General features: G+C 39.8%; 4 protein-coding genes and 1 long non-coding RNA gene across 10 annotated transcripts; 4 read left to right on the top strand and 1 right to left on the bottom strand.

Annotated features, from left to right (window-relative positions):
* Nucleotides 1–12,827: 12,827 nt before the first annotated feature.
* On the bottom strand, nt 12,828–13,970 carry LOC125603942. Of its 4 annotated transcripts, XM_048774637.1 has the most exons (4): nt 13,783–13,968; nt 13,396–13,599; nt 13,215–13,312; nt 12,828–13,125 (listed from the first exon to the last, which is right to left on the bottom strand). In XM_048774637.1, the coding sequence occupies exons 1-4, from the start codon at nt 13,919–13,921 to the stop codon at nt 13,123–13,125; spliced, it is 444 nt and encodes a 147-aa protein (XP_048630594.1). In that variant the 5' UTR covers nt 13,922–13,968; the 3' UTR covers nt 12,828–13,122. The 4 variants fall into 4 exon arrangements, 3 of the variants coding, with proteins under 3 accessions (XP_048630594.1, XP_048630593.1, XP_048630592.1); XR_007335832.1 differs by having other exon boundaries at nt 12,828–13,312; nt 13,396–13,591; nt 13,783–13,967; XM_048774636.1 differs by having other exon boundaries at nt 12,828–13,312; nt 13,396–13,512; nt 13,783–13,970.
* A 2,780-nt stretch (nt 13,971–16,750) lies between these two features.
* Nucleotides 16,751–21,679, top strand: LOC125603940. Its single transcript, XR_007335831.1, has 3 exons — nt 16,751–20,375; nt 20,586–20,847; nt 20,959–21,679. It is a non-coding gene; the product is annotated as an uncharacterized LOC125603940 (long non-coding RNA).
* Nucleotides 21,680–27,251: 5,572 nt separating this feature from the next.
* On the top strand, nt 27,252–28,344 carry LOC106429984. Of its 3 annotated transcripts, XM_013870757.3 has the most exons (4): nt 27,252–27,442; nt 27,626–27,829; nt 27,913–28,010; nt 28,100–28,344. In XM_013870757.3, exons 1-4 carry the CDS (start codon nt 27,304–27,306, stop codon nt 28,100–28,102), a joined length of 444 nt encoding a protein of 147 aa, XP_013726211.2. In that variant the 5' UTR covers nt 27,252–27,303; the 3' UTR covers nt 28,103–28,344. The 3 variants fall into 3 exon arrangements, with proteins under 3 accessions (XP_013726211.2, XP_013726209.2, XP_013726210.2); XM_013870755.3 differs by having other exon boundaries at nt 27,913–28,344; XM_013870756.3 differs by having other exon boundaries at nt 27,253–27,442; nt 27,713–27,829; nt 27,913–28,344.
* Nucleotides 28,345–36,976: 8,632 nt separating this feature from the next.
* On the top strand, nt 36,977–39,233 carry LOC125603941. The gene is made up of 2 exons (XM_048774634.1): nt 36,977–38,829; nt 38,924–39,233. Exons 1-2 carry the CDS (start codon nt 38,638–38,640, stop codon nt 39,170–39,172), a joined length of 441 nt encoding a protein of 146 aa, XP_048630591.1. The 5' UTR covers nt 36,977–38,637; the 3' UTR covers nt 39,173–39,233.
* A 23,174-nt stretch (nt 39,234–62,407) lies between these two features.
* On the top strand, nt 62,408–63,139 carry LOC125603939. The gene has a single exon (XM_048774633.1). The coding sequence runs from the start codon at nt 62,408–62,410 to the stop codon at nt 63,137–63,139; it is 732 nt and encodes a 243-aa protein (XP_048630590.1).
* The last annotated feature ends 8,950 nt before the right edge of the window (nt 63,140–72,089 follow it).

Here is a 72,089-nt window from a genome sequence, read left to right as displayed (position 1 = left end):
CACTACCACTTCACCATCGATCGATACTACACCTTCACCATCGATCGACACTACCACTTCATCGTCAATCGACACTAGGCGCATATCATAACAGAAAGAATTCGATGTATGTGAAAATCTTAGGGATTGAGATACCACTACGCGATCAGACAAGTATGGGGGAAGAAGAGGAGGAATTGGGAGAAGAAAAAAGGATCAAAGACGGTCCTCAAGTATCATTAATTCCTCGCTTCTCAGATGGTATCAGGAAATCCAGAGTGCGCAGCAGATGCTTCTCAAAGCCATTTGCAAAGGTTCGAGCACTCCTTATTGCTGAGATGATAGACAAAAGAGAAGAGTCTATGGAGGAGGCTTTCACACAAGAATGATAAAGCTTCAGAGAGTAGACATTGAGACTTGTTTGGAGCATGTTCTCATTCTCATCCGGACTAAATCAGATCTCCAAAGACAAGCTAAATGACTATAACAAAGAACTGAGTGGGAGGCAACCCACTATTAGGTAATTTCTGTCAGTTTAGTTTAGATTGTTACTGATTCAAGTTTTTATTTATTGCAGATCAAAAAAAAAGACAGATGAAGAGTAACTACAGTTGTGTAGCAACCACACTGTAGCAGATGCACTGTAGCATCGATCGACACTGTAGCAAGGAAATCGATCGACACTGTAGCAAAAACTCGATCGACACTGTAGCAAAAAACCAGGAGTTACTGTAGCAGTGTTACTGTAGCAGGACAGTGTTCATCGGAAAAAAAGTTATGTTTTATTAGTTATCTTTTACTGACTTTTAGTGTTTTTGTTTATGATAGGTAAAAGGAAAAAGATCTTTTACTGACTTTTAGTGTTTTTGTTTATGATAGGTAAAAGGAAAAAGATCCAAGGAAAAAGAGTTGATATACCAGAAGCGATCGACGATAACCGGCCATTTTCGGTCGACAGGGCATCACGAGTATCGATCGATCGCCGCTCACCATCAGTGATCAGGTATAACGTTTCACCTTGTTAAATATTGTCCTCATGGTTTATTTCCCTACCATCTTAGAATGTATAACACTGGTCAAAGCGTTGTTAAAGTGTGGGGGAGGTTCTACTATTATTTTGTGTAATAGTTAGCTATTTAAAAAAAAAGATCCGAGTAGACGATTCCTTAGCATATCGACCGATGAGACCAGTTCGATATCAATCGACAGCAGTTCAGATCCAACAATCGATTGTCTCTTCATTGTGTCGAATGATTGCTCTAGCCATCGACTGATGAGACCATGTCGCTATCAGTCGACAACACTTCATCAACAACGATCGATTGTCACTTCATTGTGTCGATTGACACTGAGCAGGTCATCGTTCTTACTTGATAAATTATGTACTTATGATTATTTTTCACCATAACTCCGACTAGATATACACTAGGGACAGTGTACTTTAAGTCTGGGGGGATGTTTACTAATATTAGTGTGTTCATGAGTCTTATAAAAATGTCTTCAAAAGAGTTTTGTTGAGTCAAGAAGGGGATAGTGAACTTATTTGATTTTTGCATGTTATCTAACCACTCTTTAGCAGCATTCTAGATTTACTAATTGCAGATAGTACTAAAGATACTAAAGTGGATCAATCTGTCAACTATTCACACTTCCTGAGATTGTTTGAAGGAATCAGAGCTGACCTCCAACACTAAACCTGACACAACTGCTAGTCTTGAGGCTTGGTATACATTGGATCAAATTCTTCAAACAAGTCTGGAAGGTAAAGCCTTGTGTAGATTTATGACATTTTATCTATCTATTTCGACCCTAGATTTATAGGTAGAGCTATTTATTTAAAAAAAAAAACGAAAAAGAAGGAAAAAGAAAAAAATAATATATATATATATATATATATATATATATATATATATATATAGGTGTTGGTTAGGTGGAATCTGAACAAGACTTGGTGGCTACAACCATTAAGGCTTGCTTCATAAGGATTCCAACAAAAATAATTCGAACGGGACTTGGTGGCGGAAATCATCAAGGTTCGATTCACATAAATTCTTGGATATAGGTCAAAAAGAAGTGAACAGGACTTGGTGGCAACCACCATTAAGGCTTGATTCATGGAAGTCTGTCCAATCTTGGTCAATGATCTTGCAATATAAGCAGACTTTGACTGAAGAGAGAAATTAGTAGAGAGAAAAGATATGAACTAACTTTTACTTGCAGATCCAGACACTTGTTTGAAAATCCTTGCATCCTGTGATCGATACTCCTAAGGTAAAGCTTGCACTTTTATTTATGCTAGAAATGAGGTTGGTAGAGGGGAATTTCAGGCAGGAATTACTAAGTTGTTGGCTAGGTGAATTTGGTTGCTAAGCTAGGATATGGTATAATGTGCTTTTGTGATTAAGATGTCTTAGATGTGGATTGCAATATTGTAGAGTGATGATTCTAAGTTTTAAATCATGTGAATCCCTGCTGTTTTCAAACCTTTTTCAGAGAGACTGCCAGTCTGTTTTGCTTGAGGAAAAGCAAAAGGATAAGTCTTGGGAGTTTATTTAGAGTGTTTACAGGCTCAGGGACGATTTGGAGGAAAGTGGTGATTTTGGTGTCTTTTGGAGCCTTTTGAGGTGCAGAACTGCACAGACGCGTCGGATGTCTAGCTATGGATTGTGACCTTCCCAGAGTTAGATTGATCCCATATTTTCATACAAGATAGAGCTTTGAGTTAGCTTTCCAATGCCACCGGTTTGAGGTCAAGCAGCATCTTGTAGAAGAGGTTATGCCCGTTTTTCTGAGGAGTGGTCAGTCTACCTCGCGAGAGGAAACTGTCGAGAAGATGAACGTATGTCGATCGATGCAGCACTCTTGACATCGATCGATATGGATGCCAGAATGCGGGCCGAGCATATTTTATGACCGACTGAAAGCCCAGAAGCAACCACAAATTACCAGAATACCCTTGGACGACCAGAAACCCTATTTATGTTATTTATAAGCCATTGTTGACGGCTACACTATCTAAGCTTTCTTAAATTCATTGTTCTTAGTTAGGAGAGAAATGAGGAACTCTTTCAGAGTCCTCCTGGAACTCAATTGTCTTTGGTTTTATATTTATTGCAATTTCATCTATTCTTTCTATGATTTATGTGACAAACTTCATGTCTGAATAGATCCACCTGTTAGGTTTAGGGTTCAGATAGGTTATGAGGGATTAGCCCAAAATATAGAACTGCTAAGTTGTGATATTCATCATAGGATTGTTCTTACTACTTGTGTTCTAGAGTCATGAACTAGAACCCTGATCTTAGAATCATTAGGCACAATGCCATCGCTTGGTCTTTACTCTGAACTGAATTCTATTGAGCTAGGATTGCTAGAACATACGAGAGTTGATTTAGGAACCCTGGTGAACACATATTCAACCCGATCGTAAAGCTTGCTAGAAGCGATATCGATCGATGATCCAATAGATTAATCGATCGATATTGTGAAAGGTGTATCGATCGATATTCCTATAGAATAATCGATTGACACTTTCTACAGATCAACATGCGAGAGCTGAGATCTTAGATCTAGTGATAGATAATCTAGACAAGCGAGAGCTGGTACATTATTGTTATTGTTTGAGTTCTATAATATCTTGCAAGCAACAATTAGCCTCTATATCATTATAATCATGATTACCTGAATAGAAACCGTAGATTTAGCAACCATCCTTCCATCAAACAACTCCTTGCCAAGCTGAACAATTGTCTTGTTCAACTTGTTGACTGCTTTATTTACTGCTTTGCTATATTTATTTACTGCTTTATAAACTATTAGCCTAGCTTAATTATACAACTATTAGATCTAATTGGTCCCCTAGGTCCATGTGAATTCGATCCCTAAGTACTACAACTCGGCCTGTTATTTGAGAGAGTATAAATCACTCTTTAGGATAATTTAAGTGATATTAACCCCTACGAGGCTACATAGCCCGCTTCAATGAAGAGAAGGTGGCTATTCCCGAATGCAGCATCCCCATTGCTATCTCTGCCTTCAAGAGAGGCTTGCTCCCCGATCGGGACCTCAATAAGGAGTTAACCAAATACCAGTGCAAAACCATGGAAGACGTCCTATCTCGAGCCTGCGCAAAGGTAAAATGCAAGGAAAATGTTGCCAGCCAAGCAAGGCACAACAAAAGCAAGATCCCAGGACAATCAGATCAGACCAAACCGAGCGAGACGAGGAACCCTCTCGAAGACTAGCCAGGGATTCCGGAAATTGAAACCGGGGCAGATACCAGAACTGGCCGATCGAGAAGGCGGATGGGATGGCAGTGTCCACGTGGCCAGACATCTCTCACCTCTCCTTCTCAAGGCCGGAGCTGATCAGTGTTCTGAGGCAGATGGGCCAATAGGTAAAGTGGCCTCAGAAGATGAAAGCACCTGACTCTTTCAAGAACCCTAGTTTCTGGTGCGACTTCCACCTAGACCACGGTCACAAAATGGAGGACTGCATCGCACTGAAGATCAAGGTCAACGAGTTGCTTAAGAAAGGACACCTCAGGGAGTTCCTTTCCGAGAAGGCCAAGAGCCATCTAAGCAAGGAGACAATAGGAAAGCCCACTGAAGCTGCTCCCGTCTCGCCACCTCGACAAGACCGAGTGATCCATGTCATATCGGGTGGTTCGGAGATCAGCGGCATAAGCCACGCAGCCGCGAAGAAAAGCACCTGGAACGCCAAGCACGGCCTAGAGGCAGCCAAGCAAAAACGCCTGCTCATAGGTACGGACGAAATAAGTTTCACGGCCAAGGAGCAGAAGAATGTTCTCACCCCACATCACGACGCCTAATAGACCATGGGATTTTACCCACTGTTACCCATGGTTAATTAGTGTTTTAATAGCTAATTACTATTATATAAAGTCTATTTAGAGTATATACATGTTCAGGTACGTTCTGGAGAAATATGGTGATTTTGGAGCCTTTTAAGGTGCAGAAATGCACATATGCGTCAGATGTCTAGTTATGGATAGAAACCTTCCCACTGTTATATTTAGCCCATAGTTTTACACAAGATACAGCTTTGAGTTAGCTTTCCAATACCACCGGTTTGAGGTTAATCAGCATCCAATAGCAGAAGTTATGCCCGTTTTAATAAAGAGTGATCAGTCTGCCTCGCGAGAGGAACCTGTCAATGAGATGAAGGACTGTCGATTATGAAACAGCATTGGTGTCGGTCAACAGTGATGCCAGAATATAGGCTGAGCATATTTTATGACCGACTGAAGCCCAGAAGCAACCACAAATTACCAGAATATCCTTGGCGACCAGAAACCATGTTTATGTTATTTATAAGCCAGTGTTGATGGCTGCACTATCTAAGATTTCTATTCTATTGTTTCTCTTTGGTTAGGATAGAAGGGAGGAACTCCTTCAGACTCCTCCTGGAACTCCTTTGGTTTTTTTTATCTATTCTATTACAGTTTTATATCTATTCATCTATGATTTTCTATGACAACTTCATGTCTAAATAGATCCACCAGTTAGGTTTAGGGTTCAGATAGGATAAGGGATTTGTCCAAAATATATAATTGCTAAGTTGTTAGGATATCCATCAATTTAATTGAACTTACTGCTTGTGTTTTATAGTAGCTAACTAGAATCATGTTGTTAGGATAATTAGGCGCAAGCGAGAGCATGGTCTATTGCCTGAACCATTCATATTGTGTTAGGATTGCTAGAGAAAGACAAGAGTTGATCTAGAAACCTAGTGAACATAGTTCAAACCTAGTCGTTAAAGCTTGCTAGAAGGATCGTCGATCGACAACTCGGTAGTTGTATCGATCGATGGTCTGAAAGGTGTATCGATCGACAGCTCATTGATAGCGTCGATCGACACTTTCTCAAGATCAATATGCGAGAGTTGAGATCTTAGATCTAGTAATAGGTAATTTAAACATGCAAAATTTGATAGATTATTGCTTAGTTTGAGTGTATGTTTCAGCACCTTGAGCCCATAGTTATTGCAACTCATGTATTAGTGGCTTAAGAAACACATCAAGTGATCTCTTAGGATGCTCTGGTCCGGGAACGAGAATTGAGAGAAACAAAAACTCTCGTCGCAAGCACAAGTTTGGCGGTAAGTTGTATGGTGTAAGAATGACTGGCCATAGAGAATATTGTCTTTCACTCTTGCCAAACGGGCTGAAACCATCAGTACATAATCCAAGGTAGACATTTCTTCTCTCATACGCAAAGTCGGGATATGTTGATTGGAAATGCTTCCACGCTTTTGCATCTGAAGGATGTCTAATCTCATCATTTGTTGAATGCTCCGCATGCCATCTCATTGGTTGCGCTGTGCGTTCAGACTGATACAACCTCTGCAACCTTTCTGTCAAAGGCAAATACCACATCCTTTTAAATGGCACAGGAACTCTTCCACTCGTATCTTTATAACGAGCATTTCCACAAAATTTGCATGTAACCCGCTGTTCATCCGCCCTCCAATAAATCATGCAGTATCGCTGCATACATCTATTACCTGATACGATAAACCAAGACCAGCTACCAGTTTTTGAACCTCGTAGTATGAACCAGGGGCTACATTATCCTCAGATAGAATACCTTTTACAAAATCAGCAATCGCATCCACACAGTCTTCAGCCAAATTATAATATGTTTTAATGTCCATCAGTCTTGTTGCAGATGATAAAGCTGAATGACCATCTCTGCAACCTTTGTACAAGGGTTGCTTTCCAGCATCCAACATATCATAAAATCTCATAGCTTCTGCATTGGGTAAATCTTCCCCTCTAAAACGATTATTTACCATCTGCTCAGTACCTACACCATAATCTACATCCATTCTATATGATTCTTCTAACCTAACCGCAGGCTGAGGTTCGCTAGTACTACCATATTCATAATCAGTTTCTCCATGATGATACCAAATTTTGTAACTTCGTGTAAACCTATTCAAATATAGATGAGTCCAAACATTCCACTCTTTAATAATATTTCTATTTTTACAATTAGAGTAAGGACATCTTAACATACCTGTTTCTGCTTCCGGATGTCGTTGAACTAACCCCATGAATTCGGTTATACCTCGTTTGTATTCATCCGTAAGCAATCTCGTGTTCGGATCCAAATGAGGTCGATCGATCCAAGAACGATAATAATTTGAAGAAGACATGCTTTTTTCAATCAAATTCGTGTGTAAATATAGTATGTGAGAGGATGAAGAAATGGAGTGAATGAAAAGGTTGGGGGTGCGGGTATTTATAGATGAAATGCTGCCGACAGTACCGAGGAAATTCCGACGGAATACCGACGGCAATGGCTCTTTCCTCGGAATTTCCTCGGAATTTATAAAATCCCCCAACGGCTCTCTAACGGCTATAATATATCCTTGGATATTCGTCGATGTTTTCTGAGGAATATGATTTCCTCGGTATTTCATCGGTATATTCCGAGGAAATTCCGAGGAAACCCAAATTTTGGGTTTTCTCGGAATTTCCTCGGAAATTCGTCGGAATATTCCGAGGATCTCATTTTCCGTCAGAATGTCCGTCAGAATTACGCTGTTTTCTTGTAGTGCTATGATCTTCTCTCCTAAAACTCTCTTCTGAAAATAAGAAAACACAAAAAGTGGCTGAAAGCTCTCTTGCCTCTAAACACTTAGGAAAGTATATAATCTATTAGGTTAAAAACTCGTCAGGGGTATTCTTGTAATTTGGTGAAGTCTTGGGTTTAAAGTCGGCTGCAACTAGGTCGCGCATCCGCGTCTCGGCATCGATCGATGGTACATGATGTACATCGATCGATCATAATCTTCAATCGTCGAGGCGTCTCTTCTGTATCGATCGACGACACTGGATGTGCATCGATCTATTGTCTCTCCTTCATATCGACCTCTAATGGTCAGCTCGGATGAAATCTCATTTAAGCTCCTAAATGCTCCATAATCATCACTTTACTCCAAGATACTTCTTAACCTGAAAACATACCTAATAGGATAGAATATATAGTATATAGATAGTAAAATATGTATATACCATGTATGAAAATGGGTCAAATCTATGGTATATCACCGATCGATACACCTTTTGCTCCGTCGATCGATTATTCTAAAGGAATATCTATCGACGCTTAGTCAAGCTTTACGCGCTGGTTGAATAATGCTCACTATGCTTACTAGATCAGCTTTCACCTTACTCTTACAATCCTTGCTCAATTTGGACGGATTCAGGGTGAGATTCAAATGTTAACTTGTGCCTATAACTACTAGGTCAAGGTTTTAGCTAGCTGAACTAGAAACATGCATTAATGACAATCCTAATAATGAATATCACAAATTAGTAATCTATAGTTGGGGCTAACCTCTCATAACCTATTTAAACCCTAAACCTAACAATAGAACTACTCAGACATAGCTAAGCAATTCATAACAACAAGGTATAAAAACTACATAGATAGGTAATAGATAATAATGGAGTTCCAATCACAAATCTGTTTGGATCTTCTCTCCAACTCTACTAAAATTCTAGAAAACCTTTGATGTGATAATAAGAAAACAAGAAAGCACACTTTGGCAAGCTATAAATATTAGTTTAAAACTCGTCTGGGGCAATCTTGTAATTTGGTGAAGTCTTGGGCTCTAAGTTGGCAGGAACCAAATTACCCTAAGGAGTGAACTACTCTCTCAAATAAGAGGTTTAATTGTAGTACTTAGAGATCGAATCCACAAGGATCTAGGGAACCTAATAAATCTAATAAGAGTGATTAAGCTAGTTTGATTATGTTTAAATGTAAATAACTGAGGAAGGCAGTTGCTCGATTGGCTTGATTGGGTTTTTGGTACTTGAATGAAATAGCTAGACTTCGGGTTTCTATTCAGGTAATTAGGATTATAATCCTACAGATACCTAACAGTTGTATGCATGATATTATAGAGCTCAAACGCTTATTGACAAACCGATCGGTGTTCGCTTTCTAGGTTTGTCTATTGACCAGATCTAAGTGTCGATCGATGATTCTAGAGGAATATCGATCGATACACCTTTTGCTCCGTCGATCGATTATTCTATAGGAATATCGATCGATGCTCTCTTAGTCAAGCTTTACCCGGGGGTTGAATAATGCTCACTAGGCTTACTAGATCAGCTTTCGCCTTACTCTAATAATCCTAGCCTAATTAGTACGGATTCAGAGTGTTAACATGTGCCTACAACTCCTAGGTCAAGGTTATAGCCAGCTAAACTAGAAACATGCATTAATGACAATCCTAATGATGAATATCATAACTTAGCAATCTATAGTTGGGGCTAATCCCTCATAACTTATTTAAACCCTCATAGCTAAGCAATTCATAACAACAAGGTATAAAAACTGCATAGATAGATAATAGATAATAATGGAGTTCCAATCGCAAATCTCTTTGGATCTTCTCTCCAACTCTACTAAAATCCTAGAAAACCTTTGCTGTGAAAATAAGAAAACAAAAAGCAGACTTTGCCTAAAACACTTTGGAAGCTATAAATATTAGGTTAAAAACTCGTCTGGGGCAATCTTGTAATTTTGTGAAGTCTTGGTCTCTAAGTTGGCAGGAACCAAACGGGCTTCTGTGCGCTTAGCCCTCGATCGATGTCACAAGGTGTGCATCGATCGATTATTATCTCTAAATGTCGACCATTGATCTTGCTCGACGGTCAGCTCGGATGCTCTCTCCAATTATGTCCAAAATGCTCAAAATCATCACTTTCTCCCAAATCACTCATTATCCTATAAATATACTAAATAGATTATAAAACATCGTAATTAGTTATTTAAACACTTATAAACCATGACTAAAAGTGGGTAAAATCCTAATCAACGAGTAATTCTCTCAAAGTTAGTGTTCTAGGTTGATTATGTTTAAATTTGATCTCACTCAAATTACCCTAAAGAGTGAATTACTCTCTCAAATATGAGGTTTAATTATAGTAATTAGGGATCGAATCCACAAAGATCTAGGGAACCTAATAAATCTAATAAGAGTGATTAAGCTAGGTTGATTATGTTTAAACGTAAATAGCAGGTTGTGAGGAATGCAGTTGCTCGATTGGTTTGATTGGGTTTTTGGTACTTAAATGAAATAGCTAGACTTAGGGTTTCTATTCAAGTAATCATGATTATAATCCTACAGATGCCTAACAGTTGTATGCATGATATTATAGAGCTCAAACGCTTATGAACAAAACGATCGGCGTTCGCTTTCTAGGTTTGTCTATTGACCAGATCTAAGTGCCGTTCTAGAGGAATATCGATCGATACACTTTTTGCTCTGTCGATCGATTATTCTATAGGAATATCGATCAATGCTCTCTTAGTCAAGGTTTACGCGCGGGTTGAATAATGCTCACTAGGCTTACTAGATTAGCATTTGCCTTACTCTAACAATCCTAGCTCAATTAGGACGGATTCAGTGTGAGATTCAAGTGTTAACTTGCGCCTACAACTCCTAGGTCAAGGTTCTAGCTAGCTAAACTAGAAACATGCATTAATGACAATCCTAATGATGAGTATCACAACTTAGCAATCTATAGTTGGGGCTAATCCATGATAACCTATTTAAACCCTAAACCTAACAACAGGAGTACTCAGACATAGCTAAGCAATTCCTAACAACAAGGTATAAAAACTACATAGATAGATAATAGATAATAATGGAGTTCCAATCACAAAACTCTTTGGATCTTCTCTCCAACTCTACTAAAATCCTAGAAAACCTTTGCTGTGAAAATAAAAACAAGAAGTACACTTTGCCTAAAACACTTTGGCATGCTATAAATATTAGGTTAAAACTCGCCAGGGGCAATTTTGTAATTTGGTAAAATTTTGGGCTCTAAGTCGGCTGGAACCAAACGGGTTTATGTGCGCTTCACTGTCGATCGATGTCACAAGGTGTGCATCGATCGATTATTTATCTCTAAATGTCGACCACTGGTTTTGCTCGATGGCCAGCTCGGATTCTCTCTCTAATTATCTCCAAAATACTCCAAAATCATCTTTTTTTTTCCAAATCACTTCTAATCCTATAAATATACTAAATAAACTCTAAAACATAGTAATTGGTTATTAAAACACTTATAAACCATGGTAAAAGTGGATAAAATCTATGGCTTATCACCTGGTCGCCAGATTATGGATGGGATTCCGTATCGCAACCAGATGTCGAGAAGATTAACGTTTTGTTATGTTAAGTCGAACTGGGAGAAGGGTGCTACGGGGAGTTCATCCTTGATTCCGATTCTCGATTCGAAATAAAAGCAAAAGACGGCCTCAGTCGTTAAGGATTCTCCCGTTTCTCTGAGTTCACACTCGGTTTTTCAGGCAGGCTCGATTGATCCAAAGCGAAAACGACGTCGATCTACGAAGGCTGTTACGTCAAAGCCAGATCGATCCATCCTTGGAGCTTATGGCAACTGGATGAAATTTGTTCATGAAAGTGATGGTCCTTTGTCTGCAAACCGGGAGAGCCTTGTTCATCTTGCTCATTGTACGAGGCCTTGAGGTTGCCACATTTTGGCACTGACTACTCTGGACGAAGAAAAGGCTTATGCCAAGATAGATGTTGCGAACTCGAAAGTTCATATATATCTTTATAGATCTTCGTGTGATTCGTTCTTTAGCGTAATTGAAATATTTTATATTTTTCTATAAAAATCCATGCATAATTCTCTAAAAATATGAAAATGAGTTTTTATACAAAAAAAAACATACAAACAGGAAAATGATCAAAAAAAATCATTGAGGAAATAAAAGATCCTTATACTCTAACTGTATAAATATAGAAATATAAATAATTATTCAAATAAATAATAAAAAAAAATATTATTTTCAAATAATATATTTTTAATTCGAATTTTTTTCTCAAACCTTTTTCAAAATTTTATTTTGAAGTCTGAAACAAATTTTAAAAGTTTATTGTAAATATTATTATTTTTTTTTAAATCCTTAAGTGCACCCTCAAATTAAATTCTTACATTTAGATTAATTAGCCAAAAAAAAATATAAATATATATTTACATATTTAATGAAATATTTAGGTTATTTTGACTTGTTATAGTTATGTCAAAAATAATAATATCACACTAGTGAATTTGTCAAAATCAAACATGTATTCGTTTTGCCAACTTTCTCTATAATTACTTCACATTTTTTTAAGTACAACAACAATTATAGACATAAACCACCCAAGACTAAGAGGGTAGGTAAACTAGTATTTAATAGTATCTAATCATTATTTAGTTAAAAACAATTATGAAAAGTAAAAAGAGAGAGAAAGAAAGATTTTTGACGAGAACTTCAACAAAACAATTAAGATGTTTTTGTTACATGTGTTAGTTTTATTTGTTGAATCTCTTTTAAAAGCTAAACATAATTACTTATTAAATTATATTAAAATTGTAATTATTTGCATTTTGAGATATTTTAAGTGACATAATCATGAATGAAAATAGAACTGGACAAAATATTCGGAAATATTGAACCAATTGTTATTTGTTTTGATTCGAACAAAAAAAATTGGATATCCGAAAAAAAAAATTAATACACAATATCAAGTAAAAAACAAAACAAATCATAATATTTTTAGGAATAGATACCCGAAAGCATATATACATATATTTATGTACATGTTACACAAATATTATCTTGAATATAAGTTTTATAGTGTTTTTATTTAATAAATTCACATGAGTGATATAATGTAGTAATTTATAAGGTTGGTTAACAATCTCTCAATCTCTATTGAATAAGACTCCCTGTCGGATGACAATAAAACTTGCAAATCGAGAGGAATGGTATAGGGCCACAGAGGGATGGCGACTAGAATGTTCCAATAGCTTTTAACCATTGTAATTTGTCATTTGCAATTTAACGAAAGCGGAAGCATATTAAAGAAACGGGAAGCAGTTCAACAAAGCAAGACAAAGCAGTTTAACAAAGCAGTTTAACAAAACAAGACAAAGCAGTTTTGGGAATTCTATACACGGGTTCCAGGTCAAAGAGGAGCACCTGGCCTCGGCTTCAACTAATTGGCAGAACACGTTTGAGAGCTTGTCAGCTGGCCTCCGGTTGGTCTTTAAAAAGGCTTGCCAGAAACAAGGCTGAACTTTCACTAGGAACCAGCCAATGCGGTTCAGTTTTGGATAAGAGAAGACCATGTGTATTATACAAGCTTTCGAAAGACAAAATCGTGTCTCTTACGATTTTTTTGGAGAGGACAATAATATTTGAGTAAGGATATGACAGTGCCCAAAAAGAAATGTCCACTAACATCGAAGAAATTCTGGCATAGTCATCACCTGGAAAAAGTTTATCAACGGATGAGATATTAGATTATCTATAAATAAGAGAAATAAAAGAGTGTCTAAAACAATTCATTAACCTTTGGGCAAGAAATCGAATTCGACAAAGGTCTCCAGACATTTAGGTAGCAATTCACCAGTATCAACGTAAACATAGATTGACAACTCCCCTTTATAACCCTTGTTGACAAGAGCGTCTTTCATACGGTTACAAAACAATACAGGATCGGCACCAATAGGAATAGGGTAATCAGCAATGTCCCAAAAGACAGATGTCTTAGCGTCAGCAAACGGAAAACGATTAAACAATTACTAGGAGAAGGAAGAAAAAAAAGAAATCAAATTTACTATGACAGATCGACGATAAGAAACACTAGTTTTACGATGACAGACCTATCAGATGAAATCTAATTCAGATCCCCGCCGGAAAATTATAAGCAAGAGGTAGAGATACAGAGAGATCTTACTTTCGAATATTACTACCGGCGTAGGCACGGGTTTGCAGGTAAACTGCGGATTAGAAATCATTTCGGTATATCGCGGATCGGATGTGCCTTCGTCCACAACCATGTTGAAAGACTGCGGAAAAGGCTTGCTTTCGTCCATCTAGGGTTCGCTCAGGGTTTGTGCCTCCCGTCGTTGTCTATTTATCTAATCTCTCTCTCTCTTTATATATATATATAATATATGTCACTGGGCTTGTTCAGTTCGGGCAGATGGCCCAGATCTAAACCCAATAAAGCAGCCTATATAGTTTTAAGTCCGACCAGTCCTTTTTTTTTGTCAACACAGCCATAAAAAAACTTAATAATTTGCCTTCTTTAGAAAAAAATCATAACTCGCACTGAACTATATTTGCGAAGTGATTTACCACATGTCCTTTCTACAATAAATTTTACAAAACAAATTTGACATAGCTACTGAAATTGATGACATGTCTTTTCGCTTAATATGACATGGACAATTGCATTTAATGTTAATTTATATTTTTGGTAAACATTTTAAAATATGGTAATAACTCATATATTACATTTAATTTCAATTTATGTTTTTGGAATTTTTTTTAGAATATGGAAATAACTCATAAATCATCATTAAAGTAAATATATTCAAATATGACATTATAAATTTCGAAAATAATTTAATTATATATTTTAAAATTATACAATTTTATTACTAAAATTTTCAAAAATGTATACAATTTTTTTAGAAAATTATAAAAATCTAATCGTAAAATCATTATTTTCTTATATATCTACAAATTTTATAAATATTGATTAATTTTAATTTTTGGTAATTATGCAACTTTTACAATTTATTTAATATATATAATTAAAATAAATAGATAGAAAAATCTATCTAAGATTATAATTTCAAATATATACATGCACATTCTTAAATATTGTTTTTATGTTTAATTAAATCAAATTTATATTAAAATATTGATACGAAAAAAGAAAATTTATAATATTAATAAAATTTTATTTTAAAATATAATTTATATTTATCTGTTAAAAAATATTTTAAATTTTTCTACTGCACATGGTGCAGGAAGACACCTAGTTTTATTTAAATAACTAGTGTTTGATCTAGTACTACTTACAGGTAAATAATTTCTTAATTTACATATGTATTAAGACTCCAATTCATGGATGTAAGATTCGCTGAATAGTATATCTAGAAAATTACAACGACAGTAAGTTAAAATACTTCCATTAACAGTATTACCTTATTTTGTCCATATAGCACGACTGATATGCCATCTTTATGTTTCTTAATATGCTTGAGCTAGTTTTTTTTCTCTTTGATGTATGTCCATAATAAACCAAAAAAGTAACACTGAAACTTCTCATCTTAACTGAAAGAAAAATGTAAAAATATTTACACTAGTGTTTCCATGGTCAATCTATTTGTGGAGACTTACTGTCTTTTTCTAAAAAAGGCTACGAACCTATCAAACACCCCGATAGTAATCTGAAAAAGGAAAATTAAATAAACAAAAATCAAATCAAATCAAATAAATTGACAAATATAAAAGAGGCTACTGGTTCAATTGAAGAAGCCCAGTTTTGTATATCTCCTCTCTTCCTCGAAAGTCTGAAACTTTCATCACCGTCTTTGTTGTTTTATTTCATACAAAAGTATAAGAGAGTATTACTTTGAGAAGGAGAAAATGAATTTAAAACCAATAGTCAGAAATCTATACCAATCGTTGTCACTACACTAATAACCCAAAAATAGGTTGAGGAGATGACGATGGGAAGAACAAATAGAAAAGATGATTAATTAACTGAAAATGGATATTGTAGACAACGGGAGCTCTAGTAACATCATCTTCCAGTCCGCCAATCACGACATGGGACTGGAAGAAAGCACACTAACGGGTAAGGTCACCCCACTCGTAGGATTCAGTAGAGAGATCAAGCAAACCACAAGAGATGTCACTTTCCCGGTATACGCTGAAGGGATCAACATGTCAACCAAATTCATGGTCGTCGATTGCAAGTCATCCAACAACATGATACTGGGGCGGGCATGGATCCATGACATGGTAGCCATTGTAGTAACCTTCCTGAAGGGGTAAAACGGTCAAGATTGACAAAGTCAGAATTTGGAGCCAAGCTTTTAGGAATCAAAGAATGATGAGGAATGTTGAGTTTTGATCATTGAAAACATGACATGATTCGAAGAACATAGAAGATTGGTCGAGCATCAACTTGGTGGTCGAATTGTGGGCGATAAGGATCAATCAAGAAGTTTTGGAGTACGAGGTGGTCGTGGGTAAACCATGAGTCGAATATTCCACTCGACCATGGTTAGACAATGTGATAGATTGATCAGAAGGACGTTTTGGGAGAATAACATTTTTGGAGCACGATGTTTTCAGAAAACTTAATAAAATATTATGTTGGGAACATAATATGTCACAAGCAGGATGGGAGTTAAGCAGGATGGGAAGTAAGTACGACGGGATCGAAACACGACGAGAAAACCCGAAATTGGACGAAAACCCTAATTTTGGTATTATATAGTATTTTTTGGTGAAGCTGGAGGATCGGAAAATATTTACCATCAAGGTCAGAATTCTGTTTGGAATTTATTAAATACTGTCAGCTCATCAGAACGGACGCGGAAATATATTCGGGATTGATCGCGGGTCGGAAATATGCCGAAAGGGCCGAAATCAGATGAATGGACCGAGAAGCACGAGGTGGCTTCAGGCATGGGATCAGAACGTGGCGGAAACATTCTGGCAGGGTATGTGGTAGTCCTCGGCGTTCGGTTCTTGGTTCGATTCATGTTCGGTTTTTTCCGTTCTTCGGTTCTAGAGGTTTAGGATTCATATAGGAACCGTCCTATTTTCGGTTCGGATCGGTTCACTTATTTTTGGTTCCGGTTCGGTTCGAATTTTGAAATTGAAAACCGGCCAAAAACGAAAATATTTTTGGTTCCTATTCGGTTCGGTTTGTAGTATAATAATCGAACCAATAACCCGAAAAAAACCGACAAAACCGAAGAACCAAATATTCTTTTACGAAAGAAAAAAAAAACAAAAAGTAACCAAAAACCTGAAAAATCCCCAATATAACCGAACATTCTACAAAGACAAAAAATAAACCAGAATAATCCAAAACAAAGTACAAGTAGAAATGCAGAATCATTCAAATTTCAAAGAATAGTAGTTCAAGAAACATAAGTTTCAAACATACGATCCAAACATAAGTTTTTGAATCAGCGACTCAGCTTCTGGATCGGAGAATTTCTGGGGTGGCTGTAGAGGATGGATTTAACCATCCCTCAAGGCCCGAAGAACAGACGGCCTGGCCCGCGGAACATTACGACAGGTCGGCTTGACGGATCGGGACGCCGACTCCTCAGCTGGACCTGAGAGTGCTTTTGGTCGACCGAGCGTCGATTAGGCGCATACAGCTTAACGGCTTACCGAAGCGACGTTGGCTTCTCAGCCCAACGAGTTAAAAGCCACAAAAACGACGCGAACTAGGTCACAAAAGGACACCAAGTCAACTATAAAAGGAGAGAGGGATGCGACGTAAAGAGGATCTGAAATCCCTCACACATACTCAGCGGCTAGATTAGGGTTTTACCTTTACTCTCTCGCCGTACTGTATTTTTCCGGCAAAGCTCTTCGAGCTCCGGTTTCCTTTCTTTTACGCATCTCCTTTCCTTGTAACCGATTCAAAATTTTTCCGACCATCTATAAGACGTCTTTTCTTAACCCACATCTAAAACCAAACGTCTCACCGTTTAGTACCGTTTCCCGATCAAGCAGTTGGCGCCCACCGTGGGGCAACTAGCAAAGTAACGTCAACAAGATGGCGACGAGCAACGACGGCTCTTCCTCTAGAGAAGAGCGTGAAGCTCCCGAAACGATGCCTACACCCTTTCCTTCGACTCTGGCGCCGTTACCACCCGCGTCCATAGAAACTATCATGGTGCGCCTCGCACAGCAGGACGCAGCCCAGAAGGCGGCGACCGACCAAATCGCGGCGCTCGCGAAAATCCTAGCCCCTCTCGCAGCGAACGTGGAAGCCTCAACGGCACAGTACCGACGACATCTGTTTAATACAAATCGAGTGACCGGTGCGATGCCGGCGCATGCTGAAGACCAAGATATCAACGACGGCGATACGGCTCAAACCCCTGGAGGTCTTGACGCCCAGACCATAAATGAACTCGCCGCGTTAAAGCAATCGGTGCTCGATATCAACTCTAAGATCCACAATGTAACGACGTCCGCTCCACAAATCGAGCGTGTCCTTGCAAAATCTCTCCGGAAGCCGTTTACTAGAAAAAATAATGGGGACTCGACTCCGAAAGATGGAGAAGCTCCGTCTTCTGACCTTCGATGGCATTTCTGACCCTTCTGCCCACGTCACATCCTTCAAAATTGCGATGCGACGCGCAAATCTCTCCAACGGAGAGAAAGACGCCGGCTTTTGTCAGCTTGTCGTCAAAGCCCTAGAAGGGCCTGCCCTCAACTGGTTCACCAGCCTCCAGGAGAACTCCGTCAACAGCTTTTGCGACCTCTCGACGGCTTTCCTCAAGAACTATATCATGTTTACTCGTCAGGAAGCCACCGCCACCGATCTCTGGAATCTCAGTCACGCTACCAGGCCTAGCCTCAGGGATTTCATGGAGAAGTTTAAATCTGTCGTCTTGAAGGTCGACGTACCAGACCACATAGCTGTGGAATCGTTGATGAACGCCCTCCATATCAAATCACTGTCACTAGCCGACCTTTATCGGCATCCGACGAGATCCGTGCCAGACGCTATCATCCGATCCAACAACTTCATACATATGGAAGAAGACACCATGGCGAAGGCGGTAAAAGAAGCGGCGGGGAAACAAACGCCCGCCCAAACAAAACAACACCCGTTAAGAACCTCGCCAGCATTCAGCGGGCGGATGACCCAACCAGAAAAGGGGTTACATGAACGTCGTGGATGAAGAAGAGCCCTCGGGTTCCGCGGTTAACGTGCGGGAGAAGGGATGGAATCACTGGGACCAAGACTCCGCGCAGAAGTCATCCGGCTCCTCCTAACCAACGAGCTCAAACGCTGGCTTAACAAGTGGTGCTCGTATTCGCCGGCATCGCACCGGTTGCTCGATCTGTATTAAACAGATGTCGTCGGTACTGCGCCGTTGAGGCTTCCACGTTCGCAGCGAGAGGGGCTAGGATTTTCGCGAGCGCCCCGATTTGGTCGGTCGCCGCCTTCTGGGCTGCGTCCTGCTGCGCGAGGTGCACCATGATAGTTTCTATGGACGCGGGTGGTAACGGCGCCAGAGTCGAAGGAAAGGGTGTAGGCATCGTTTCGGGAGCTTCACGCTCTTCTCTAGAGGAAGAGCCGTCGTTGCTCGTCGCTATCTTGTTGACGTTACTTTGCTAGTTGCCCCACGGTGGGCGCCAACTGTTTGATCGGGAAACGGTACTAAACGGTGAGACGTTTGGTTTTAGATGTGGGTTAAGCAAAGACGTCTTATAGATGGTCGGAAAATTTTTGAATCGGTTACAAGGAAAGGAGATGCGTAAAAGAAAGGAAACCGGAGCTCGAAGAGCTTTGCTGGAAAAATACAGTACGGCGAGAGAGTAAAGGTAAAACCCTAATCTAGCCGCCAAGTATGTGTGAGGGATTTCGGATCCTCTTTACGTCGCATCCCTCTCTCCTTTTATAGTTGACTTGGTGTCCTTTTGTGACCTAGCTCGCGTCGTTTTTGTGGCTTTTAACTCGTTGGGCTGAGAAGCCAATGTCGCTTCGGTAAGCCGTTAAGCTGTATGCGCCTAATCGACGCTCGGTCGACCAAAAGCACTCTCAGGTCCAGCTGAGGAGTCGGCGTCCCGAGCCGTCAAGCCGACCTGTCGTAATGTTCCGCGGGCCAGGCCGTCTGTTCTTCGGGCCTTGAGGGATGGTTAAATCCATCCTCTACAGCCACCCCAGAAATTCTCCGATCCAGAACCTGAGTCGCTGATTCTAAAATGAAATATTCGTTCGGGTTAGAAGTCTCTAGTGGCGCTCTTGCGGTGTTTCTTTAAGTATCTCTTATTCCTTCTGGTAGTCCTTTATCTCCCTCTCTCTGCTCTGTATCTTCAAAATTGCTTTGATATATCAAAATTTTACATGTTTGTTCGTATAGATTTGAAGATGAAACTGGTTAATCTACAGAAGGAGACCAGGAAACTCAAAAAGGTAATGAAACCAAATTTAATTTTTTAGGTATTCAAAATTTGGGGGTTTATCTTACCGTTTTTAAGAAGATATTGATCTTCTTGTGTTGTCTTTGTTGTGTTGCTATTGAATCTGTTGGGAAGCATATTCCAATGGCCTTCGTGGAGAGAGTTAAAGAGGATTTCCATGGTATGGTGGAAAGGCTACCAATGTACACCCAACAGCATGAACAAAGAGTTTGGATACTTCTGGCTCTCTACCATCAAATTCAGAAGGTTAGAGTCATATATCCATGTCAATCTCAGAATTCGAAACTTAAAATGTGTACTTTTGATGGTTTTAATTCTTGATATCCTACTGTTTACTCGCAGGTGGGTACATGAAAATAAGCTTCTTCATCTTCTTTAGAACTTTGTTGCAGAAAACTAAATCTTGTTTAGTCATGCATTGAGATATTTGGTACTTCGTGTGTCTTGTTGTGGTGATGTTTGAGGGAGAAAGAACTAACCATTTCTCTTACTACATTTGTGTGATGTTCTGTTTCCGCTACCTGACTGAAGTTTCTTATTGTTTTCTTGAAGCAAACCAGGGGAAGAAAGGCCTGGAGGAAGCTGTTCCTGGATCTTAGTGACTCTAAATGCTGAGAAGGTAGTAAATCGTTTGACTGCACATGCCTATATTTCCATAATTTCTTGATGTTCATGATTGTTGACACATTATAGTTAACATGTATGCTTTTCCTTAGATAATTCTTTTCTTTTTTTTTTGGGTTTGCTGTAACAATCAAGACGTGGCTGCTTTGAGATTTGTGAGGAAGGCGGTGAAATCATTTTCAGTCTTTTGGTACGGTTCCTACTCATACTTCAAAATTACATGTCAATTGAGAACACTTGTGTTAATGGCTCGTTTCATTTGAGTTAAATTTTCTTGACTTGTTCCTACTAATTGTCATAGCACAATTTGTTTGATGATACACTACACAACTGGAACCACAGCTCCACCAACAGCCACATCAAGAAGCAGATGATGGAGTGGTGTGGAGGAGATCACACGACTTGTCATGACTATGGTTCTTCTTGTTCAGATTCTTCTGCTTCTTTCTTTCCTTCCTTGTTTGAGCTCTAATTGTTTATGCTTTGTGTTGATTGTAGAAGGAGGACAGATGAGACAGAGAGAATACATATGCGGTTGATGAATTTTGTGATGTTGCAGGAATTGATGAAGCAGTTGACAAACTTTAAGAGGTATCTTTTGGCCAAATTACTAAGTTCAAATTCTAGTTTTTGCTCTCATATTGTGTGTCTGTGTATTTTGTTAGGTGGTGTTTTCTACTTGAATTGGGATGTACTACTTGGTGAAGCTCGGAGGCGATGTGGAGGAGTTCGGTAAAGCTCGGAGGCGCGGAGGTTCAATCACTGAAGACACGTAATGGAATCACCACTAGTGGTAAATCTTAACATCACAGCATATAGTTACAGAGATCATGATGCTTTGAAAAGTCTTAATTGCTTTCTTCTTTATCTAAACCAGAAAATGGTGATTGTGGGAACCGAAATTCGCACTGTCGATTTCCGTTTAAATTAGGAAAATTAGGAAAACCCTAATTTCCCAGAGGTCCCGGATATCTGTTAAACCACACGCTAAGCAATCAGAAAATGCAACTAAAGACGAAAAGAAATAAGAAATCGTAAAAGAGAGCAAAAGGAGTTTTATTCTGAATCTGCGTATGAGCGTTACAACAAGGTAGAAGCCTTGGCCACGAGAGCTGTTGGCGAGATTCCTAGTTCTAACAACCTAAGACTGCAAAACCTAGTTGAGTCACAGCTCGAAATAGCAAAAACGGAAAGTTGCCTAATTGCTCTAAGTGCTAAGTTTTCTCCGAAAAAGTCCTCTATCCATGCCTCTCGCCTAGGACTCCTTATATACTGGCTCCAAGGTCGGTTTACGCTTTTCTCCTTCTGCCCTTAAGTCGCCATAGCATAAAAATGGAGTTATTCCATTTTTTCCGATCTTCGTAATTATCTTCAAAATTTCGTATTTATCCGCAAAAACTTGACATTTATCTTTCCTTGCGAACCAAGCGTAAACCGTCATGCGGCTTACGGGCTGTTGGTTAAGAAATCGTAAGTTGGGCCTCAATTCATGTCTTAGGTCCCTTTGGGCCGTCTTCCGACTCGAAGCGTTTATTACGGCTTCTTTCGATAAAGAACGAACTTTCCGCGGTTTTTACGGTAAAATTTGATCGATAACTTAGAATGGCGGGGAATCGTGAAATTGGTTCGCTACGGTCTTCGGGAGATAGCATCTAAGGGTAGACAAGAACGCATGGACTAATGTCGTATCGACGTTTCGGAAGAGCTTGGTCGCTACGTAGCGATCGAGCTTTGGCTCGAGCTAGGTCGCTACGTAGCGATCGAGCTTTGGCTCGAGCTCGGTCGCTACGTAGCGACCGAGCTTTGGCTCGAGCTCGGTCGCTACGTAGCGACCGAGCGGAACATGCGTTCGGTTGCTGCGTAGCGACCCGAGCTCTTGTCCAATGACTCGCGTTTCTTCCGCAAAGATTTTCGTAAAGAAGAATCTATTTCGAAAAAGTATTTGTCGAACAAGGTTTCTACGTTTTCTTCTTCGGGGATTTTGACGTTAACTTCGTTGCAACCGTTTTCGACCTCAACACGGACTTTCAGACATTGATTCCGTCGTGACCGATTTTGACCCCAACAGTGATCATGATTACGTGGACTATAACAACTCTTCCACAACGAGTCCCTGTCAGGATCACTCTCCATGGCTCTCTGCTTAACATCATTTTCCCTTTATAAGTCTGGTGCGAGAAGCTTGACGACAGAGGAGGCAAGACGTCGTGCTGTGGAGATGCGAGTCGTAGTGTGGTGCGGCACTAGGAGATAGAACTTTAGGTTCAGAAGTTTTAGTTGTAGCTTTAACTTTTTCAAAAATTTGGTTTAGTTTGATTTTAGTTTAATATACTAGTCATATAACCAATTTTAATATACAAAATTTTTAAATATATTTAATTGTATTTTTTTTTAATTTTTATTGAAACTATAACAGCATTTATTCTATGATATCATAAGTATTACAATTGCATAACTAATAAACGCTATCAAAATAAAACATTAAAATAGCACACAAAAAAACGCTATCTAAAGTGCCCGAGAAAAGATTGCGGGGGAAGATACAGTGTTCGCCATAACGTTGCGCTATCTTTCAATAGCGTTTTCCTCATGCTATATATGAGACGTTTTCTTGTAGTGCTTGGATGTGTTGAACCGATTGTTTGATGAGTACAACCTGATCAGATCAAGTGTTGCAAATGGGACAGCTTCTCAGTCGACTGAGGCAGCAAGTATTAATGGACAAGGGTCTCAAGATTTTGGTGGTGATGATGACAAAATGGACTTAGATGTTGATTTAGGATATGGAAGAATGGATTGTATCTAAAAAGATTTGGTCAATGAAACCGGATTTCAAGATTCCAGTAATGAAGTGGAGCTATATCTGAAAGAGAAGGTTGAAAATCCAAATTTTTTGAAAGGAACAGAATATGATATTTTGGGATGGTGGAAAATAAATAGTTCTAAGTTTCCAGTTTTGTCGGATATAGCAAGGGATGTACTTGCAATGCAAGTGTCTTCTGTAGCTTCTGAATCTGCATTTAGCATAAGTGGGCGCATCTACAACCTAGTAGAAACTGTTTGACACACTACATGATCGAGGTATTGATGTGCACCGAATAGTGCCGGAAGTGTGAGTTAAATGAGAAAGGAGTTGTTACTATACAACAAATGCTTTCATTTGTTGAATTACAAGATGAACTTGAGCAAGGTAACTTTGTATTCTTAAAAAAATTTCAGTTTGAGTGTTACTTTATCTAATAACTATTTCAGATTTTTAATATTGTGTTTTGTATAGGAGGAAAGGGTCGTGAGACAAATCAGTCATGAGAAATTGAGAAGATTGCTCCTTATGACTGATTTGGTATGCTTTCATTTCTAAGCCCTTAAGTTGAAAATCATGATATGTTTAGGTGTTTAGAATTATGTTTCTTATGAGTCTTCTCTTACATATGAAGCTTTGGAGATGAAGTTGGACTAGAGAAGCTGAGAACTTACGTTCGGAGATGGTGTTTAGATCGTATGTTTGAAACTTATGTTTCTTGAACTACTATTCTTTGAAATTTGAATGATTCTGCATTTCTACTTGTACTTTGTTTTGGATTATTCTGGTTTATTTTTTGTCTTTGTAGAATGTTCGGTTATATTTGGGATTTTTCAGGTTTTTGGTTACTTTTTGTTTTTTTTTTCATTCGTAAAAGAATATTTGGTTCTTCGGTTTTGTCGGTTCTTTTCGGGTTCTTGGTTCGATTATTATACTACAAACCGAACCGAATAGGAACCAAAAAATATTTTCGTTTTTGGCCGGTTTTCAATTTCAATATTCGAACCGAACCGGAACCGAAAATAAGTGAACCGATCCGAACCGAAAATAGGACGGTTCCTATATGGATCCTAAACCTCTAGAACCGAAGAACGGAAAAAACCGAACATGAATCGAACCGAGAACCGAACGCCGAGGACTACCACATACCCTGCCAGAATGTTTCCGCCACGTTCTGATCCCATGCCTGAAGCCACCTCGTGCTTCTCGGTCCATTCATCTGATTTCGGCCCTTTCGGCATATTTCCGACCCGCGATCAATCCCGAATATATTTCCGCGTCCGTTCTGATGAGCTGAAAGTATTTAATAAATTCCAAACAGAATTCTGACCTTGATGGTAAATATTTTCCGATCCTCCAGCTTCACCAAAAAATACTATATAATACCAAAATTAGGGTTTTCGTCCAATTTCGGGTTTTCTCGTCGTGTTTCGATCCCGTCGTACTTACTTCCCATCCTGCTTAACTCCCATCCTGCTTGTGACATATTATGTTCCCAACATAATATTTTATTAAGTTTTCTGAAAACATCGTGCTCCAAAAATGTTATTCTCCCAAAACGTCCTTCTGATCAATCTATCACATTGTCTAACCATGGTCGAGTGGAATATTCGACTCATGGTTCACCCACGACCACCTCGTACTCCAAAACTTCTTGATTGATCCTTATCGCCCACGATTCGACCACCAAGTTGATGCTCGACCAATCTTCTATGTTCTTCGAATCATGTCATGTTTTCAATGATCAAAACTCAACATTCCTCATCATTCTTTGATTCCTAAAAGCTTGGCTCCAAATTCTGACTTTGTCAATCTTGACCGTTTTACCCCTTCAGGAAGGTTACTACAATGGCTACCATGTCATGGATCCATGCCCGCCCCAGTATCATGTTGTTGGATGACTTGCAATCGACGACCATGAATTTGGTTGACATGTTGATCCCTTCAGCGTATACCGGGAAAGTGACATCTCTTGTGGTTTGCTTGATCTCTCTACTGAATCCTACGAGTGGGGTGACCTTACCCCGTTAGTGTGCTTTCTTCCAGTCCCATGTCGTGATAGGCGGACTGGAAGATGATGTTACTAGAGCTCCCGTTGTCTACAATATCCATTTTCAGTTAATTAATCATCTTTTCTATTTGTTCTTCCCATCGTCATCTCCTCAACCTATTTTTGGGTTATTAGTGTAGTGACAACGATTGGTATAGATTTCTGACTATTGGTTTTAAATTCATTTTCTCCTTCTCAAAGTAATACTCTCTTATACTTTTGTATGAAATAAAACAACAAAGACGGTGATGAAAGTTTCAGACTTTCGAGGAAGAGAGGAGATATACAAAACTGGGCTTCTTCAATTGAACCAGTAGCCTCTTTTATATTTGTCAATTTATTTGATTTGATTTGATTTTTGTTTATTTAATTTTCCTTTTTCAGATTACTATCGGGGTGTTTGATAGGTTCGTAGCCTTTTTTTAGAAAAAGACAGTAAGTCTCCACAAATAGATTGACCATGGAAACACTAGTGTAAATATTTTTACATTTTTCTTTCAGTTAAGATGAGAAGTTTCAGTGTTACTTTTTTGGTTTATTATGGACATACATCAAAGAGAAAAAAAACTAGCTCAAGCATATTAAGAAACATAAAGATGGCATATCAGTCGTGCTATATGGACAAAATAAGGTAATACTGTTAATGGAAGTATTTTAACTTACTGTCGTTGTAATTTTCTAGATATACTATTCAGCGAATCTTACATCCATGAATTGTACTCTTAATACATATGTAAATTAAGAAATTATTTACCTGTAAGTAGTACTAGATCAAACACTAGTTATTTAAATAAAACTAGGTGTCTTCCTGCACCATGTGCACTGCACCATGTGCACTGCACCATGTGCACTGCACCATGTGCAGTAGAAAAATTTAAAATATTTTTTAACAGATAAATATAAATTATATTTTAAAATAAAATTTTATTAATATTATAAATTTTCTTTTTTCGTATCAATATTTTAATATAAATTTGATTTAATTAAACATAAAAACAATATTTAAGAATGTGCATGTATATATTTGAAATTATAATCTTAGATAGATTTTTCTATCTATTTATTTTAATTATATATATTAAATAAATTGTAAAAGTTGCATAATTACCAAAAATTAAAATTAATCAATATTTATAAAATTTGTAGATATATAAGAAAATAATGATTTTACGATTAGATTTTTATAATTTTCTAAAAAAATTGTATACATTTTTGAAAATTTTAGTAATAAAATTGTATAATTTTAAAATATATAATTAAATTATTTTCGAAATTTATAATGTCATATTTGAATATATTTACTTTAATGATGATTTATGAGTTATTTCCATATTCTAAAAAAAATTCCAAAAACATAAATTGAAATTAAATGTAATATATGAGTTATTACCATATTTTAAAAAGTTTACCAAAAATATAAATTAACATTAAATGCAATTGTCCATGTCATATTAAGCGATAAGACATGTCATCAATTTCAGTAGCTATGTCAAATTTGTTTTGTAAAATTTATTGTAGAAATGACATGTGGTAAATCACTTCGCAAATATAGTTTAGTGCGAGTTATGATTTTTTTCTAAAAAAGGCAAATTATTAAGTTTTTTTATGGCTGTGTTGACAAAAAAAAAGAACTGGTCGGACTTAAAACTATATAGGCTGCTTTATTGGGTTTAGATCTGGGCCATCTGCCCGAACTGAACAAGCCCAGTGACATATATTATATATATATATAAAGAGAGAGAGATTAGATAAATAGACAACGACGGGAGGCACAAACCCTGAGCGAACCCTAGATGGACGAAAGCAAGCCTTTTCCGCAGTCTTTCAACATGGTTATGGACGAAGGCACATCCGATCCGCGATATACCGAAATGATTTCTAATCCGCAGTTTACCTGCAAACCCGTGCCTACGCCGGTAGTAATATTCGAAAGTAAGATCTCTCTGTATCTCTACCTCTTGCTTATAATTTTCCGGCGGGGATCTGAATTAGATTTCATCTGATAGGTCTGTCATCGTAAAACTAGTGTTTCTTATCGTCGATCTGTCATAGTAAATTTGATTTCTTTTTTTTCTTCCTTCTCCTAGTAATTGTTTAATCGTTTTCCGTTTGCAGACGCTAAGACATCTGTCTTTTGGGACATTGCTGATTACCCTATTCCTATTGGTGCCGATCCTGTATTGTTTTGTAACCGTATGAAAGACGCTCTTGTCAACAAGGGTTATAAAGGGGAGTTGTCAATCTATGTTTACGTTGATACTGGTGAATTGCTACCTAAATGTCTGGAGACCTTTGTCGAATTCGATTTCTTGCCCAAAGGTTAATGAATTGTTTTAGACACTCTTTTATTTCTCTTATTTATAGATAATCTAATATCTCATCCGTTGATAAACTTTTTCCAGGTGATGACTATGCCAGAATTTCTTCGATGTTAGTGGACATTTCTTTTTGGGCACTGTCATATCCTCACTCAAATATTATTGTCCTCTCCAAAAAAATCGTAAGAGACACGATTTTGTCTTTCGAAAGCTTGTATAATACACATGGTCTTCTCTTATCCAAAACTGAACCGCATTGGCTGGTTCCTAGTGAAAGTTCAGCCTTGTTTCTGGCAAGCCTTTTTAAAGACCAACCGGAGGCCAGCTGACAAGCTCTCAAACGTGTTCTGCCAATTAGTTGAAGCCGAGGCCAGTTGCTCCTCTTTGACCTGGAACCCGTGTATAGAATTCCCAAAACTGCTTTGTCTTGCTTTGTTAAACTGCTTTGTTAAACTGCTTTGTCTTGCTTTGTTGAACTGCTTCCCGTTTCTTTAATATGCTTCCGCTTTCGTTAAATTGCAAATGACAAATTACAATGGTTAAAAGCTATTGGAACATTCTAGTCGCCATCCCTCTGTGGCCCTATACCATTCCTCTCGATTTGCAAGTTTTATTGTCATCCGACAGGGAGTCTTATTCAATAGAGATTGAGAGATTGTTAACCAACCTTATAAATTACTACATTATATCACTCATGTGAATTTATTAAATAAAAACACTATAAAACTTATATTCAAGATAATATTTGTGTAACATGTACATAAATATATGTATATATGCTTTCGGGTATCTATTCCTAAAAATATTATGATTTGTTTTGTTTTTTACTTGATATTGTGTATTAATTTTTTTTTTCGGATATCCAATTTTTTTTGTTCGAATCAAAACAAATAACAATTGGTTCAATATTTCCGAATATTTTGTCCAGTTCTACTTTCATTCATGATTATGTCACTTAAAATATCTCAAAATGCAAATAATTACAATTTTAATATAATTTAATAAGTAATTATGTTTAGCTATTAAAAGAGATTCAACAAATAAAACTAACACATGTAACAAAAACATCTTAATTGTTTTGTTGAAGTTCTCGTCAAAAATCTTTCTTTCTTTCTCTTTTTACTTTTCATAATTGTTTTTAACTAAATAATGATTAGATACTATTAAATACTAGTTTACCTACCCTCTTAGTCTTGGGTGGTTTATGTCTATAATTGTTGTTGTACTTAAAAAAATGTGAAGTAATTATAGAGAAAGTTGGCAAAACGAATACATGTTTGATTTTGACAAATTCACTAGTGTGATATTATTATTTTTGACATAACTATAACAAGTCAAAATAACCTAAATATTTCATTAAATATGTAAATATATATTTATATTTTTTTTTGGCTAATTAATCTAAATGTAAGAATTTAATTTGAGGGTGCACTTAAGGATTTAAAAAAAAATAATAATATTTACAATAAACTTTTAAAATTTGTTTCAGACTTCAAAATAAAATTTTGAAAAAGGTTTGAGAAAAAAATTCGAATTAAAAATATATTATTTGAAAATAATATTTTTTTTATTATTTATTTGAATAATTATTTATATTTCTATATTTATACAGTTAGAGTATAAGGATCTTTTATTTCCTCAATGATTTTTTTGATCATTTTCCTGTTTGTATGTTTTTTTTTGTATAAAAACTCATTTTCATATTTTTAGAGAATTATGCATGGATTTTTATAGGAAAATATAAAATATTTCAATTACGCTAAAGAACGAATCACACGAAGATCTATAAAGATATATATGAACTTTCGAGTTCGCAACATCTATCTTGGCATAAGCCTTTTCTTCGTCCAGAGTAGTCAGTGCCAAAATGTGGCAACCTCAAGGCCTCGTACAATGAGCAAGATGAACAAGGCTCTCCCGGTTTGCAGACAAAGGACCATCACTTTCATGAACAAATTTCATCCAGTTGCCATAAGCTCCAAGGATGGATCGATCTGGCTTTGACGTAACAGCCTTCGTAGATCGACGTCGTTTTCGCTTTGGATCAATCGAGCCTGCCTGAAAAACCGAGTGTGAACTCAGAGAAACGGGAGAATCCTTAACGACTGAGGCCGTCTTTTGCTTTTATTTCGAATCGAGAATCGGAATCAAGGATGAACTCCCCGTAGCACCCTTCTCCCAGTTCGACTTAACAGAACAAAACGTTAATCTTCTCGACATCTCGTTGCGATACGGAATCCCATCCATAATCTGGCGACCAGGTGATAAGCCATAGATTTTATCCACTTTTACCATGGTTTATAAGTGTTTTAATAACCAATTACTATGTTTTAGAGTTTATTTAGTATATTTATAGGATTAGAAGTGATTTGGAAAAAAAAGATGATTTTGGAGTATTTTGGAGATAATTAGAGAGAGAATCCGAGCTGACCATCGAGCAAGACCAGTGGTCGACATTTAGAGATAAATAATCAATCGATGCACACCTTGTGACATCGATCGACAGTGAAGCGCACATAAACCCGTTTGGTTCCAGCCGACTTAGAGCCCAAAATTTTACCAAATTACAAAATTGCCCCTGGCGAGTTTTAACCTAATATTTATAGCATGCCAAAGTGTTTTAGGCAAAGTGTGCTTCTTGTTTTTATTTTCACAGCAAAGGTTTTCTAGGATTTTAGTAGAGTTGGAGAGAAGATCCAAAGAGTTTTGTGATTGGAACTCCATTATTATCTATTATCTATCTATGTAGTTTTTATACCTTGTTGTTAGGAATTGCTTAGCTATGTCTGAGTACTCCTGTTGTTAGGTTTAGGGTTTAAATAGGTTATCATGGATTAGCCCCAACTATAGATTGCTAAGTTGTGATACTCATCATTAGGATTGTCATTAATGCATGTTTCTAGTTTAGCTAGCTAGAACCTTGACCTAGGAGTTGTAGGCGCAAGTTAACACTTGAATCTCACCCTGAATCCGTCCTAATTGAGCTAGGATTGTTAGAGTAAGGTAAATTCTAATCTAGTAAGCCTAGTGAGCATTATTCAACCCGCGCGTAAACCTTGACTAAGAGAGCATTGATCGATATTCCTATAGAATAATCGATCGACAGAGCAAAAAGTGTATCGATCGATATTCCTCTAGAACGGCACTTAGATCTGGTCAATAGACAAACCTAGAAAGCGAACGCCGATCGTTTTGTTCATAAGCGTTTGAGCTCTATAATATCATGCATACAACTGTTAGGCATCTGTAGGATTATAATCATGATTACTTGAATAGAAACCCTAAGTCTAGCTATTTCATTTAAGTACCAAAAACCCAATCAAACCAATCGAGCAACTGCATTCCTCACAACCTGCTATTTACGTTTAAACATAATCAACCTAGCTTAATCACTCTTATTAGATTTATTAGGTTCCCTAGATCTTTGTGGATTCGATCCCTAATTACTATAATTAAACCTCATATTTGAGAGAGTAATTCACTCTTTAGGGAAATTTGAGTGAGATCAAATTTAAACATAATCAACCTAGAACACTGACTTTGAGAGAATTACTCGTTGATTAGGATTTTACCCACTTTTAGCCATGGTTTATAAGTGTTTAAATAACTAATTACGATGTTTTATAATCTATTTAGTATATTTATAGGATAATGAGTGATTTGGGAGAAAGTGATGATTTTGAGCATTTTGGACATAATTGGAGAGAGCATCCGAGCTGACCGTCGAGCAAGATCAATGGTCGACATTTAGAGATAATAATCGATCGATGCACACCTTGTGACATCGATCGAGGGCTAAGCGCGCAGAAGCCCGTTTGGTTCCTGCCAACTTAGAGACCAAGACTTCACCAAATTACAAGATTGCCCCAGACGAGTTTTTAACCTAATATTTATAGCTTGCCAAAGTGTTTTAGGCAAAGTCTGCTTTTTGTTTTCTTATTTTCACAGCAAAGGTTTTCTAGGATTTTAGTAGAGTTGGAGAGAAGATCCAAAGAGATTTGCGATTGGAACTCCATTATTATCTATTATCTATCTATGCAGTTTTTATACCTTGTTGTTATGAATTGCTTAGCTATGAGGGTTTAAATAAGTTATAAGGGATTAGCCCCAACTATAGATTGCTAAGTTATGATATTCATCATTAGGATTGTCATTAATGCATGTTTCTAGTTTAGCTGGATATAACCTTGACCTAGGAGTTGTAGGCACATGTTAACACTCTGAATCCGTACTAATTAGGCTAGGATTATTAGAGTAAGGCGAAAGCTGATCTAGTAAGCCTAGTGAGCATTATTCAACCCCCGGGTAAAGCTTGACTAAGAGAGTATCGATCGATATTCCTATAGAATAATCGATCGACGGAGCAAAAGGTGTATCGATCGATATTCCTCTAGAATCATCGATCGACACTTAGATCTGGTCAATAGACAAACCTAGAAAGCGAACGCCGATCGGTTTGTCAATAAGCGTTTGAGCTCTATAATATCATGCATACAACTGTTAGGTATCTGTAGGATTATAATCCTAATTACCTGAATAGAAACCCGAAGTCTAGCTATTTCATTCAAGTACCAAAAACCCAATCAAGCCAATCGAGCAACTGCCTTCCTCACAACCTGCTATTTACATTTAAACATAATCAAACTAGCTTAATCACTCTTATTAGATTTATTAGGTTCCCTAGATCCTTGTGGATTCGATCTCTAAGTACTACAATTAAACCTCTTATTTGAGAGAGTAATTCACTCCTTAGGGTAATTTTGTTCCTGCCAACTTAGAGCCCAAGACTTCACCAAATTACAAGATTGCCCCAGACGAGTTTTAAACTAATATTTATAGCTTGCCAAAGTGTGCTTTCTTGTTTTCTTATTATCACATCAAAGGTTTTCTAGAATTTTAGTAGAGTTGGAGAGAAGATCCAAACAGATTTGTGATTGGAACTCCATTATTATCTATTATCTATCTATGTAGTTTTTATACCTTGTTGTTATGAATTGCTTAGCTATGTCTGAGTAGTTCTATTGTTAGGTTTAGGGTTTAAATAGGTTATGAGAGGTTAGCCCCAACTATAGATTACTAATTTGTGATATTCATTATTAGGATTGTCATTAATGCATGTTTCTAGTTCAGCTAGCTAAAACCTTGACCTAGTAGTTGTAGGCACAAGTTAACATTTGAATCTCACCCTGAATCCGTCCAAATTGAGCAAGGATTGTAAGAGTAAGGTGAAAGCTGATCTAGTAAGCATAGTGAGCATTATTCAACCAGCGCGTAAAGCTTGACTAAGCGTCGATAGATATTCCTTTAGAATAATCGATCGACGGAGCAAAAGGTGTATCGATCGGTGATATACCATAGATTTGACCCATTTTCATCCATGGTATATACATATTTTACTATCTATATACTATATATTCTATCCTATTAGGTATGTTTTCAGGTTAAGAAGTATCTTGGAGTAAAGTGATGATTATGGAGCATTTAGGAGCTTAAATGAGATTTCATCCGAGCTGACCATTAGAGGTCGATATGAAGGAGAGACAATAGATCGATGCACATCCAGTGTCGTCGATCGATACAGAAGAGACGCCTCGACGATTGAAGATTATGATCGATCGATGTACATCATGTACCATCGATCGATGCCGAGACGCGGATGCGCGACCTAGTTGCAGCCGACTTTAAACCCAAGACTTCACCAAATTACAAGAATACCCCTGACGAGTTTTTAACCTAATAGATTATATACTTTCCTAAGTGTTTAGAGGCAAGAGAGCTTTCAGCCACCTTTTGTGTTTTCTTATTTTCAGAAGAGAGTTTTAGGAGAGAAGATCATAGCACTACAAGAAAACAGCGTAATTCTGACGGACATTCTGACGGAAAATGAGATCCTCGGAATATTCCGACGAATTTCCGAGGAAATTCCGAGAAAACCTAAAATTTGGGTTTCCTCGGAATTTCCTCGGAATATACCGATGAAATACCGAGGAAATCATATTCCTCAGAAAACATCGACGAATATCCAAGGATATATTATAGCCGTTAGAGAGCCGTTGGGGGATTTTATAAATTCCGAGGAAATTCCGAGGAAAGAGCCGTTGCCGTCGGTATTCCGTCGGAATTTCCTCGGTACTGTCGGCAGCATTTCATCTATAAATACCCGCACCCCCAACCTTTTCATTCACTCCATTTCTTCATCCTCTCACATACTATATTTACACATGAATTTGATTGAAAAAAACATGTCTTCTTCAAATTATTATCGTTCTTGGATCGATCGACCTCATTTGGATCCGAACACGAGATTGCTTACGGAAGAATACAAACGAGGTATAACCGAATTCATGGGGTTAGTTCAACGACAACCGGAAGCAGAAACAGGTATGTTAAGATGTCCTTGCTCTAATTGTAAAAATAGAAAGATTATTAAAGAGTGGAATGTTTGGACTCATCTATATTTGAATGGGTTTACACGAAGTTACAAAATTTGGTATCATCATGGAGAAACTGATTATGAATATGGTAGTACTAGCGAACCTCAGCCTGCGGTTAGGTTAGAAGAATCATATAGAATGGATGTAGATTATGGTGTAGGTACTGAGCAGATAGTAAATAATCGTTTTAGAGGGGAAGATTTACCCAATGCAGAAGCTATGAGATTTTATGATATGTTGGATGCTGGAAAGCAACCCTTGTACAAAGGTTGCAGAGATGGTCATTCAGCTTTATCATCTGCAACAAGACTGATGGACATTAAAACATATTATAATTTGGCTGAAGACTGTGTGGATGCGATTGCTGATTTTGTAAAAGGTATTCTATCTGAGGATAATGTAGCCACTGGTTCATACTACGAGGTTCAAAAACTGGTAGCTGGTCTTGGTTTATCGTATCAGGTAATAGATGTATGCAGCGATACTGCATGATTTATTGGAGGGCGGATGAACAGCGGGTTACATGCAAATTTTGTGGAAATGCTCGTTATAAAGATACGAGTGGAAGAGTTCCTGTGCCATTTAAAAGGATGTGGTATTTGCCTTTGACAGAAAGGTTGCAGAGGTTGTATCAGTCTGAACGCACAGCGCAACCAATGAGATGGCATGCAGAGCATTCAACAAATGATGAGATTAGACATCCTTCAGATGCAAAAGCGTGGAAGCATTTCCAATCAACATATCCCGACTTTGCGTATGAGAGAAGAAATGTCTACCTTGGATTATGTACTGATGGTTTCAGCCCGTTTGGCAAGAGTGAAAGACAGTATTCTCTATGGCCAGTCATTCTTACACCATACAACTTACCGCCAAACTTGTGCTTGCGACGAGAGTTTTTGTTTCTCTCAATTCTCGTTCCCGGACCAGAGCATCCTAAGAGATCACTTGATGTGTTTCTTAAGCCACTAATATATGAGTTGCAATAACTATGGGCTCAAGGTGCTGAAACATACGATGTTTCATGTAAAGAAAACTTTCAAATGCGGGCAGTACTTATGTGGACAATAAGTGATTTTCCAGCATATGGTATGTTATCTGGATGGACAACGCATGGATGGCTATCATGTCCATATTGTCAAGATAACATTGATGCTTTCCAACTAAAACACGGAAGGAAAACGTGTTGGTTTGACTGTCACAGGAGATTCCTACCACATGATCATCCATATCGTAGGAGTAGGAATTTGTTTACGAAGAACAAGAGGGTGTTTGACAGTCCACCTCCGGAAATTTGTGGGGCAGATTTGTCGACACAACTAAGAGATTTAGGTGCAGAAAGGACGCCAGACTAAGGTGGACATGTGCATTATCCGGTAGATGCTGTTGGAGAACTACATAACTGACACAAAAAGAGTATTTTCTGGGATCTGCCATACTGGAAGGATCATCTGCTGAGGCATAATTTAGATGTCATGCATATTGAGAAGAACTTTTTTGACAATCTCATGAACACGATCCTTAACGTTCAAGGTAAAACAAAGGATAATTTGAAGTCAAGACTGGATTTAGTCGATATATGTGCTCGTTCAGAACTTCATGTTGATGAGAATGGTAGGGCTCCTTTTCCCATATACCGACTTGATGCAGAGGGAAAAGATGCGTTCTTTGATTGGATTTCAAACGATGTGGAATTTCCAGACGGTTACGCATCTAATTTGCGTAACTGTGTCGACAGAAAGGAAGGAAAGTTTATCGGCTTGAAGAGTCACGATTGCCATGTAATGATGCAGCGCCTCATTCCGTTTGCCTTCAAGGAACTATTACCACGGAATGTTCATGAAGCAATTGCAGGGATTAGTGCTTTCTTCCGCGATTTATGGACGAGATCAGTGACTCTTGAAGGTATTGAAAATTTGAAGACTAACATAGCCGTGATTCAGTGCAACCTTGAGAAGATATTTCCTCCATCATTTTTTGATGTTATGGAGCATCTTGTTATTCACCTGGCAAGAGAATTGGAACTTGGTGGTCCTGTGCAGTATAGATGGATGTATTTGTATGAGCGGTATATGTACCATTTGAAGAAGATGGTGAAAAATTATAGTAGGGTGGAAGGTTCTATAATCGCACAGATGATAAATTTAGAAACTTCAAACTTTGCCGAGTTCTACTTTCCAGCAGAAGTGCAGACCAAAAACAGAAGACCTGCTCGGCATGATGATAGAGGCGAACGGGCAACATATCATGTTACGGTTCCAGACATCTTCACAGATGTTGGACGACTTAGCGGAAAACCAAAGGACCGTCGACTTACTGAGCAGGAGCGCAGTCATTTGCAAACATATTTGCTCACCAACTGCGAAGATGTTCTTTAATATGAAAGGTAAATAAATTAGCTTACAAATTTTTATTTTAACAAGTTGAAATTTAAATCTTAATTAATTATATTATTGTCAACATATGTACAAGATTTTCATGGCAGAAAAGCGGTTCGAATATAGATACGCCACAGAGGAGGAACTTGAAGAACTGAAGCAGAGAGAATTTTCTGGATGGATGCTTACTTATGTGAGTGCTTTAAACAAATTAAAATATTATTTATCACATATTTATATTAATTCACATATATTGATATAACATATATATGTGCTATTAATAGGTGTCTGCTGGTATGACCAGAGGTGAAACATTTGACGATTGGATACGCGAGATGGTGCGTGGACCAGAGTATGTTGTGAAGTCATATCCGAGATTTTGTACTCGAGGATATGCATTCACAACTCAAAAGAGGAGACGTTCGAGTACGACTTATGATGCTGGCATTTGTTCTGCATCTGGAGATGATGTATACTACGGAAACATACGGGAGATTATGGAAATCAAGTATCCGGGCATGGTTGGATTGCGTTGTACTGTTTTTTATTGTGATTGGTACGACAAAACTCCAGATCGAGGTGTGAGAACAGATGCATTTGGTGTTACATCAGTACATTCGAGGCGAAAGTTGCAATATTATGATCCTTTCATTCTTGCTTCTCAGGCCGATCAGGTAATTAAATATAAATATATCAATTATTCATAATGATTCATCATCATGTGTATTAATAACACTTATTTACAAATTAAATAATTTTTTAAATGTTACAGGTCTGTTATATCAAGTACCCCCGGGTTAGGAACAGAGATGATCCATGGGTCACTGTTACTTCACTCAACCTGAGAGGCCGAGTTCAGGGAAGTTCTGAGCTGGAAGACCCACTACAACCAAGCACATCCGGTAACTTAAATGCAGCAGAAGATTTAGTTGCAGTTGGCCTTGTAGTCGATTTAACCGACTTTGGAGATGAAGCCGTCGTTCAGCCACTGTCGGGATTCTTCATTTCCCGCTCCGGTTTTTGCTCCCGCTGCTGCACCCTCTCCCGTTGCTGCACCCCCTCCCATTGCTGCACCCCCTCCCGCTCCTCCAGTCGTTCCGGGAGTGATGACTGTTGCCCAGTTGGTTCAACAGCCCGGTCGTGAGCATCTTCCCTATCTCACTCCGTGTCCAAAGGGACGACTTCAAACATGGTAATTTAAAGTCTTTTTTTTTCCTTTCATTAAAATTTGATTCATTATTAATAATTTGTTTCTTATATTAGGTTCAACCGATCCGGGAACGGGATCAGCGCATGGATCAACAATATGATGTACTCGAACCTCAGCAAGGATATCCGACTTTCACTCACTTCCCTGCCGAGGACCAGGAGATGTGGTTTCGTCAGTTTGCGGTAAGTATTCTAATTTTTTTACTTATATTTTTTTATCTTTAATATAAAATTTCTACAAATTATGTTTTTTTTTCAGCAAGAGTTCACCTGGAATCCCGATCACACGAACTTTATCCTTGACGCCTTCGTCCATAAAGTTATGGACAACTATGGGAAGCAGATCTACGAGTGGAAGCAGAAGTGGCTCATCAACCAGGTTTTTTTTAATTTATTAAACAATTTTTTGAATTTATTAAACTAGTTTTGGATTTATTAAACTATTTTATATTTTTTTATTAAAAGGTCCCGAAGTCGATTAACAGCACGGTCTGGGAGGAGTTGTGTGTGCATTGGGATAAGGACGAGACGAAAGCTACCTCTGTGACCAACTCCGCCAACCGAAAGAGCGATCGTGGCGGGAAGGGCATGTACAAGCACAATTTGGGTGCCCAGATTATTGCCACTCTGGGGGATCGCTTGGTAAGTTCAATCTCTCTCTTTTTTTTTTAATTATTTAAGTATTTTATTTTAATTTTTATGCATTTCTTCTAATTTCTAATGTTTGTTTAACTTTTGTTTTTTTCAAGGCGGATGAAAATGATGGCGAGCCGGTTGATGATTTCGTCCTAATGAAGACGGCGCATACCAACAAGCACACCGGGGAGATTGATGATGGTGTTGTGAGGGATGTGCTCAGCCTGATCGAAACTCAGAAGGAAGACGAAGAGACCCGTCTATCTCAGCTTCAAACCGACCTGGACGCCACTTCGACGGCTTCGACCAACTTGTCCCGGATTCGAATCAACGAAATCGTTGAATCGGTATGTTCTTTATAAAAAAGTTCAATTCATTTATTTCTTTATTTTCATTTTATCATCTTTTCTATTATTTAAATTTGTTTATTTTCTATTTCAGTCGGTTCCAAAGAAGAAGGGACGTTTGGTCGGTTTGGGTCGTCGAGCCCGGTCGGTTCCTCCTTCTGCACCACAGCCCTATGTTGATCCAGAAGTGCTTATGGACCCGTTGAAGGACAAAGATGACCGCATATCTGCGTTGGAGCAAAAGATGGCGGATCAAGAGGCGGGATGGGAGGCAACGAGGAAGCAGAACGAGCAAATGATGGAGATGATGAAGAGGATGTACCCGAACGAGCCGTTCCCGTAGTTTCTTTCTTTTTTTTTCAAAAACTCTGAATGTTTTATTTTGGTATGTAAAACTTTGAATATTATCATGTTTTCTATTTCAATTTTAATTTTATTTTTTCGAATTTCAATTAAAAAAATAAATTTTTAATTTTTGTAAAAAAATTATTTTTGGGAACATTCCGAGGAAGTGTATCCCTCGCGATATTCCGACGACAACTTCCTCGGAATTTTCCGAGGGACATATCTCCTCAGAATATCCCGACGGATACACTTCCTCGGAATATTCCGACGGCAAAGGTTTCTCGGAATATTCCGACGGCGGATGTTCGTCGGAATATTCCGATACCTCTTTTCTCTCAGAATGTTTCCGAGGACCGTTCCATCGGAAATATCCGACGAGATACCGAGGAACAGTCCTAGGAAATGTTTCTTCGGAATGTCCTCGGAATCTTTAATTCTCGGTATTCCCTTGGAATTTTCCGAGGAAATTCCGAGGAAATTTTACTTTCCGACGAGAAATTTCCGACGACCATTCTCGTCGGTATGTCCTCGGAATAACGGTATTCCGAGGACATACCGACGAGAATGGTCGTCGGAATCCCGGTGTTTTCTTGTAGTGGTGAGAGATTTGTGATTGGAACTCCATTTGATTCATCTATTCTATTCTATGCAGTTTTCATTTACATTTTGTGTCATGAAATGCTTAGCTATGTCTGAGTAGTTCACTTGTTAGATTCAGGGTTCAAATAGGTTAGAGGGATTAGCCCCAACTATTGATTGCTATGTTGTGGTATTTATTGATAGATTGATCTTAATGCTTGTTCTAGATTAGCTACCTAGAATATTGAATCTAGGAATCTGCATGAGTCAAGCAACCTTGACCATCCAGTCCTGAATCTAATCTGTCAGACTAGACGATAGGAAAAAGTCTACCGCTGAACCAGGAAGCTAGTGGTCATTATCAACTTGCGCCTAGGGCTAAACTAGAAGCATCGATCGATACTGTCTTCTGACAATCGATCGATCTTGCGAAAGGTGTATCGATCGATGCCCCTATAGGACCATCGATCGACACTTTCTTGTGGTCAAAAAACGACAGTTGAGATCCAAGATCTAGTTAGTTAACTAGTGAAACATTGCCATTGCTGATCACTGTGTTAAGGGGTTGAGTTCTAACATATAATGCAAGCAACTGATAGGCATCTATAGGATTATAATCTCCAACACCTGAATAGAAACCCTGCATCTAATATCTTTCCAATAAGTTACACCCCCAATCATCTTGTTAGTCGAGCAATAGACTTGCTCATTTAGGATTGCTATTTACTTTTAAACCAATAAATAACAAAAACCTTAGAATTAATAATCATGTAGATTTAATAGGTTCCCTAGCTCCTTGTGGATTCGATCCCTAAGTACTACAATTGAACCTCTTATTTGAGAGAGTAATTCACTCCTTAGGGTAATTTGAGTGGTATCAATCGATATTCCTCTAGAATCATCGATCGACACTTAGATCCGGTCAATACCCAAACGTAGAAAGCGAACGCCGATTGGTTTGTTCATAAGCGTTTGAGCTCTATAATATCATGCATACAACTGTTAGGCATCTGTAGGATTATAATCATGATTACCAAAATAGAAAATCTAAGTCTAGCTATTTCATTTAAGTACCAAAGACCCAATCAAACCAATCGAGAAACTGCCTTGCTCACAACCTGCTATTTACATTTAAACATAATCAACCTAGCTTAATCACTCTGATTAGATTTATTAAGTTTCCTAGCTCCTTGTGGATTCGATCCCTAAATTTGGCGCCGTTACCGGGGAGCTTTGATCGCCTATAGATATGGTCTGATTTTGTCTTGGTTACTTCTTTAAATCACTTTCTGACATAAATTTTTTCTTGTCTTTTCAGGTACATGCCTAACAGTACCAGAAGCAACAAGGAAACACCACTACTATTCTCTTCAGATCCTGCAAGCTGGGAACGTTCGATCCGCAAAGGAAGACGCTTTCATTGATCGACAACAACACTAGTTCATCGCTCGACACTCTCCAACCACCGTTGACCCAAACACCAATTTCGTCGACGGACACTCGCTCACCACCATCGACCGAAGCAACTCTTTTGTCGACCGATATCCTCCATCCACATCGATCGATACTTCATCCCAAAAATTGATCGATACTGAGCCGCGAGACATGGTTGCCACTTTAGTTCTTGTGCGAGATGAGAATGGAGACCTGCATGACCTGGAGGGTCATCTGCGTAATGCAGCAGGCCAGCGGATAGATGCTCAGGGGACTGTAATCCATGAGCCCGATACTGATGCTACAAGAGCTGCTCAGCCTGTAGATGAGGCTGCTCGACCCATAAAGTTTGCTGATTACAACCGTACAGATCAGTTCTATCCCAACAGATCAGCTATTCATCCTCCAACTATCCAGAAAGGCGATTTCGAGTTGAAGCCACGGTACTACACACTCGTGGGACAGACACCCTAATGTGGGATATCTCACGAGCATCCTATGGACCAACTGGAGAGGTTTGAGGATCTTATATCTGCTATCAAAGTCAATGGAGTCCCTGAGGACCACCTATTCTGCAAGCTCTTCAAGTACTCACTTGCTGGAGAGGCTTCGCATTGGCTTAAGCAGTTACCACCAGGATCCCTTACATCCTGGGCCAACATCAAGAATGCATTCCTGCGTAACTTCTTTGATCAGGCACATGCTGAAGACTTGAGGAGCAAGATTGCTACATGAGCCTACAAAGTCATTTAGAAGTTCTGGATCAGATTCAAGTCCTACCAAAGGGATTATCCAAACCATGGATTCAATGAAGTATAGCTGCTCAGTAATTTCTTCAGAGGCATCAAAGCACAGTATCAGATGGCTCTTGATGCATCTAGCGAAGGGAATTTCAACACTAGAAATCTAGATGAAGCTGTGAGACTTATTGAGAACTTGGTATCCATCAATAACACCAAGAACACTGATTTTGAGAGGAGGAAATCTGCAGCCATCCTTGGGAAGGTGCAGATGGATGAGGTGAAAGCAAAGCTGGACAGTCTTCACAAGCTTCTCAGGAAGTAGGCTTGCTTATTGGAGGATGCAGATGCTGTAGTTACAGAGGGTAGAGCAGAAGTAAAGGAGGATGTGAACTTCATCAGTGGAACTGGATTCCAGGGTTCTGAAAACAAGAGTGTAAACAGAAACTTCTATGGCAATGGACATATGAGTAACTTCAAATAGAGTTCACAGTACCAGAAACCCTACAGCCAGAACTACAGCAGCAACAACAATAGGAGTTATGAAAACTAATCTTACCAGGAACCACCACCACCCACTCAGGAGAGCAATATTGAATCAATGCTTGATAGAGTTCTTGAAGGACAGCATAACCTGACGGTGAACTTCAATGGGAAGAACGATTATGCCTACAACAACCTGAACACAAAGTTTGAAACTTTGAGCACTCATGTGAAAAAGCTGGAGATGCAGGTAGTTCAGACAGGGGAAGCTGTTAAGAAGCAAGAAGCTTCAGCAATGGGGTAGGAGATGATGCAATGAAACACCACGTGAATGCCATCATGGATGATGACTTCTGGCAAGTGGTGAAGCATGAGAAGCTACATGAAGGAGATTTTGAAGTCGAAAGCTCGATGAGTTTTGGCAGATCGCATTGGTGTCGATCGACGCCAGACTTCGAACATCGATCGACGGATTGCAACCAGAACTGATCGAAAAGCTTACCAGAGCATCGTTCGACGACACCTACAGAGTCGCCTGCATTGTGCAATGCCGTGAGGATCATGACTCACAAGGAGTTCACAGCTAGACACTTAAATCCGCCCAGCCCTGTTTATGTCAACATCGATCGGCAAAATGAGCCAGCCATCGATCGACAATGAGAGACCACCACTGATCGACAACATCCAGCGCCCATCGATCGGCGAGCACCTCTCACATTCCGAGTGCAGTTACCAAAGATCGACAGCGCACAAATCAATGCACTCAGGCCACAACCAAAACCTTCAGACAACCCACCAGAGACCACCAGTACACATTCAGAAGATGCACCAGAGCCTATGCAAGTTGATAAGGGTACTATAGGGAAAACCTTGAGGAAGAGAAAGGACAAGGTTGCTAAGCATCTGAAGAGAGGAGCTAATGAGAAGGAGATGGATAGTTTTCGTAAGAGAGTCTTTAGGATTCTACTGGAAAAATCATTCGAGGAGGCCTACGTTACCCACAGATTGTGGATGTTCTTCAGAGAGACCAAGGAGGCTGAAGAGGACATTAGGAGAATGTTCCATTAGGCTAGATATAAGATGAAGAATGTGATTACACTGAAGAAGAAGAGTGATCCTGGGAAGTTTGCAATACCATGTCTGGTGAAGGGTATTGAGTTCCCACATGCATTATGTGACACAGGAGCATCAATCAGCATTCTACCTAGGGTTATGGCAAACCATCTAGGTTTGAAGGTAGAGCCTTCCAAGGAATCGTTCACTTTTGTGTATTGTTCTCAAAGGAACTTAAGAAGGATTGCAGAGACCTTGAATGCAGATTGGTACTGCCCTAGTTCCAGTAGATTTCCATGTCTTCGATATCAAGTTGAAGTGGAACTCTTCTTTGTTACTTGGAAGAGCTTTCTTGTCAACAATATGAGCAATATGCAACATGCAAACCAACCAGTTGTGCCTGGCGCTCATAGATCCGCATGTCTATTATGATCCAAGTCCAGTTATGAAGCCACAGACGTCCTCCTGAAGAATCGATGATCCAGGACTCATAGCAGCATGTCACTGTGGAGCTGAGTAAGAGACAGAGTAATCCGCGTCGATCAAAACTCACACACCAACATCGATTGACTGTCCGAAATCGATCGAAAATCAACCAGAAGAATCGATCGACAGTTCATCCACAGCAGCACGTGACGATTAGCCACCACATTGTTATCTGAGTTTTGCACTCGAAGCCGCTACATCATCACAGCATCTAGATGAGTATGATGAGGATTATGAGGGGGAACGAGTTACAGAGTATCAAGGTATTCGTGCTGAGGAAGATAGACTTCTCCACCATTCCTATCGGATAAGGAATACGAAGTCGATCGACAGAACCATCCCAACATTGATCGACACTCATCATCACCAGACAAATTGTAAACGAGCATCGACCGACATTGCCTACTACACATCGATCAACAATGGAGTTGACCGTGCACAAGAAGGAAACTATTCAATTGGCAGTTGGGCATATGATCACTATCATGAGAGCTACGCAAGAGAAAGAGCAATACATGAGCCGGGAGCAGATGAGTAACATGAAGGTTTCACTACCGAGGAACTGCTCAACCACCAGGAACGCTCAGATACAGATTCACTCTTTGCAGAAGTTTGTGGAAGAAGCACTCGTTTCTGTCGTCCTTTCACCAGAGCTAAACGCCCATCGATCGACAAAAAAGTTTCAACATTGATCGACAACCGTCCAAAACCACCATCAACTGTAAGTGCAAAAGCTAAACAAAATAATAACTATCTAACACTGGATGAGTTTGGTATTTTCAAGGATCCAGAAGGCTATGCAAGAGCAATGAATGGACACGATTGCAAGTATCCAGAGAGGACATTCCAGATATCCTTCTAATGGCTAATGGCTAATGGAGCAGAAAATCTCTTCATGCAACGACACAACCCTCTAGAGCACCAGCATAGAGTTATAAACGAGTTCTATGACCCAACTGGTGGACTAGATGATCGTTTCAAGCCAAAGTGTCGACAACATACTCGACTGTTGATCGACATCAGAGTCCCAACATTGATCGACCGACGTCCAGAGTTCGGAAAAAGAGCCTACGACCGTGATGGAACAAGGAAATTCCACTGGGAAGGGAATGATGAGTATGGGGTCTACAGAGATGATCATGAACATGCACGAAATGTAAAAGGACACATCATCCATGTATCTAAGGATGATATAAGAAATCTTCTGGTAAGAGCCTCAATGGATGAACACAGCTACATATGTCTTCCAGAGCATGCACGGTCATTCACCCAGACCAAGCTAGTACCAGAAATCTTCACCAACAATGAGATAAATGAGATGCTTTATGGAATCTGTGGAGTCCAGGAAAAGAATGATGATGATTTCCAAATGAATCTTGATGGTTTCTAATACCCATTGAATGATAGTATTAGTTGGTTGACTACATGCATGGAGAGATGAGGCAAGACATAGTCAGAATGCAGACACAGCGTGCGGCCGAAGCAATTACACCAGCATTGATCGACAGAAACATCTCGATATCGATCGACGATGAACTGTCACAATCAAATCCGATGAAGTCTCGACCAGATACTTACACTAGAGCAGAGATTGATCAGATAGTAGAAGAGATCTACAAAACTATGGGAGCCCCAGAAGAGAGGCTTGATAGGAGATGTGATGACATCTATTTCCCATGGGACATCACCATCAGTTCTTTGACTTCTCAGACATAAGCAATGCAGAGGGAGATAGTGGAGCTTCAGAGATACATCGCGTGTCGTCCAGAGGCATCGACAGGCGCATCAACATATCGACCGACAGTCACAGAAGAACATCGATCGACAAAACCACACCAACAAACCGAGGAGAGCTAGTAACAAAGGTGAAATTAGATATGTCTGATACAAAAAAACATGGAGAGGAGATCTCAGCTGACACATACGCCAGACTTGTGATACATCAGTTCAAACTTGAATGACTTGGAGACAGACTGCAGAAGATAGAAAATACAACTGCAAGAATGAAAGTCAAATGGTGCAGAGGAGATGAGGCAGTGAAAGACTTCACTGGTACATGGTTCAACAAGAGCAGAGAAGAGATGGAGACTTGCTTCCCAGCAAGTACCTGTTTTCCACATTACTAGCCAAATCAACTCCAATGTCAAGCTAAATGACTATAATAAAGCGCTGAGTGGGAGGCAACCCACTATTAGGTAATTTTAATTGGTTTTCATTAGTTTAGTACTTATGCCCGTTTTTGAATTTTTGCAGGTCATTAAAAAAAAAACAGATCCAAGTAGACGATTGCCAAGAATATCAAACGATGAGATCCAGCCGATATCAATCGACAGAACATCACCTGCCGAGACCGATGACAACAACAACACATCAATCGATATTTATTCCGGTCTGGTATATCGTTCTTACTTGTTAAATGGAGTCCTTTTGCTTTAGTTATCACCACAACATGATAGGCCATGGATTTTACCCACTTTTAGTCGTGGTTTATAAGTGTTTTAATAACTAATTACTATGTTGTAGAGTCTATTTAGTATATTTATAGGATCAGGAGTGCTTTGGAAGAAAGTGATGATTTTGGAGCATTTTGGAGACAATTGGAGAGAGCATCCGAGCTTACCATCGAGCAAGATCAACGGTCCACATTTTGAGATAATAATCGATCAACGCACACCTTTTGACATTGATCGAAAGCGAAGCGCGCAGAAGCCTATTTGGTTTCAGCAGACTTAGAGCCCAAGACTTCACCAAATTACAAGATTGCCCCTGGCGAGTTTTTAACCTAATATTTATAGCTTGCCAAAGTGTTTTAGGCAAAGTGTGCTTTCTTGTTTTCTTATTTTCACAGCAAAGGTTTTCTAGGATTTTAGTAGAGTTGGAGAGAAGATCCAAAGAGATTTGTGATTGAAACTCCCTTACTATCTATTATCTATTTATGCAGTTTTTATACCTTGTGGTTATGAATTGCTTAGCTATGTCTAAGTGGTTCTATATATAGCTAGGTTTAGGGTTTAAATAGGTTATGAGGGATTAGCCCGAACTGTAGATTGCTAAGTTGTGATATTCATCATTAGGATTGTCATTAATGCATGTTTATAGTTTAGCTAGCTAGGAGTTGTAGGCACAAATTAACACTTGAATCTCACCCTGAATCCGTCCTAATTGAGCTAGGATTGTTAGAGTAAGGTGAAAGCTAATCTAGTAAGCCTAGTGAGCATTATTAAACCCGCGCGTAAAGCTTGACTAAGAGCGCGTCGATCAATATTCCTAGATAATAGACGGAGCAATAGGTGTATCGATCGATATTCCTTTAGAATCATCGATCGACACTTAGATCTGGTCAATAGACAAACCTAGAAAGCGAACGCCGATCGGTTTGTTCATAAGAGCTCTATAATATCATGCATACAACTGTTAGGCATCTGTAGGAATTTAATCCTGATTACCTGAATATAAACCCTAAATCTAGCTATTTCATTTAAGTACCAAAAACCCATTCAAACCAATCGAGCAACTGCCTTGATCACAACCTGCTATTTACATTTAAACATAATCAACATAGCTTAATCACTCTGATTAGATTTATTATGTTCCGTAGCTCCTTGTGGATTCGATCCCTAAGTACTACAATTGAACCTCTTATTTGAGAGAGTAATTCACTGCTTAGGGTAATTTGAGTGAGATCACCAGGTCGGGGAGACATGAGGAAAGTTCCCCGGCTCCTGTTATTCCGCTTCAGTATGCAAAGATGACGAAGCTCGTCAAGACCGAATAACAACCTTTCCTCGCGAGCTTTGATCACAAGAGTCAGAAGATGTCTTAGAAAATTAGGGCACATCTGGGTAAACGAACCCAATTTTGAGAGTAAGTCAAGCACAAGCTCTGCAATCAGGAAAGCAAGGCCACAATCTTCAAAGTATGACCCCCTTTCTTTATCCGAATCAAAAGAAAGAGGGATGGGGGGATAATTGTTGGGCCTGATTTTGGTCGATCAGTTATTGGGATGGAATCAATCAAAGAGAGCGACCAGGCTTGATAGTTTATTTAAAACCGGCCCGTTGTCCAGAAAGAGACGAACTAGAGTTGGTCAATCCGAGATCCCGACGATCTCGAAACAGTTGAGTCAATCTCGGGATAATACATCTATAAGAAGATATAAGAAGAGAGAGGAAGACAGAGAACGGGACAAGTGAAACCCTAAAGTCTTACACCAAACACACCGACCTCGACCTCAAGCTCTCTTATTCTTTTCACCTTGTAATCGATTTTAGTTTCACTCCAATTGTATCTCGATCTCATTCAATCATTGTATTCAATCATATTAACTCAATAAAATCTATTTTTCTCAATCGGGATCTGATTACATCATTGTGTTATGACGATATTGTTACCCTCATCTTTTTTATTCCCTAATTGTACATTTAAACACTACCAAATACCTACTGTGGGTAGGATCCACATTAAGGTAATTTTTAATGATAAAAGGACAATTCTTTTTATTTTGCATCGCCTAAAACTAGTGGTTGGCTCCCTATGGAAGAGTGAGTTTACACTAAAACTATAATCTTATTGGTTCACATAATTTATCCAAATACCTTAAATGTTGTGTAAGGAGAATTGATCTTCTCTCTAACCATAAAACAAGACTAATGAATAATAGAAAGCGTAGCCGTCAACAATGACTTAGAAAACACATAAGTAGGGTTCAGAGTCTTCCAAGGGTATTATGGTAACTTGTGGTAACTTCTGGGCTTTAGTTGTTAATGAAATAAACTCGGCCCGCATTCTGGAATCAACGTCAACCGACACCAAGGGTGCACCATCGATCGAAATTCCATTCGTCTCGTTGACAGCTCTCTCTCGCGAGACAGACTAACCACTCCTCCGTAACACATGCATAAGTTTTGATCTAACCGTTTGATTGACCTCAAACCGGTGGCATTGGAAAGCTATTTTAAAGCTCTATCTTTGTTTTTTTAAAGATGGACTCATTCTCACCGTGGGAAGGTCTGCATTCATATCTAAACATCTGACACGTCTGTACAGCCCTGCACCTCAAAAGGTTCCAAAAGACTTCAAAATCACCACTTTCCTTCAAATCGTCCATTAACCTGAAATTATACTAAATAGACTCCTATATAGAATAAATATGTCTAAAAACATCTATATACCATGGCTAAAAGTGGGTAAAATCCATGGTATATCAACTCCCCAGACTTACCTTTTTGCTTGTCCCCAAGCAAAAGAAACGGCAATCTCTCTAAAAGAGGTTTGAAAACAGCAGGGACTCACACAATTTAAGAACTCATATCATCACCTCTACATTATTGCAAACCACATCAAATCAATCACAACTTTAGAGGTACTTTATATGCAATATCCTAGCATAACAACCAATTCCATATCAGCAAACAACTTAACTAATCATGTCTACCTCACTTCATACATATCAAATAAAGGTGTAGGTTTACCTTGGGAGTATCGATCACTGTGTTAGGGAAAAATACGCCGATATCATTTCCTCCAGCCTCCAGGCAGGACCCAGACCCCCGGGTCCCCGATACAGGAACGCTCCAGGTCCCCGCTAAAAGGAACCCTGGGACCAGTCCCAGGGACCGACCTCTCTTCCGAGAAATGGAAGATTTCCGATAAGGAGAACCTTCCATATTTCCGAATATGGAAGAGTTCAACCTAAATCAAACCGACTTCAAGGCGACTATATAAGGGCTCCTAAGTCCCAAAATCAAAGGATCGACTTCTCCAAGGCTTAGAGACTAGGGTTAGACAGCTAGAATTAGGGTTCTTACCTAATACTTTGTAACCTTGTTTACTCTCGCTTGTTCTACCTAATAAAACGTTTTTTGAAGACTATCTTCTTATTACTTTACCCAAATCCTCACGAAACATACAAACCTACTCAAAACAGATACGACTCTCTAGCTTATCCATCGTTCTGTGGTACTCTAAAAGAGCCTACACAAAAATCCCTTAACAGTTTGGCACTAGAAGGAGGGGAGTAATCTAACTACGTGATGATGGCGATGGATGAGCGCAACGAGCTATCCGAAGCCGTTCGAAGAAAAACCGAGCCCCAGGGGCTACCCGGCGACTTGCAAAGCCGAGAAACTAAACTACATCAAGCCCACGTCATATTCGGTTGGCTGGAGGCAGGTGATGTAAGCCAACCCGCCGTCAATACCAACAGTGTAGGGAACGACCCTGAAACCATCAAGTCGGAACACCCTGGGACCGACAAGATAGGTTTCACAGTCGAAGAACAAGAGAAGGTCTTGGTTCCACATCATGACGCCCTCGTCATCTCGCTTACTATAGCAAACTGTCTGGTCAAGAGGATACTGGTGGAGAGTGGTAGTTCTTGTAATATCATCTTCCATGCTGCATATCAAGGTCTAGGGCTGGAGGATAATGCCCTGATACGCAGAGTGACCCCCCTCTTCGGGTTAAGCGGAGAAATCAAACGAACAACGGGGGAAACCATCCTCCCTACCTACGCGGAAGGGGTCAGTTTACACACCAAGTTCCCGGTCGTTAACTGCCACTCTTCCTATAACGGGATCCTGGGCCGAGCATGGATTCACAGCATGGGGGCAGTCCCCTCAACTCTCCACCAGATAATAAAATTCCCCACACCCTGGGGCATTAGAGCGATTAAAGGAGATCAGGAAACCGCTCACCACTGCTACCAGGTCGCTCTAAAGAAATGGGCTGAGGTAGCTCCACCATCGCAAAGCACGCCTCAGGCTCCACATATGGTAGAACCCGAGATTGAAGATATGGATGACATGCCGTTGATCGAAGGAAACTCGACCCGTAACCTCAAGATCGGCTCCAAACTCTCCGAGGGGCTGAGAAGAATGCTGATAGAATTCAAGGCAGTTCTTTCAAGGCTGCGTCCTCCTCCTCGTGGGTGGCGAAATAAGAGGCTCGGTGTAGGGCGTCATCCAACGAGATAGTTCTCGTACCGCCAATTCTTCCCTGAATTTGGATGAGAACCAGACGCCATTCTTTAGTGCCGCGAGGGCAACGACTTCGTTCGGATGTGAGATCTTGGCCTTGATTTCTCGGGATTTGTTTATGTACGCTCTAAATGGCTCGAAAGACGCTTGTTTGAGATTCCAGAGATCTGCTTCGGCAACTCTGGTCTATATGAATTGTCGAGGGCGGCCCCGGTGAGGTTCTCGGCAAAGAAGCGGCAGCAACCTGCTTCTTTTTCGTCGTCGGTGAGGTGTGCTCTAGATATTTCTAAACGGAAGGCTCGTACATGGGCCTTCGGGTCTGTGTTTCCGGCGTATTCGGGGAATTTCAGTTTCCCGATGTGATGCAGCCTTACACTGGCGATTGTTTGAGAATGGAGTCCTCCTCGTTTCTTCGATGACCATGTCGATATCGGGAGAAGAACTGATAGCCATGTGCACGATCGCATGTATCCTTTTGAGCTCGGCATCGTTCCTTTCGATATAATTCTGAAACGTCCCAGTTTCGCTCGGGATCCCTAAGTCTTCCCTTTGGGGGTCGATATTGACGGGACCGCGAAGGTCGTGTCTCCGAGCTTGTTCCGTTAGGCTATCAAATCCTGCTTGATGGAAGGTTCTCATCGTGGATGGAGTTAGATTCTCGGAGATAGAATGGTTCGGTGGTGGGATCAGTGTCCTTGGCTTCCCCTGCCTTTTCGTTGATCCGTTCTGGAATTGGATCGGAGTGCTTCGTGGGCGTTGGGAGCCCAGTATTGATTTGGTCCAATCCACTGTAGCTTAAGCTTCAGTGGGTTATGCCTTGGGGCGAGGGTCGTTGTGAATTTTCTCCCATGTAGCGCCCAGATCGAGCGCTTGGGATCTCTGGAGTACCGAACAGTCCAGCGCTTTGAGGGTTGGACGTCGCTCTTAACGGATCGAGGGGCATTTGATTTCTTTCTCGAATGTTTGCAGCTCGATGCTCTGCGAGCCCCCTTTCGGCTTGATCCAGTCTGTTAGCAACAGATTGGTTGGCGATCCTTTGACTACGAATCTTGTCGATTAGAGTTGTCATCTTTCCTCGGAGTTCGGTTAGTTACCTCGAGTTTGGGCTAGAGGAGTCGGCGAAATCAGTCTGGATTGGGATCGGGTCAGGTCGTTGGAGGATGGTCTGTCTCCAGGGCGGTTCCAGACCCGAGCTCCAGCTCGTTCCGAGATTGATGTCTGATTGATTGGAAGAGATCCATCTTGACATGAAGTCTCGATTGGAGGGATTTGTTGCGTCGGGGCTGTTTCGGTCGCGTCGTTGGCTCCCGCTAACCCAATTGGTGTCACTCTGGTTCCCAAGTCGGGCCCGACAGGATTGATGTCATTGACCGTCAAAGGAGCTGTCCCAGTGGTCTGATTAGGATCCATAATCGCGCTTAGGAAACTTAGATCAGTTTCTTTAGCAAAGATGTTTTTCGTTTATCTTCCCCGCAGTTGGCGCCAAAATATAGAACCTAAAATCTACACTAAGTATTTGATAGTGATCGGGAGTTTGATCTAGGAAAGATAAAAGATGTAGGCAACAATATCTTTAGAACACAACGATGTTAACAGTTTCCATTACGCAAAAATGGACTTTATTGATGAATAGAATCGAATACAATAAGTTGAACTAGATCGAATTACACAAGTGAGATCGATAAATCTAAGAACGGGAAAAAACAAGGTCGATGTATGTGTGTAGCTCTCTCTAGGGTTTTCAATGTCTCCTTCTCCGTGTTCCTCCTTCCTCCTTTGTAGTAAGTCGATCCCGTGATATTCGTAACGGCTCACAGATCTTCGTCTCCTGTTCCGTGATCTCCGCGACCTCGGCGAGACCTCTTCGAACTCGTATTCTCGTTGTGGGCTTCAGCTCCCTAAGGCCCGTGTCTTTGGTCGTGGCCTGTTAGTATATGGACCAAAATTGGTTCCAACATTTGTCCCCCAGCCTCTTTTGATTTAATTGAAAATGGAAAGAGGCGGTTTATCATTTAACCCGAGTCTCTTCGCTTGATGACCGGTATCGCTTGGATTTGATTTGATGATGATTTTTGCCGCCGCTAGGGCGAAGACTAGGTCTTTATTGTTTTTCTCGAAAGCGGTGATAGAGCCGTTAAGGTGGCTTACATATACGTAGACGATCTCCGCGACCTCGGCGAGACCTCTTCGAAATCGTATTCTCGTTGTGGGCTTCAGCTCTCTAAGCCCCGTGTCTTCGGTTGCGGCCCATTAGTATATGGACCAAAATTGGGTCCAACAGTGACCACCTACTAGCGAGGCAGGAAGAGAGGGTAAATCAGAATTCATCTTTCTCAAATCAGGGATGATCTGGTGAGAAGCGCTGTGCATCCTAAATATACGCCCAACCCTTTCCTTTTTAAAGACAGAGAAAAGGAAATCGAATATTTCCAAATCTCCTTGAGAATCGTTAACAAAGGGTGACCGGCCTAGAATGAAGGAAATCCGATCCAGGAAGGAAAAACGCTACTCAGATCACGCTCCCGCCTTTTTCTGGTTCAAAGGATCCTAGCTTAAGAGACTTCGGTTCTCTTCAACAAGAACTCTCCCCAGCCTCATCGTCTCCAGAAAATTCAAGACGCTACTATCAAGCTCCAACTAAGTAAGTTGGAACCAATCCTTGCCCGGGTTCAGGACCGATGAAGCGGAGTCCTGCCTAAGGGGAGCCTGCTGAGAATGAGCAACCCCGGTTGACTTGAGTGCACAGGTTATTCCCCGAGTTCGATGACGAAATTGAACAATAAGGGGAAAACTGTTAGGGAAAAATAACTCGGTATCATTTCCTCCAGCCTCCAGGCAGGACCCACATCCTCGGGTCCCTGATACAGGAACGCTCCAGGTCCCCGCTAAAAGGAACCCTGGGACCAGTCCCAGGGACCGACCTCTCTTCCGAGAAATGGAAGATTTCTGATTAGGAGAACCTTTCATATTTCCGAATATGGAAGAGTTCAACCTAAATCAAACTGACTTCAAGGCGACTATATAAGGGCTCCTAAGTCCCAAAAGCAAAGGATCGACTTCTCTAAGGCTTAGAGACTAGGGTTAGACAGCTAGAATTCGAGTTCTTACCTAATACTTTGTAACCTTGTTTACTTTCGCTTGTTCTACCAAATAAAACGTTTCTTTAAGCCTATCTTCTTATTACTTTACCCAAATCCTCACGAAACATACAAACCTACTCAAAACACATACGATTCTCTAGCTTATCCATCGTTCTGTGGTACTCTAAAAGAGCCTACACAAAAAAACCCCTAACACACTGGACACATGGACTCTTACTCAAGCAAGTATCTGAACATACATGTAGTCTTATCTAGTTCATTTCTTCTCTCTCTTCTCACTTCTTCTCAGCCAATGTCTCCCTTTTCTAAAGGGTATCATTTTATTTTTTTAATTGACAGAGATAATTTGGACATGCTTCCATGAATCAAACTCTAATGGTTGTAGCCACTAGATCCTGTTCACTTCTTTTTGACCTTTATCTTTTTCTAGAATTTTAATGAATCAAGCTTTAATGGTTGTAGCCACCAAATTCTGTTCTTATCCTTTTTAAAACTGAAGGGGAGTGAGGGGGGAGTAGCGACACACATACTTTCTTACCTTCCGGACTTGCAGGAAGAATCCAATCCAATGTATACCAAGCCCGAAGACAAGCAGATTAAGCTCAATTAGGTTGGAGGTCAGCTTTGGTTCCTTCAAACAATATCAGCAAGTGTGGATAATTGGCTGGTGACCCGCTTTGGTATCTCTAGTACACTCTGCGGTCAATAAATCTAAGAATGGTGCTAGAGAGTGGTTAGATAATCCTTCTTGACTCAATAAAACTCTTTTGAAAACATTTTATAAAACTCATAGATAAAATAAATATCAATAAACCTCCCCCAGACATAGATTACACTGTCCTTAGTGTTTATCTAGCCGGAGTTTGGTGGGAAATAAATCATAAGTGCATAAGTAACAAGGTAGAACGATATACCTGCTCGCTGATGTTGATTATCAATCCACGTGTTTGAGTTTTCGTCGGCTGATTCTGGTGTGGTACTGTTGATTGATATCGATCTGGTCTCATCGCTCAGTAGGCCAGGAAATCGTCTCCACGGATCCTTTTTTTATATACCCAAAATAAAGCATAATATTAGTAGAACCTCCCCCTGACTTAAACAACACTGTCCCAGTGTTATACAGTCTAAGATGGTTGGAAGATAAACCATAAGTACTAAATTTAACAAGGTTTCGCGAGTATAACTGCCATTGATGTCAGTATCGCCCAACACAGTTAAGTGGCGATCGATACTTATGATGCTCTGTCGATCGATACGCTGGCCAGCAGTCGATCGATGCTGGTCCTAAACTCATGAACCTTGGATCTCTTTTTTTTTGCATAAAATTTGAAAACGAAAATCAGTAAAAATTAAAACTTAGCTTTAAAGAAAATACCTAATAGTGGGTTGCCTCCCACTTAGCGCTTATTTTTAGTCATTAGCTTGACTTCTAGAGATCTGAATCAGTCCGGATGAGAATGTGAACTTGCTCCAAAACAAGTGTTAGTGTCTCTCTTCCTTATCTTGTTGATGCAGTTGATAAAAGCTCTTGCAGAAACTTTCCCTTGCTCTCCTAGCTCTGGATCACATAGCACCCTAACCATGGTAACAGGTTCTGGACCTCCTCTGCAGCGCACTCTACACTCAAGATTTCCTTCTTGACATTGCGAAGAGACTAGTGACAGGAGATCTGCGTACCTTCTTCTTCTTTTTCTTCTTCCTCTTCCTAGTCCTTCCCCTAGACTTAGACTTTTCAGTCTTGGTCTGTTCTGAAATTCGGAGGGTGTCGATCGATGTGGATGGCTGAATGGCAATCGATTCTCTAGGTAGCCTGTCGACCGATGCTGCTGGCTGAATGTCGACCGATGGTGAAAATGGTTTTGCAGGCTCAAGACTCGAATCGACTGTACGTGCTGGATCTTCAAACATCTCTATGCATGAAATAAACTCCTCACTCTTATTCTTTTCAACAGGATCGTAGAAGAATCTTTCATCAACATTCGTCAAGCAAATCTTATTCTTCTTTAGATCACAAACTGCCCCTACTGTAGCCATGAATGCCCTTCCAGAAAGTAGAGAAGATGTCTTGCCTGATTTGATCTCCACGACAGGAAAGTCCACAGGGATAGTGCATTCCCCTATCTCCACCTTAACATTCTGGATCATTCCTGCTGAGTTTGCTTTGTACTTCTTGGTAGCACACTCGTAAGTTAATCTCGGTTATACTCCTCCTGTAAGTATATTACTTTGAAGCCTTCATTGTGGATATCATATAGTGACACCTTTATTCATTAGGCTCATTTGAATTTGATGTTGTTCTACCTATAGTATATGTCATGAGTGGAGGGAAGAAGTTAGAGCCCAACGTTTGTCAAAATTGCGTGATATGATCATTAGTCTATTATATATATATCATAGCAAACATTTTGTTATTCGTATTCTGAGTAATCTAATCCTTTTATTTGTCATAGGGTCCATACTCACTTAAAATGAAGGTTCCATCTTTAGTCCTAATAGCTCAACAGCGTCTATGGCCATGATGCTAACTACAGATCCAGTATCGCAGAGGTCATCTGGCAAGTCTTGGTCATGTATACAGCATGGAATCAGGAACTTTCCAGGATCTTGCTCCTTCTTCAGAGTCATCTTAGGTTTACGGATGACCTTGTTGAATAGCAGCTCAATGTCCTTATCTGTCTCTCTGCTCTCTCGGAAGAAATTACCAAGTCTGTACTTATAATATGCTTTCCCCGAAAGACATATCCTTAGGAACCCTCTTCACCCTCTTATTAAATTCATCAACTTCCACTTTGTTAGCTTCTCTCCTAAGGTGTTTGGGAATATAGGGTTTCCTAGATTTCACTTTCTTCCCACTTGTAATTCTTTATTCAGTTGCCTGCTGTTCCATGGAAGGTTCGTGTCCATCCATTTGGTGTCGATCGATATCTGGTTTATGTCGTCGATCGATACTTTCAACGAAAGAGGTTTCAGCTAGGATCGATTGCTCTTGCTCCGGTGCCTCTGCATGTTGCTGACTGGTCTCCTCTGGTGTCTTTAAACAAACTGATGTTTGAGATTGGTTTCGAGTTGCATTCAAGCGGTCTGCATCCATGCTTGGTAAACGCACTCGATATGTCAAAGGCGGGCATCGATTGCCGCTCGGCTGCTGTTGCCGTTCAGTGTTCACATCTTGTTGTCGATCAATGTTTTCCCTTTTAGAACAGTACAGGATGGGAGGATGAGGGTATCGTGCGGTGAAGTCTGAATGGATCTGAATTCGAACAGTTTTTTCGATCCCAAAAGTGGTGTCGATTGATGCTCGGCTGATGATGTCGATCGGTGCTCAGTTGTTGGTGTCGATCGACACCAGTACGAGCTTCCTATGGTCATGGAGCTTTCGACTAGAAACGCATCTTCTTCCAGCTGCTCCTGCTCGAGCACTTCCCCAAAGTCATTATCTGAGATGGTATCAACATGGTGCCTCTCACTTTCCACAGCTTTCCCTTTGACCATAGCTTCTTGCTTCTTCACAGCTTCTGCAGTCTGAGAAACCTGGGTATCCAGCATCATGACATGGACATCTAAGGTTTCAAATTTTCTATTCAGCTCTTTGTAGAGAACATCCAACCTCAGATTTAAGTATGCACTCGTCTCCTGCTGAATTTCCAGGACCTTCTCTATCATAGATTACATCGTTTATATATGGCCCTGATCCTCATCCTTCTCAACAGCATGTTCTACCAACGAGACTTCATGTACATAACCAATGTTGGCTTCAACTATCTTGTCACCATCTATTACAGCCTATCTCATCTTGTGCATATCCAAATTCTTGGAAACTTTTCTTGACACTCAGTTCTCAATCAATTCCTTAGCTTCCTCTAGGATCCTTGTCTCGAAGTTTCCTTCGCTTGCAAGATGCAGCCTTATATAATATCGCACATCAATACCCTTGCAAAACCTCTTCAACGACTGAATCTCTGTAAAACCATGATGTGGACAGTCCTTTTGGTATCTCCTAAACCTCTCCCAAGAGCTTTTGAAAGCTTCTCTAGGTCCCTGAGAGAATGGCCAAATCTCATCTCTTATCTCTTCAGCCTTTTCATCATAAAAAAATTTAGTCAAAAACGCAGTCCTGACATCATTCCAGGTAGTGAGAGATCTTGGTGGTAATTGCTTCAGCTATCTAATCGCATTCCGAGAAAGAGAATATTTGAACAGCTTATAGATGATGTAGTCTCAATATGATCCAAGGGATTTTCATGTGGAAGACCATGAAAAAGGTGCTAATCCAATAGAACCAGTATGCGGGTTTCATATTAACTCCTTGGATCGCTGGAGGTTGAATTGCATTCCTATTGGTATAGAACTGACTCGACAGGATCCATTCTGCCATCGTTCTCTGTCGAAGAACTCTATCAACCTCTGTAGCAGCAGATGTGTCAAGGATTACAGCCCTATGTGCATATACTTTATGACCTGCTGCATTACACATATGACCCTCAGGGTCATGCAGGTCTCCATTCTCATTCCTTGTCAGCACAGGAGCCGCGACCATGTTGTCTGTTCGCGGTTTGGTATCTATCGACGCTAGATTTGAAGTGTCGATCGTTGCTCTCTCACAAATGTCGATCGACGAAGAAGAGTTGGTGTCGATCAATGCTGCACGTTTCTCTTTGCGGGTCGTGCGTTCCAGTCGTGGTGGGTCTGAGAAGAATAGTAATTCCTCCTTGCTGCTTTTGGTACAATTGGGCATGTACCTGAAAAACAAGAAAAAACTTTTGTGAATAACTTAAAACAGTAAATAAAACCTAGACTAAACCTAATAATCAAGTCTAATGGCGATCAAAGCTCCCCGGCAACAGTCTCAAATTTGATATCACTCAAATTACCCTAAGGAGTGATTTGTACCCTCTCAAATAAGAGGTTGAGTTGTAGCACTTAGGGATCGAATCCCCAAAGAGCTAGGGCACACAATAGACTATAGAAATCAAGATTAAGCTAGGCAAACAGTTTATAAAACAGTAAATAAATGAATGCAAGGTGAACAAAGTAGTTGTTCGATTGGTTAATTGAGGTTGTAACCAATTAGGAGAAATAGCTAGACTAAGAGATTTATCAATCAAGAGATTCAATACTACAATCAAGGATGCTAAGGGTTTTATAGATTCAATTCTAGAACTCGATTTTAATAAGTAGCAATCCAGCTTTCGCATGCAATTGCTAATCAGCTGTCTAAGTCCTATGTTCCAGCTTTCGCGTGCGGACCAGAAGTCAAGCTAAATGACTATAACAAAGCGCTGAGTGGGAGGCAACCCACTATTAGGTAATTTCTTTCAGTTTAGTTTTGATTGTCACTGATTCAAGTTTTTATTTATTGTAGATCAAAAAAAAAGACAGATGAACAGTAACTACAGTTGTGTAGCAACCGCACTGTAGCAGATGCACTGTAGCATCGATCGACACTGTAGCAAGGAAATCGATCGACACTGTAGCAAAAAATCGATCGACACTGTAGCAAAAAACCAGGAGTTACTGTAGCAGTGTTACTGTAGCAGGACAGTGTTCATCGGAAAAAAGTTATGTTTTATTTGTTATGTTTTATTAGTTATCTTTTACTGACTTTTAGTGTTTTTGTTTATGATAGGTAAAAGGAAAAAGATCTTTTACTGACTTTTAGTGTTTTTGTTTATGATAGGTAAAAGGAAAAAGATCCAAGGAAAAAGAGTTGATATACAAGAAGCGATCGACGATAACAGGCCATTTTCGGTCGACAGAGCATCATGAGTATCGATCGATCGCCAGTTAACTGTCTCGATCGACGCTCACCATCAGTGATTAGGTATAACGTTTCACCTTGTTAAATATTGTCCTCATGTTTTATTTCCCTACCAATCTTAAAATGTATAACACGGGTGAAAGCGTTGTTAAAGTGTGGGGGAGGTTCTACTAAATATACTAAAGTGGATCAATCTGTCAACTATTCACACTTCCTGAGATTGTTTGAAGGAATCAAAGCTGACCTCTAACACTAACCCTGACACAACTGCTTGTCTTGGGGCTTGGTATACATGAGATTGGATTCTTTAAACAAGTCTGGAAGGTAAAGCCTTGTGTAGATTTATCACCTTTTATCTATCTATTTCGACCCTAGATTTATAGGTAGAGCTATTTATTTTCAAAAAAAAAACGAAAAAGAAGGAAAAAGAAAAAAATAATATACAAAAAAAAAATATATATATATAGGTGTTAGTTAGGTGGAATCTGAACAGGACTTGGTGGCTACAACCATTAAGGCTTGATTCATAAGGATTCCAACAAAAATAATTCGAACGGGACTTGGTGGCGGCAATCATCAAGGTTCGATTCACATGAATTCTTGGATATAGGTCAAAAGGAAGTGAACAGGACTTGGTGGCAACCACCATTAAGGCTTGATTCATGGAAGTCTGTCCAATGTTGGTCAATGATCTTGCAATATAAGCAGACTTTGACTGAAGAGAGAAATTAGTAGAGAGAAAAGATATGAACTAACTTTTACCTGCAGATCCAGATACTTGTTTGAAAATCCTTGCATCCTGTGATTGATGCTCCTAAGGTAAAGCTTGCACTTTTATTTATGCTAGAAATGAGGTTGGTAGAGGGGAATTTCAGGCAGGATTTGCTAAGTTCTTGGCTAGGTGAATTTGGTTGCTAAGCTAGGATATGGTATAATGTGCTTTTGTGATTAAGATTTCTTAGATGTGGATTGCAATATTGTAGAGTGATGATTCTAAGTTTTAAATCATGTGAATCTTTGCTGTTTTCAAACCTTTTTCAGAGAGACTGCCAATCTGTTTTGCTTGAGGAAAAGCAAAAAGGATAAGTCTGGGGGAGTTTATTTAGAGTGTTTACAGGCTCAGGGACGATTTGGAGGAAAGTGGTGATTTTGGTGTCTTTTGGAGCTTTTTGAGGTGCAGAACTGCACAGACGCGTCGGATGTCTAGCTATGGACTGTGACCTTCCCACCGTTAGACTGATCCCATATTTTCATACAAGATAGATCTTTGAGTTAGCTTTCCAATGCCACCAGTTTGAGGTCAAGCAGCATCCTGTAGCAGAGGTTATGCCCGTTTTTCTGAGGAGTGGTCAGTCTACCTCGCGAGAGGAAACTGCCGAGAAGAGGAACGTATGTCGATCGATGCAGCACTCTTGACATCGATCGATATGGATGCCAGAATGCGGGCCGATCATATTTTATGACCGACTGAAAGCCCAGAAGCAACCACAAATTACCAGAATACCCTTGGACGACCAGAAACCCTATTTATGTTATTTATAAGCCATTGTTGACGGCTACGCTATCTAAGCTTTCTTAAATTCATTGTTCTTAGTTAGGAGAGAAAGGAGGAACTCTTTCAGAGTCCTCCTGGAACTCAATTGTCTTTGGTTTTATATCTATTGCAATTTCATCTATTCTTTCTATGATTTATGTGACAAACTTCATGTCTGAATAGATCCACCTATTAGGTTTAGGGTTCAGATAGGTTATGAGGGATTAGCCCAAAATATAGAACTGCTAAGTTGTGATATTCATCATAGGATTGTTCTTACTGCTTGTGTTCTAGAGTCATGAACTAGAACCCTGATCTTAAAATCATTAGGCACAATGCCATCGCTTGGTCTTTTCTTTTCTCTGAACTGAATTCTATTGAGCTAGGATTGCTAGAACATACGAGAGTTGATTTAGGAACCCTGGTGGACACATATTCAACCCGATCGTAAAGCTTGCTATAAGTGATATCGATCGATGATCCAATAGATTAATCGATCGATATTGTGAAAGGTGTATCGATCGATATTCCTATAGAATAATCGATTGACACTTTCTACAGATCAACATGCGAGAGCTGAGATCTTAGATCTAGTGATAGATAATCTAGACAAGCGAGAGCTGGTACATTATTGTTATTGTTTGAGTTCTATAATATCTTGCAAACAACAATTAGCCTCTATATCATTATAATCATGATTACTTGAATAGAAACCCTAGATTTAGCAACCATCCTTCCATTAAACAACTCCTTGCCAAGCTGAACAATTGTCTTGTTCAACTTGTTGACTGCTTTATAAACTATTAGCCTAGCTTAATTATACAACTATTAGATCTAATTGGTTCCCTAGCTCCCTGTGAATTCGATCCCTCAGTACTACAACTCGGTCTGTTATTTGAGAGAGTATAAATCACTCCTTAGGATAATTTGAGTGAAATTAACCCCTACGAGGCTACATAGCCCGCTTCAATCAAGAGAAGGTGGCTATTCCCGAATGCAGCATCCCCATTGCTATCTCTGCCTTCAAGAGAGGCTTGCTCCCCGATCAGGACCTCAATAAGGAGTTAACCAAATACCAGTGCAAAACCATGGAAGACGTCCTATCTCGAGCCTGGGCAAAGGTAAAATGCGAGGAAAATGTTGCCAGCTGCGCTAAGGCACAACAAAAGCAAGATCCCAGGACAATCAGATCAGACCAAACCGAGCGAGACGAGAAACCCTCTCGAAGACTAGCCAGGGATTACGGAAATCGAAACCGGGGCAGATACCAGAACTGGCCGATCGAGAAGGCGGATGGGATGGCAGTGTCCACGTGGCCAGACATCTCTCACCTCTCCTTCTCAAGGCCGGAGCTGATCAGTGTTCTGAGGCAGATGGGCCAGCAGGTCAAGTGGCCTCAGAAGATGAAAGCACCTGACTCTTTCCGGAACCCTTGTTTCTGGTGCGACTTCTACCGAGACCACGGTCACAAAATGGAGGACTGCATCGCACTGAAGATCAAGGTCAACGAGTTTCTTAAGAAAGGACACCTCAGGGAGTTCCTTTCCGAGAAGGCCAAGAGCCATCTAAGCAAAGAGACAATAGGAAAGCCCACTGAAGCTGCTCCCGTCTCGCCACCTCGACAAGACCGAGTGATTCATGTCATATCGGGTGGTTCGGAGATCAGCGGCATAAGCCACGCAGCCGCGAAGAAAAGCACCTGGAACGCCAAGCCCGGCCTAGAGGCAGCCAAGCAAAAACGCATACTCCTAGGTACGGACGAAATAAGTTTCACGGCCAAGGAGCATAAGAAAGTTCTCACCCCACATCACGACGCCTAATAGACCATGGGATCTTACCCACTGTTAGCCATGGTTAATTAGTGTTTTAATAACTAATTACTATTATATAAAGTCTATTTAGAGTATTTACAGGTTCAGGTACGTTCTGGAGAAATATGGTGATTTTGGAGCCTTTTAAGGTGCAGAAATGCACAGATGCGTCAGATGTCTAGCTATGGATAGAAACCTTCCCACTGTTATATTTAGTCCATAGTTTGACACAAGATAGATCTTTGAGTTAGGTTTCCAATACCACCGGTTTGAGGTCAATCAGCATCTTATAGTAGAAGTTATGCCCGTTTTAATAAAGAGTGATCAGTCTGCCTCGCGAGAGGAACCTGTCAATGAGATGAAGATTATGAAACAGCATTGGTGTCGGTCGACAGTGATGCCAGAATATGGGCTGAGCATATTTTATGACCGACTGAAGCCCAGAAGCAACCACAAATTACCAGAATATCCTTGGCGACCAGAAACCCTATTTATGTTATTTATAAGCCAGTGTTGATGGCTGCACTATCTAAGATTTCTATTCTATTGTTTCTCTTAGGTTAGGATAGAATGGAGGAACTCGTTCAGACTCCTCCTGGAACTCCTTTGGTTTTTTTATCTATTCTATTACCGTTTTATATCTATTCATCTATGATTTTCTATGACAACTTCATGTCTAAATAGATCCACCAGTTAGGTTTAGGGTTCAGATATGATAAGGGATTAGTCCAAAATATATAATTGCTAAGTTGTTAGGATATCCATCAATTTAATTGAACTTACTGCTTGTGTTTTAAAGTAGCTTACTAGAATCATGTTGTTAGGATAATTAGGCGCAAGCGAGAGCATGGTCTATTGCCTGGACCATTCATATTGTGTTAGGATTGCTAGAGAAAGAAAATAGTTGATCTAGAAACCTAGTGAACATAGTTCAAACCTGGTCGCTAAAGCTTGCTAGAAGGATCGTCGATCGACAACTCGGTAGTTGTATCGATCGATGGTCTGAAAGGTGTATCGATCAACAGCTCATTGATAGCGTCGATCGACACTTTCTCAAGATCAATATGCGAGAGTTGAGATCTTAGATCTAGGAATAGGTAATTTAAACATGCAAAATTTGATAGATTATTGCTTAGTTTGAGTTCTAGAATATCCAACCTTAGTCTCTATACTACTATAATCCTGATTTCCTGAATAGAAACCCTAAATCTAGCAAACCATCCTTCCATCAAACCCCAATCAATCAATCGAGCAATTAACTTGCTCACAAATCTGTCTTTTATATTTAATCATTAAATCAACCTAGCTTAATCAAACTTAATAAGATTTAATTGGTTCCCTAGCTCCCTGTGAATTTGATCCCTAAGTACTACAACTCGACCTCTTATTTGAGAGATTATAAATCACTTCTTAGGGTAATTTGAGTGATATGAATTTGGCGCCGCTGGGGCGCTTTAATCACCATTAGATCTTGTTTAGTTAGATTTAGTCTTGGTTTTACTATTGTTAAAAAAACTGATAAAATATTTTCTTCTGTTTCAGGTATATACATCTTAGTACCAAGAACAACAATGAAGAGAGGATTTAGGGGTTCTTCAAAGAAGGAGCCTGCTGATTCACACACGATCCGTAAGTCTACGAGGGAAGTATCGATCAACACCCTCCAAGCAACAGCGATCGACAGCGTGGACCAGAAATCGATCGACAGGAACACAACCCCGAACCACCCGATATGACATGGATCACTCGGTCTTGTCGAGGTGGCGAGACGGGAGCAGCTTCAGTGGGCTTTCCTATTGTCTCCTTGCTTAGATGGCTCTTGGCCTTCTCGGAAAGGAACTCCCTGAGGTGTCCTTTCTTAAGCAACTCGTTGACCTTGATCTTCAGTGCGATGCAGTCCTCCATTTTGTGACCGTGGTCTCGGTGGAAGTCGCACCAGAAACTAGGGTTCCTGAAAGAGTCAGGTGCTTTCATCTTCTGAGGCCACTTGACCTATTGGCCCATCTGCCTCAGAACACTGATCAGCTCCGGCCTTGAGAAGGAGAGGTGAGAGATGTCTGGCCACGTGGACACTGCCATCCCATCCGCCTTCTCGATCGGCCAGTTCTGGTATCTGCCCCGGTTTCAATTTCCGGAATCCCTGGCTAGTCTTCGAGAGGGTTCCTCGTCTCGCTCGGTTTGGTCTGATCTGATTGTCCTGGGATCTTGCTTTTGTTGTGCCTTGCTTGGCTGGCAACATTTTCCTTGCATTTTACCTTTGCGCAGGCTCGAGATAGGACGTCTTCCATGGTTTTGCACTGGTATTTGGTTAACTCCTTATTGAGGTCCCGATCGGGGAGCAAGCCTCTCTTGAAGGCAGAGATAGCAATGGGGATGCTGCATTCGGGAATAGCCACCTTCTCTTCATTGAAGCGGGCTATGTAGCCTCTTAGGGGTTAATATCACTTAAATTATCCTAAAGAGTGATTTATACTCTCTCAAATAACAGGCCGAGTTGTAGTACTTAGGGATCGAATTCACATGGACCTAGGGGACCAATTAGATCTAATAGTTGTATAATTAAGCTAGGCTAATAGTTTATAAAGCAGTAAATAAATATAGCAAAGCAGTAAATAAAGCAGTCAACAAGTTGAACAAGACAATTGTTCAGCTTGGCAAGGAGTTGTTTGATGGAAGGATGGTTGCTAAATCTACGGTTTCTATTCAGGTAATCATGATTATAATGATATAGAGGCTAATTGTTGCTTGCAAGATATTATAGAACTCAAACAATAACAATAATGTACCAGCTCTCGCTTGTCTAGATTATCTATCACTAGATCTAAGATCTCAGCTCTCGCATGTTGATCTGTAGAAAGTGTCAATCGATTATTCTATAGGAATATCGATCGATACACCTTTCACAATATCGATTGATTAATCTATTGGATCATCGATCGATATCGCTTCTAGCAAGCTTTACGATCGGGTTGAATATGTGTTCACCAGGGTTCCTAAATCAACTCTCGTATGTTCTAGCAATCCTAGCTCAATAGAATTCAGTTCAGAGCAAAGACCAAGCGATGGCATTGTGCCTAATGATTCTAAGATCAGGGTTCTAGTTCATGACTCTAGAACACAAGTAGTAAGAACAATCCTATGATGAATATCACAACTTAGCAGTTCTATATTTTGGGCTAATCCCTCATAACCTATCTGAACCCTAAACCTAACAGGTGGATCTATTCAGACATGAAGTTTGTCACATAAATCATAGAAAGAATAGATGAAATTGCAATAGATATAAAACCAAAGACAATTGAGTTCCAGGAGGACTCTGAAATAGTTCCTCCTTTCTCTCCTAACTAAGAACAATGAATTTAAGAAAGCTTAGATAGTGTAGCCGTCAACAATGGCTTATAAATAACATAAATAGGGTTTCTGGTCGTCCAAGGGTATTCTGGTAATTTGTGGTTGCTTCTGGGCTTTCAGTCGGTCATAAAATATGCTCGGCCCGCATTCTGGCATCCATATCGATTGATGTCAAGAGTGCTGCATCGATCGACATACGTTCATCTTCTCGACAGTTTCCTCTCGCGAGGTAGACTGACCACTCCTCAGAAAAACGGGCATAACCTCTGCTACAAGATGCTGCTTGACCTCAAACCGGTGGCATTGGAAAGCTAACTCAAAGCTCTATCTTGTATGAAAATATGGGATCAATCTAACTGTGGGAAGGTCACAATCCATAGCTAGACATCCGACGCGTCTGTGCAGTTCTGCACCTCAAAAGGCTCCAAAAGACACCAAAATCACCACTTTCCTCCAAATCGTCCCTGAGCCTGTAAACACTCTAAATAAACTCCCTAGACTTATCCTTTTGCTTTTCCTCAAGCAAAACAGACTGGCAGTCTCTCTGAAAAAGGTTTGAAAACAGCAGGGATTCACATGATTTAAAACTTAGAATCATCACTCTACAATATTGCAATCCACATCTAAGACATCTTAATCACAAAAGCACATTATACCATATCCTAGCTTAGCAACCAAATTCACCTAGCCAACAACTTAGTAATTCCTGCCTGAAATTCCCCTCTACCAACCTCATTTCTAGCATAAATAAAAGTGCAAGCTTTACCTTAGGAGTATCGATCACAGGATGCAAGGATTTTCAAACAAGTGTCTGGATCTGCAAGTAAAAGTTAGTTCAGATCTTTTCTCTCTACTAATTTCTCTCTTCAGTCAAAGTCTGCTTATATTGCAAGATCATTGACCAAGATTGGACAGACTTCCATGAATCAAGCCTTAATGGTGGTTGCCACCAAGTCCTGTTCACTTCTTTTTGACCTATATCCAAGAATTTATGTGAATCGAACCTTGATGATTTCCGCCACCAAGTCCCGTTCGAATTATTTTTGTTGGAATCCTTATGAAGCAAGCCTTAATGGTTGTAGCCACCAAGTCTTGTTCAGATTCCACCTAACTAACACCTATATATATATATATATATTTTTTTTTTTATATATTATTTTTTCTTTTTCCTTCTTTTTTTTTTTTTTTAAAATAAATAGCTCTACCTATAAATCTAGGGTCGAAATAGATAGATAAAAGGTCATAAATCTACACAAGGCTTTACCTTCCAGACTTGTTTGAAGAATCTGATCCCATGTATACCAAGCCCCAAGACTAGCAGTTGTGTCAGGTTTAGTGTTGGAGGTCAGCTCTGATTCCTTCAAACAATCTCAGGAAGTGTGAATAGTTGACAGATTGATCCACTTTAGTATCTTTAGTACTATCTGCAATTAGTAAATCTAGAATGCTGCTAAAGAGTGGTTAGATAACATGCAAAAATCAAATAAGTTCATTATCCCCTTCTTGACTCAACAAAACTCTTTTGAAGACATTTTTATAAGACTCATGAACACACTAATATTAGTAAACATCCCCCCAGACTTAAAGTACACTGTCCCTAGTATATATCTAGTCGGAGTTATGGTGAAAAATAATCATAAGTACATAATTTATCAAGTAAGAACGATGACCTGCTCAGTGTCGATCGACACAATGAAGTGACAATCGATCGTTGTTGATTAAGTGTTGTCGACTGATAGCGACATGGTCTCATCAGTCGATGGCTAGAGCAATCATTCGACACAATGAAGAGACAATCGATTGTTGGATCTGAACTGCTGTCGATTGATATCGAACTGGTCTCATCGGTCGATATGCTAAGGAATCGTCTACTCGGATTTTTTTTTTTAAATAGCTAACTATAACACAAAATATTAGTAGAACCTCCCCCACACTTTAACAACGCTTTGACCAGTGTTATAGATTCTAAGATGGTAGGGAAATAAACCATGAGGACAATATTTAACAAGGTGAAACGTTATACCTGATCACTGATGGTGAGCGGCGATCGATCGATACTCGTGATGCCCTGTCGACCGAAAATGGCCGGTTATCGTCGATCGCTTCTGGTATATCAACTCTTTTTCCTTGGATCTTTTTCCTTTTACCTATCATAAACAAAAACACTAAAAGTCAGTAAAAGATCTTTTTCCTTTTACCTATCATAAACAAAAACACTAAAAGTCAGTAAAAGATAACTAATAAAACATAACTTTTTTTCCGATGAACACTGTCCTGCTACAGTAACACTGCTACAGTAACTCCTGGTTTTTTGCTACAGTGTCGATCGATTTTTTGCTACAGTGTCGATCGATTTCCTTGCTACAGTGTCGATCGATGCTACAGTGCATCTGCTACAGTGTGGTTGCTACACAACTGTAGTTACTGTTCATCTGTCTTTTTTTTTTGATCTGCAATAAATAAAAACTTGAATCAGTAACAATCTAAACTAAACTGACAGAAATTACCTAATAGTGGGTTGCCTCCCACTCAGTGCTTTGTTATAGTCATTTAGCTTGTCTTTGGAGATCTGATTTAGTCCGGATGAGAATGAGAACATGCTCCAAACAAGTCTCAATGTCTACTCTCTGAAGCTTTATCATTCTTGTGTGAAAGCCTCCTCCATAGACTCCTCTCTTTTGTCTATCATCTCAGCAATAAGGAGTGCTCGAACCTTTGCAAATGGCTTTGAGAAGCATCTGCTGCGCACTCTGGATTTCCTGATACCATCTGAGAAGCGAGGAATTAATGATACTTGAGGACCGTCTTTGATCCTTTTTTCTTCTCCCAATTCCTCCTCTTCTTCCCCCATACTTGTCTGATCGCGTAGTGGTATCTCCATCCCTAAGATTTTCACATACATCGAATTCTTTCTGTTATGATATGCGCCTAGTGTCGATTGACGATGAAGTGGTAGTGTCGATCGATGGTGAAGGTGTAGTATCGATCGATGGTGAAGTGGTAGTGTCGATCGATGGTATCTGGTCGGTGTTGACTGATGATGCTTCTGCTGGGTCCTTATCGACTTCATCTCTAAATCGCAACCCTCTCTGAGAAGCTTCTACGTGCTGATGATCAGCCAATACCTTATTGTAAGAACTGAACTGCATACTTCAATCAGGTGGAATAGGAGATTCAGCTTCAAATACAGCGGATGGAACCACAATCTTCACAGGATCATGTATCCTCTTCACTCTTTTGTGAAACCCAGCAGCTTCTTCTGTTCAGATAGGTGGTCTCTGATGTTTAGGGACAGTAAGGTGTCTAGCAATGGGTATCGATCGATATTAGGTGGGTGGTGTCGATCGATAATTGGTTGGCGGTGTCGATCGATGTTGGGTGGGTTTTGATCGATGATGTGAATTTTTTGTCGATCGATCTCAGCAGGTTGGTGTCTATCGATGCTAGCCTTTGAAGTTTCCAGATCTCCTCTCGAAGTGTGTTAATCGTCATCAAGCTTCTTCTCTGAATTCTGATCCATCTCCTCAAGCCATTCCTCCAGCTCTAAGAAGTCTTCCATAGGGGCTTCTTTTTCTACATCGTCGATCGATGTTGAGGTTGTACCCTTGGTAGACGTTGAGGTTGTGTCTTCAGTACCAGCTTCCTCTACTCTGCTCAGCTCTCCAGACACATGTTGTTCATCCCTTTTTGCCATAATGTTGTCGAGCACCTGTATTGGAATCATATACTCCTCATCTAACGATGCCAAGAACCTGTCCCATTTATCATTTTTCTCCGTTTCTTGAATTGCTTCAGCATCATCAAGAAATTTGTAAAGGGAGGCTCTTTCAGTGTCATCCTAGCTGGTTAGATATCCTGGTTGCAGTTGACTGAACCATCTGAATGCATCCCCAGAGATAGAATAGGGGAAGATTTTGCAGAGCATGTGGTATTCAGACACTTCATTCTGCTCACTCCTTGACACGAGATCCTCAAGCTCCTTGATGTGGTTTCTGGGGTCTTGGTGAGGAAGGCCCTGGAAGGGGTCTTGACCTACCCAATCATACCACTCTCGGCTCAGGTCAAAGTCATTCATCTCAGCAACATCAATCACATCGGGGATCACAGCACCCTGAGCATTAATTAACTGTCCTGCGCAGTTGCGAGTGCGACCTTCTTCGTCTCTTAACATCCCATTCTCATCGACCTTAAGAATAAGCACTTCCACCTTCTCTACCTCCAAACAAGTGGTGTCAGACGGCAGATGAATAGTGTTGATCGACGGTTGATAAGCAGTGTCGATCGACGGTTGATGGGCAGTGTTGATCGACTTCAGGTGATCAGTGTCGATTGACGTCAGGTGAACAGTGTCGATCGATGTTGGGTGAACAATGTCGATCGACGTCAGGTGATCCGTGTCGATCGACATCAGGTGAACAGTGTTGATCGACGATGGTTGAACATTATCGATCGACGTTGGATGAACAGTATCGATCGACGCTTGGATTTCTACGCTGCCAATCGCTGCTTGGAGGGTGTCGACTGCCCTCTTAGACTTATGGATCACGCGTTCCAAATCCAGTGGCTCTACTAGTAAGAAACCTTATTCCCTTGCTGCTTCTGGTACTCATATGTATGCAATAGTAAAACCTAGACTAAATCTAACTAAACAAGATCTAATGGTGATCAAAGCTCCCCGACAACGGCGCCAAATTTGATATAACTCAAATTACCCTAAGGAGCGATTTATACTCTCTCAAATAAGAGGTCGAGTTGTAGTACTTAGGGATCGAATTCACAGGGAGCTAGGAACCAATTAGATCTAATAGTTATATGATTAAGCTAGGCTAATAGTTTATAAAGCAGTAAATAAATATAGCAAACCAGTAAATAAAGCAGTAAACAAGTTGAACAAGACAATTGTTCAGCTTGGCAAGGAGTTGTTTGATGGAAGAATGGTTCCTAGATCTAGGGTTTCTATTTAGGAAATCATGATTATAATGATATAGAGGCTAATTGTTGCCTGCAAGATATTATAGAACTTAAACAATAACAATAATCTACCAGCTCTCGCATGTCTAGATTATCTATCAATAGATCTAAGATCTCATCTCTCGCATGTTGATTTGTAGAAAGTGTCGATCAATTATTTTATAAGATTATCGATCGATACACCTTTCACAACATCGATCGATTAATTTATTAGATCATCGATCGATATCGCTTCTAGCAAGCTTTACGATCGGGTTGAATATGTGTTCACTAGGGTTCCTAAATCAACTCTCGTATGTTTCTAGCAATCCTAGCTTAATAGAATTCAGTTCAGAGAAAAGACCAAGCAATCGCATTGTGCCTAATTATTCCAAGATCAGGGTTCTAGTTCATGACTCTAGAACATAAGCAGTAAGAACAATCCTATGATGAATATCACAACTTAGCAGTTCTATATTTTGGCTAATCCCTCATAACCTATCTGAACCCTAAACCTAACAGGTGGATCTATTCAGACATGAAGTTTGTCACAAAAATCATAGAAAGAATACATGAAATTGCAATAGATATAAAAAAACCAAAGACAATGGAGTTCCAGGAGGACTCTGAAGGAGTTTCTCCATTCTCTTCTAACTAA

This window comes from Brassica napus, unplaced genomic scaffold (genome assembly GCF_020379485.1).
Source record: "Brassica napus cultivar Da-Ae unplaced genomic scaffold, Da-Ae ScsIHWf_432;HRSCAF=663, whole genome shotgun sequence".
Classification (NCBI taxonomy): Eukaryota; Viridiplantae; Streptophyta; class Magnoliopsida; order Brassicales; family Brassicaceae; genus Brassica; species Brassica napus.
Note: the sequence above shows the minus strand (reverse complement) of the source record. Positions and strands in the feature narration are given on the sequence as shown.

Bases quoted from the DNA above. Each gene is read 5' to 3' on its own strand.
- LOC125603942 (XM_048774635.1), bottom strand. From the start codon at position 13,921: ATGGACGAAAGCAAGCCTTTTCCGCAGTCTTTCAACATGGTTGTGGAC. The intron at 13,600-13,782 runs GTAAGATCTCTC...TTCCGTTTGCTG, and splicing joins GCCGGTAGTAATATTCGAAA to ACGCTAAGACATCTGTCTTT. The intron at 13,313-13,395 runs GTTAATGAATTG...AACTTTTTCCAG, and splicing joins ATTCGATTTCTTGCCCAAAG to GTGATGACTATGCCAGAATT.
- LOC106429984 (XM_013870755.3), top strand. From the start codon at position 27,304: ATGGACGAAAGCAAGCCTTTTCCGCAGTCTTTCAACATGGTTATGGAC. The intron at 27,443-27,625 runs GTAAGATCTCTC...TTCCGTTTGCAG, and splicing joins GCCGGTAGTAATATTCGAAA to ACGCTAAGACATCTGTCTTT. The intron at 27,830-27,912 runs GTTAATGAATTG...AACTTTTTCCAG, and splicing joins ATTCGATTTCTTGCCCAAAG to GTGATGACTATGCCAGAATT.
- LOC125603941 (XM_048774634.1), top strand. From the start codon at position 38,638: ATGAAGACGGCGCATACCAACAAGCACACCGGGGAGATTGATGATGGT. The intron at 38,830-38,923 runs GTATGTTCTTTA...TTTCTATTTCAG, and splicing joins TCAACGAAATCGTTGAATCG to TCGGTTCCAAAGAAGAAGGG.
- LOC125603939 (XM_048774633.1), top strand. From the start codon at position 62,408: ATGGAAGACGTCCTATCTCGAGCCTGGGCAAAGGTAAAATGCGAGGAA.